The sequence below is a fragment of the Nicotiana tabacum genome, chromosome 8 (genome assembly GCF_000715075.1).
Source record: "Nicotiana tabacum cultivar K326 chromosome 8, ASM71507v2, whole genome shotgun sequence".
Lineage (NCBI taxonomy): Eukaryota > Viridiplantae > Streptophyta > Magnoliopsida > Solanales > Solanaceae > Nicotiana > Nicotiana tabacum.
This window is the reverse complement of record NC_134087.1, coordinates 122,731,899-122,803,987: the sequence shown is the minus strand read 5'-3', so window position 1 is coordinate 122,803,987 and position 72,089 is coordinate 122,731,899. Positions and strand designations below refer to the sequence as shown.

Below are 72,089 nucleotides of genomic sequence, written 5' to 3'. Positions count from 1 at the left end.
AAACCGCTCCTTTTCATTTGGACTCGATGCACACTGAATGAAGCTGATCACAACGCTCTTGGCCGTGACCTTCACATTGAGATCCAGGATGTTATCATCCAGTGTATTTAGGAATAGAGAGCGCAAATTTTTTAAGCAAGGGACTATTGTTTCTCTTATGACGTTAGCTAATTGCCGAAATAATAAGAAGGTTGACTTTTTTAACTTGTTTGAACTAGAAGTGACACACTGATATAAGAATAACAATAATTCAGGCCAGTTGTTATCTGGAAGAAGGCCTAGGAGAATACAACTAATAAGAGATATAAATCTTTGATGCTCTTGTGGAGGAGTGCTCTAAAGTATGTGTATATATTTGTCGATTTTTCCTTAATGGCTTCCTGTATTTGGTAGTTACTCTATGAAAATTAGGACTATGATGTTTGTCTTCCTTTAATTTTGGTCGCAAGCAATGACGAAGACCCAGGTGTTAGACATGTTCGTACATCTTGGTGTTTGCAACAGTTTTTGGTAAGTTGCATTTGCTATTTGATTTATTGGAGAACTGTTGATGTCATGTTCAGAATGCTCTTTATGGACTTGGGCTTTACGCGGAATATGGTGGTTCTGATTTCAACCGTTTGTTGGAAGTATGATAGTGTTGAATGAGATATTGAGACCCTTTCGTCATGGAGAGGGGACAAAAAGTGATGTTTTTTTGTGTTTAGTTAATCTTATGACCTGAATCAGAGCCTCTGTCAAGGATCAATGTAGTGGCAATGCATTTAAAAGCTCTTGAACCTGAGAATGTGGATGCATATGATAATGCTGTTTTTGGACTTGGTAAGATATCTTAGCTTCACGGTGAAAGTATCAACGCAGCCCAATTATGTTCTTTTATTTGCTCGTGCATTCTTATACCTTCAGCTCATATATGCTTGAGTAGGCACTCCAAAATTTCTGTTCTAGATGGGTACTTAAGTGCATGCATCAAATAGTTTGAGACATGTCATAGTGTTGGATCACATAATTTCTTCCAATATTAATCTAATAGATTTTAAAATCTAAAGGTAGGGGCATATCTATACCCTCAATAATGGGGCACGTGAACCCATGATCCTTCCGTCAAACTAGGTATTTTATGTATGTATTTCATAGAACTGATCCAATATTATATAATGGCACCTATGCTCCATAAAGGTTGAATGGTTCACTTGGTTCAATACTTAATTATTTACTCAAAGAAACAATAATCAATTCCCACTTTACACTTTTTCCTCCTATTTTCTTTAGTGGTGCACCCATGTTCTAGAAATCCTAGATCCGTCTCTGTCTAAAGGTCAATAAGTCAATGAATCATTACGGAACCAATTGACAAAGTCTACGAATATAGTCATGTGATGCTTGGTTTGACCATGCATGTATACCGGAGGTTCTTATAATTCCTTTCTTGTTTATTTAGTTGCTTTACCCGTTTAACTGAAAGGAGTTTTAGTTAAGCCAATGAGGACTTTCCTATAGGTGACGTAATTTGAGTAATAATATAGTAGTTTCCTATGCTTGTAATGGCTACACTTTCTTAAAACTAGTTCTTAGTTGCATATATGTTTCAAATTTCCTAACTTTCTTTTTCTTTTTATAAAACCACCTTGAATTGGAGGGGTTTGACTGAGTTGTTCCATTTTACCTAGGTATTTAGCCCTTTCATTTTTCTCTTGCTTCAATGTTGTTCTGCTAACTATTAGATACCCTTCTTTTCTTATTTTCCCAATCACATGTGAAAAAGAAAACATTCATGTATTTATGCAAAAAAGAAGTAGGTCTCTAGATGCACTTATGTAAAGCCTCCATCATCTTCTTCTCTTATTCTTAGGCGTTATGCAATGGTAAGGTCATCTCTTCGATCAAGATGCCCTAGGAAGAAACATTTGGGACAACATTTTTATATTGTCATAGCATGGATCGTTAGGGAGGATAGATTTATTCAGACAAATGGGCCAATGTTTATCAAAAACAAAAGGCACAAGACGGCTTGACACAGGAATTTGCAGTACTTCACTAAGATGAAGAAGTTCTAGAATGAGCTTGGACAGCTTAATATAACTCCTTGTTTTGTACCTGTGAATGCATTTGTGGAATAAAGTACTCTACAAAGCTGAACAGGATCAGAAACTCAATTATTCATCTCCTAATGGATTTAGAATAAGACCTAAATCTCCGTGAGAGGAGATATATTAATTATGATCCCCGTTCCTTACAGATTACACGGTTTCCCTTGTAATTTTAAGTACCACAATGGAAAAAATACTGCAGCAAAGATACAAGGAGGAACAATAAATCAAACTAGTGAAGCCTCAACTGCAGCCTGCACAGCTCTCTGCACAGCCAAATTATGGAGGAAAACTCTAGTGTTCTTGAAACAAAAAAATTAACAATTTGATCAACTCATGGTACTAAAAACACGTTCTAGTAAGTTGGTAGGTTTTCCAGCTTGGTTGAATTCCCTGCCTATAAAAGCTGACTTGGACAAAGCCAAACGTGTTAATGAACAGTTGGGTTAACTGGTGGAAAGATACTGGATTGGTCTGCTTTAGGCTTTATCCTCACTTACTTTACTGTTTCAAGTATTAGTTTTGTTACCTTATCTAGGTTTTAATTAGCCAAATTAAACATTAACATGAAGTTTCTCTAATAGATGATCTCATATAAAATTACATTTTTGGTCTTTTTAATGTTCACCAAATTTTCTCACTTGCAGGTCAGGCAGAGAACTTTTAGGTTCCAGCTTTCATTACCTTCCAAAAGCTGTTTCAGTTTTTGCAGAGGTGAGTTTGAAATCAAAACTATTAGATGCTATGTTGAGTTGTTCTTTTGTGATATAAGGATTTTGCAACTGTGAATTTTTTATTCATTCTTGCAATAAAAGCATTAAACCTTATAAAATTACATTTGTCTGTATTTCTTGTTTGTGTTCTGCTTTTCAAGTATCAATTTGATTATCAGGTTCCTAGATGACAAATATCTGATTAAAAGGTAAGGTAAAAGTTCACTAAAGTAGTGTAAGAAAGTCTAGCTATATAGCAATACTATTCAAGAATCTAACATTAAATAACATTTCCATGTTTCTTTCCCTTTTGCTTTAAACTTCATGGAGATAGTTGATTGATCTGCCAAACGTGACTGTCTCATTGTATTATGGAATGTGACCTTCGATCAAACTAAACTTTATATATATATTTAAACATTCTCTTTTGCTTATTACTTCTGTAGGTTCTATGTTGTTAAACAGATCTTGATACAAAAGAAACTACAAATCGCATGATTAATGTATTTGAGACATCTTCAGCAAGCGCTACTACCAGCCACCTTGAATCAACATGGTTATATTTTGCCTCAGTATATCTTTTGCATCAGAAGGAGTTGGAATGGGTATAATAGAAAAGCTCAAGTTAATCGTTGCTCCAGAAATAGGGTTCAGGGGTCTATATGCATGTGTGCAAAACTAGTAATTTTTGAGTGGTAAACATGCTTGAATATACCTTTGAATTCAAAGAACATGTTTTAGACTTTTCGAAAATAGTTTAGTTGAGTTTGACTTCTGAATTGGTAATTTGGAACAAGAAGAGTTGGAAAACAAGGTATATGGCTACAGATTCTTTCTACTACATGACTCTTAACCTCACAAAAATATAACTCAAAATCAAGTGGCCGTTTGATTGTGATGGAGAATTGTAGCCCTTGAAGTACAGTTCCAATGGTTTAGATGGTTTGCAAATTTGACGTTCCGATACAAACTTTTGGGAATTTAACTGAATACGCACAACACTAGAATGGTGTGATCATTCCAAAGCTCCAGAATTCAACCTAAACACTGTCAAATTGCTATGAGCAGGTTATGTTGAAGGGAGAGAGGAGGAGAGTGTTCTTTGCTGATTTTGAGTTATATTTTTGTATTAGCTATGAATCTAATAAATCAGGAGTTCACTTGGATTATATTTTTGCCCTATATGGTTCTCGTATATTATAGTTTTTGCAGTTCATCAATGGGCTGCCATTTGAAAAGGGGGAAGAATAAAGATGAGACGTCATATATGACTAATAGAATCTGTATCTTTTTGAGCTTGTCGAATGAAATTTTCTGTCTTTTTTTCTTTTTTTGAAAAGTGATTTTAGAATGAAAGGCGATCATGACATATCATGAAAAAGTGTAAAAGTTTCAGAAAGGAAATCTCGAGTAAGTAGCCCCTTTTTCGCCAATAAACCTTTTACTACAGTATAACTTTTGGCTTGTAGATTCCAGGGGTGCTCATTACCACATCAAAAAAGCAACAATTTGTAACAATATATGTTATCACAATTGTGCAAATAAAAGTTGTGCACCTCAAAATTTAGCACAATTAAATGATCTCTTTGAGCTTAAAAAAAGGTGAGGTGTCATTTGGTTTGTTCGAAGAGACAAGATAGATTGTTGTAATGTCATTAGTTAATAAGCTGATCGATTCTTAAATAAATTTACAGCAAACACGGATCGATTATTAAATGCACTGGCATGTTTGTTCATCGATTATTTTTGAGATTCTAAAGTATTTTCCTTTTGGACACTGATGATCTTAACCTTTGGTATAGTGAAAAGATTACTTCATAAAAATTAAAGAAATGTCCCACATTTGGAGAGACACTAGTACAATCATTTATAACTTTCACATTTTGATGGTCTTGGAATTAACACTTTGGGTTATTTATTACCCTTATCACATATAATAAGATGAAAAAAACATTTTTATTTTATTTACTTTTCTGACTTCTGAGTAATTTAATCTGAAATCCGCGAAAGATCCTCAACCATCTTCCATTTACCTTTCCATAAGCACACACTTACGTCTTGTAAAAGGAGAGAAGATGAAAATACAAAATATAAAATGACTGAAACATATATTTGCTCAAAATTAGAGCGGAATATAATAAGAAAAATGTCTTGCAAACTTTTATCTCTGCTATATTTTAAGAAATGTCTTGCTGTAAGAATACCTAAGTGCGCTCGTGGGTTTCAGAACAATGGCGTTTCAACTTGTAAACGACATTTGTTTTTTACAATTGATAACAATATCTTTAATTTGAGCTTGGATTAAAATTATGTTGAAATACTAGTTTGAATTGTATTCCAACTAAAGTTTTTCGGACGCGCGCGTTTTTTTGGACATATATGCAAGTAGGCCGTAACAATGTAGTTATAACTAAGAAAATTATTTAAAGTTAAAGTTCAAAAAAAATTTGTAAGAAACTATTTTTCACTTGGGAACGTTTGGTTCGAAAACAAGTTATATATGGATTATAGTGCATAAATTAGTAATGCAGAGATTATTTCTTGCAAGACAACGTTAAAATTTAAACTAAAAAGTAATGAGCTTACAATTATACCTTGGATACCTGACAATCATAGGTTTCTTTAAAAGAAAAAGGAAGAATTTAGTTCTTTTGATGTTTTATCCATGTATAACTTATGCATGGATTAATTATTCCATGTTGATAGTGGTATAAAGTTATACCAAAATTGATGTATAATTTTATTAAATGATTAACTATACATGAATAAAAAAGTAAACCAAATATTGTATAATTATTACAACTCCTTTATACCATGGTTATTTCTTGTTATACATCAAACCAAATAACCCCTAACTCCATAAGAAAGAGAAAGGAAAAGAAAAAAAAGTGGCAGTAAAAAAAAAGAGGGGGGGGGGGGGGCGGGGTGAGCCTTCATAACTATTTACAATATTAAAATTAATAAAATATTTTTTTAGATCTTATCTCTTATGTGTAAAAACAAATTCCCATATATAAAAAGGGTAAAAATTATGTACGCCCCAACTTTACCTTCAAAATCAAAGTCCTTCCTCAACTTTGAACAATAGTCATCCCTCCCCCCTTCCCCGTTTATCCAATGTAATGTCTATTTTTCCTTTGTCATATTCAATCCTCCATCTATGCACTACCTTTTTATATTGTATAATATGATATTTATTTTTTAACCTAGGTATTTTACATATAGTATAAATAATATTTTTATCTTATTATAGATATTATTTAAACTCATTAACACTATAAGTAGAATAATCATTCTATGAATTTTTTTCTCTAATATTGTTTTATACTATTATTATTTTATTATAAAGGACTTTGATGGTCATTAATGAAATATTTTCTAAATTTTAATTTGTTACTCCATCCATTTCAATTTATGTGAACCTATTTTCTTTTAAGTCAGTTTTCAAAAGAATGATCCCCTTTTTATATTTGAAAAATATTTAGCATTATGAGATGATTTACAACTACACAAAAATCTTTGACTCATTTTAAACCACAAGTTTCAAAAATCTTCACTTATTTTCTTAAGTTCACTACCTAATCAAATAAGGTGCCCGAATATGACTAACAATGAGGTCGAGTACGAGGCCGTAATTACAAGTTTAAGGTTAGCACTCAAATACAAAGCGAGACGGTTGCGCTGTGATTCCCAGCTCGTAGTTAACCAAGTCACAGGGACTTTTCAAATCAAAGAACTAAGATTGCAAAAATACCAGACCAAAATCTGCAATCTATTACCTGAGTACGATGAATTTCAGCTCGACCAAATCCCACGAGCACAGAATACCGAGGTAGATGGCCTCGCCAAACTAGCCACAACATCACAACCGGAGAAAAAAACGTGGTCCATCTCCTCAACTCATCATTAGACCAAGTCAAGGTAAGAACCATAAACTTAACTTGGAACTAGTACAATCGTATTATCACATACTTGCAGGACGACACACTCCCTGGTGATAAAAAAAGGCCAAGAAACTAAGAATGCAAGCGGCCAGATATAGTATCATTCACAGCGACCTGTACAAGAGGACTTACAACAGCCCTCTAGCGAAGTGCTTAGGCTAGAATCAAACTCATCGCGTCCTTGAAGAAGTCCACGAAGGCCATTGCGGGGCTCACTCTGGCAACCGGGCACTGGTCAGATGCCTTATACATGTAGGATATTACTGGCCCACCATGAAAAAGGAGTCAGCAGACTTCGTAAGGACATGCGAACTGTGTCAAAAGTATGCCCCAATGATTCACCAAGCAGGCGGTCATCTCTACTCGGTCACATCCCCTTGGCCATTCATCAAATGAGGAATGGACATCGTGGCCCCCCATCCCAGCAGGGCGAGGTAATATACGATTCCTTTTGATTTTAACTGACTATTTTCTAAGTGGGTGGAAGTAGGATCATTCGCCCAAATACAGGAACAGGAGGTAATCACCTTTATATGGAGAAACATTATATGTCAGTTCGGCCTTCCCAAAGAAATCAGTTGTGACAACGGACCCAGTTCACCGGAAAGAAAATCGCTGAATTCTTTGAGAAATGGCATATCAAGAGGATACTCTTGACCCTATATCACCCCGCGGGTAACATAAAAGCAGTATCCTCCAACAAATTAATACTAAACATCACGAAGAAGAAGCTCAAAAATGCCAAGGGACTATGGTTGGAGATACTACCAGAAGTACTACGGGCCTATCGAACAACTCCGAAAACTAGCATAGGAGAGACGCCACACTCTTTGGTCTATGGGACCGAGAAAGTAATGGCAGTCGAGGTTAGAGAGCCTATCCTAAGGTACTCTCATAAGAGCGGCACGAGTAATGACGAGATTAGGAGGCAGGATCTCGACGAAGTCGACGAACGAATATATGGCCTATATAAGAATGGTCGTCCAAAAACAACGAGCAAAACAATATTAGAAAGCAAGGTTCAGGCCGCTTAAAGTCAGAGACTACGTACAAAAAGCCAAAACTCTAGCGAGCAAAGATCCCCGGGAGACGATCCGTACAAAATCACAGCAAAAGCAAATAAGGGTTCATTCCAACTAGAGACAATGGAAGAAAAGCTACTACCAAACAACTGGAATATCAGCCACCTCAAATACTTCAACTTTTGAGAGAAAAAGCGCTCCTCAAGTCGTACTCTTTTTTTTCCCTCACTTGAGTTTTATCCCAGTTGGGTTTTCTCAAGGAGGTTTTTAACTAGGCGACAAAAGGAACGCTTTGAGTCGAAGTATGCGAATGCAGGGTAGTGATTACTATTTCATTGCTCGACCTCTCAATACTCTCCAAGTCAACCAATGAAGGGACTAGATATATTGGGACTAAGACTGGAATGCCAGCCAACACCCAAAAATCTGTAAATTTCTCCAAGTATGTAACCAAAGAAACAATGTCAAAGCAATAAGAAATTTACGCTTATCAACACACCTCTTCCATATTAAGGTTACATTCGACCCCGCTCAAACAAACACATATCGGCCCTTGGCTGCAATACTAATGAAAGGTTATGTTCGACCCCGATCTAACAAACACATATCGGCCCTCGGCCGCAGTACTAACAAAAGGTTATGTTCAACCTCGCTCGAACAAATATCTATTGTCCCTCGGCCAAAATACTAATGAAAGGTTACGTTCGACCCCCCTCGAACAAATACCAATCGGCCCTCGACCGCAATACTAACGAAAGGTTATATTCGAAGCCGCTCGACAAACACCTATCAACCCTCTGCCGTAATAATAACGAAAGGTTACATTCAACCTCTCTCAAACAAATATCTACTGGCCCTCGGCCGCAATTTGACGAAAGGTCACGATTAATTACGATTAAAAAAATTCCTATCGACTCTAGGTCGTATCTCAACAAAAAATAGCAAAAGGAAAAACAACACGTAATCGGCTCCAACGTCACTGCTAGCTTAAAGGCAACACCAATGAAGGAAAGAACGAAACAGGAAAATAATAGAAGCAAAAACATACAAGTATAGAAAGTAAATCACAAGAGAGGAGGAGATACATAAAACAACTTTGACATTTCACACTTAAACATTTTACAAAGGCTCATGAAAATGCTGACAAAAACACACAAAAGGTTACAAGGCAAAAATAAAACTATTGATCGCCACCATCATGATCTTCAGTGCCTTCACCACCTTGGCCACCAATTCCCTTGCCATCTCGATCGCCTCACCATCTCCGCCTTCGCCCTAAGGATAAATGGTATCGTACCAGGCGTCCTCTTCAAGTCGGTCTACATCTTCAAAGTCCCCCTCATCGGCCTTTGGTGTAGTGGGATCATACCCACAAGCGACTCGAGCTTCACGGGCCTTAACATGAACATCTTCAAGGGCGATATCCTAAATGGATTCCGCCTTATGAAAGAAGTTGGGCCTTCTCAACTTCCAAAGCGACCATCCGATCATGAAGGATGGCTTTATTGTAACGACCTGACCGGTCGTTTTGCTTTCTAAAATCCTGTTCCCCTGAATAAAACTTCCAATACTTGCTTTAACTGATTTATGACTTGCGGGGATGGTTTGTTAGGGACTTAGAAGAGTTTGGGTTGAATGCGGAATACTTGGTTCCTTAAGGCCAAGTTTGACTTCAGTCAACATTTTGAGTAAATGACCTCGGAATCCGGATTTGAAGGTTCCAGTAGGTTCGTATAATGATTTCGGATTTTGGATGATCCGGGAGCGTTTAGACGCCTAATAGTGAAAGTTGATTCCTTAAGAATTTTGAAGTTCTTTAAAGTTGGTTTGGAGCGGGTTTTGTTATTATCGAGGCCCAAACAGAATTTCGAGATCAGGAATAGATCCGTAATGTCATTTAATACTTGCACACAAAATTTAGTGTCAATCCGAATAGTATAAGTGTTTTTGGTCATATTGGAAGTAGATTGAAGAACTTGAAGTTCATAAGTTTGATTCAATTAGTTTTAGGGGATGATTCTTTGATTTAGCGTTGTTTTGGGAGTTCTGAGGTTTTGAGCAAGTCCATTTTATCATTTCAAACTTATAGGTATGTTCGGGGGGGGGGGGTGAGCGTCAATCGGACGAGGTTCGAGCTTAGTTGGAAAATGTGAGAAATGGCTGAAGCTTCAAGCTTCTGTCATAACCGCACCTGCGGTTGGCCAGCCGCATGTGCGAGCCCGCAGAAGCAGCTAGGACATCGCAGATGCGGCCATGGGTGGCCAGGAGCCGTAGAAGCGGCCTATCTTCCGCAAAAGCGGAGCCGCAGAAGCAAATTGCTCCTCGTAGAAACGGCCCAACCAGCCAGGGTAATTTCTGCAGACTCACTTCCGCAGATGTGGTGGGTGCAGGTGCGGCCTTGTGTGATGACCCAAAAGGTCATCTCGTGTTTTAGAACCCAATTAGAGGTTCCGGGGCCTTCAAGACCTTATTTTCGTCCTCCTTGATTTGCGTGCATAGTTCGAGCGTATATCTGGAAAGTCTTTATGTGAAAATCTGAGGAATAATGCTAATTTTGCCTTTAAAATTAAACTTAAGTTGACTTCGGTCAATATTTTGGGTAACCGGTCCCGGACCCATGATATGACGGTCTCGGAGGGTCCGTAGAAAAATATGGGACTTGAGCATATGCCCGAAATTGAATTCCGAGGTCCCTAGCCCGAGAAATGAATTTTTGAAAAAATTGTTAACTGAAAATATAAGAGTTTTTGGAAATTTAACGATGTTTGAATTTGATGGTATCGGTCCTGTATTTTGGTTCTAGAGCCTGGTACAGGTTTCATATGGTATTTAAGTTGTGCCTGTAAAATTTGGTATGAAAGGAATTCATATGACGTGATTCGGACCCTCGGTTGTGAAAATGGAAACTTTAAGAGTTCTTGAGATTTTTCTTTGATTTTGATGATAAACTCATAGTTCTAGGTGTTATTTTAGCGATTTGATCGCACGAGTAAGTTCGTATGATGTTTTTAGGTTGGTGTGCATGTTTGGTTTGGAGCCTCGAGGGCTCGGGTGAGTTTCGGATAGGTTTCAGGATGTTTTCGACTTAAGAACTTTTGATGTTTTGCTACTTCTGGTATTCTGAGATTTTGTTCTTCGCGTTCGCGATGCAGCTCACGCAAAAGCAAATTACAAGCTGGGATGGGGAGGGATTTCTTCTATGTGAACGCGAGTTGGTCGCGAACGCGGAGCACCGGGGGGTTTGCTCTTCGCGAATGCGACTGGCCACACGCGAACACGTAGTGTAATGGAGGTGGGCTGGGAATCGATCCTTTCTTCTACACGAACGCATACATAGGTCCACGAACGCGAAGGACAGGGGGGCATACCCTTCGCGAGTGCGTGAAAGATCTCGCAATCGCATAAGCCTAAGGAAGGCTGCACTTCGCGAACGCGACAGTGCTCACGCGAACACGATGTACACTGTCGCCGAGCACTTAAAATAGAATCAAAACGGGAAATAGGCCACAATTTAATATTTTCAAAAACTAGAAGGCATAGAGGCAATTTTCAAGAGACAAGTTCTTCCCCAAAGTATTGGTATATGATTCTAAACCATTTTCTTTCAATTACCCATTGCATTTTATCAATTTTTATCCAAAAATCTAGGGTTTTCATGGTAGAAATTGGGGACTTGGGTAGAGTTAGGGCTTTTTGTATAATTAAAATTTAGACCTCAATTTGGGGTCATATTTTGAAACTAATTACATATTCGGGCTCGTGGGTGAGTGAGTATTTGGATTTTGGTCCGAACCTCGAGTTTTGACCAAGCGGGTCCGGGGTCGATTTTTGACTTTTTGGAGAAAATGATAGAAAACTTATAATTAAGTGTTGGAGTTGAATTCTTTAGCATATATTGATGTTGTTAAGTTAATTATGACTAGATACAAGTGAATTGGAGGTGAAATCTAGAGGGAAAGCGGTATTTGAGGCTTGAGTTTGGCATAGAATCCGAGGTAAGTGTTTGATCTAGCCTTAGCTTGAGGGAATATGTATTGTGTCTTATGTGTTAGTGTCGAGTACGACGTATAAGTGAGGTGACGAGCATGCCCGTGAGTCTTATATTAAGGTTGTTGTGATTTTATTATGTATTGTTCATGCTTAAATTGATGATTAGCATTGTGGAACAAGACTTATGATAGATTCTTGGTAATTGACCATTGTCGAGTATTGACTCAAATTGAGGTTTATTTTGTGAAGTAATTGTTGAAACTAGATTGGTTATAGCTGATTCCCTTGCCGGGATGATATTGTTTCTATTGTTGACTCCCTTTCCGGGACAGTATTGTTTACATTAATGATTTTATTGTTGATTCCCTTGCCGGGATGTTATCATTTTAAATGTTTGGGTGAGGAAGAGTGTAAAGCACGAAGGGTGATGCCGTGTATGATATTGCGAGTGAGAGTTAATGCACGAAGGGTGATGCCGTGCCAATATTGTGAGTGTTAATGCATGAAGAGTGATGCCGTGCCATATTAATGAAATTAAAAGCACGAAGAGTGATGTCGTGCCATGATTATGAGAGAGTAAAAACACGAAGGGTGATACCGTACTGTTTCTGTTGATTTTCATGATAAGGACGAGGGTAAAAGCACCAAGGGTGAAGTCGTGCACTTGTTTCTGTGTTATTATTTCCGTTGCTTCAAGTTTGATATTTACTTGGTCGCTTTACTTTATAATTGTCATAACCTGATGTCCCCCTCAGCATGTTTCTCCTTTTTCCCGTCTTATTCTGTTTAATTCTTGCTATTATTGCTTCTCGTATATGATTTAATTGCATAGGTTTATATGGTCATCGTGTCCTAGCATCGTCATTACTTCGCCTAAGTTAGGCTTGACACTTACCAGTACATGGGGTCGGTTGTACTGATACTACACTCTGTACACTTTTGTGCAGATCCCAGTACTGGACCCTACGAACCGTAGTTCAAGGTTGATACCTTCAGTTATGTGGAGACCCGAGGTAGTCCTGCGTCCGCAGGCCTTGGCATCCCCTCCTATCATATTTCCTTCTGTTTTATCTATTTCTGAGACAAATTTGTATTTTCTTGTTCCGGCCATTGTTTGTAGTATTCGTAGACAGTTCGTGACATTGTTAAATTCCATTCTTCTGCATTTTATTCCGCTGTTTATGTTATGTTAACTTGTAAATTGCTAAAAGATAAAGTAAAAGGGTAAAATAATTGTTGATACCCAATTTTATATACTCAAATAATTTCAAAATGGCATGTGTATGCATATATGAGCATGCCCAAGAGTTTTGGTATTTTCTCCTAATTTTTAAGATTTTAAAATTAGTTTATTGTCTATTTCAGCAGTACAAAATCCAGTAATTGCTCTCAAAATTATCATTTTCTTTTTGTGAATAATTTATTTCCATTCTCATATTTACACCAAAATATAGTTAAGGTGATTTTTGCATATTTTTACAAATTTATTGGGTATTTTTAAGGCTAAATTGCATATAATTGCAATTATAACCTATTTTACGATTAACAATATTTTATAATTATAAAATCATTTTCAGTATTTTTATATTAATATTTATATATTATTAATTAGTTCAATGCTTTTAATTTGTTTTTAAAATTATTTTAACTATTTTATATAAAATAAAAGGGGGAAATTAGCTATTTAACACATAGCCCATTATTATTTCAATTTTAGCCCCAATTTAACCCCACCCCCATCAGATTTAATTTAACCCAAGACCCAACCAAATTCGTCCCAACCCAACTTTAAACTAACCCAGCCCAACTCTGAACTAATCTGAGCCGTTGATCAAATAACATCAACGACCCAGATCCCTTTTCCTTAATTAAACTCTCACCTACCCCCTGACCCCTCACTTTTCGAAACCGGTCTCTCTATCTATCCGTCTCTTCCTCTCCTCTTTTTCTCTAGAACCTTCTGGTTCTTATTCTCCGATGGCCTTCACCATCTCTCCGGCCACCTCCAGCCTCGCCTCTTTCAACCACCAGCCTCCATAAAGCCTTACCTCATCGGTTCCTTTCATTCACGAGACTCCGTGGGTCTTCACCATGCAAGACGATCACTGAAGCCTTGCCTGGGTTTGTTTCCAGCCTTTCTCCGATGGGGTTTTGTTCGATGGTGTTGTAAACACCATTGTTCCTAAGTTTCACAGCCAGGTTTCTCTCACTTCTCCCTCTGGTTTCTTATGAAACCCTAATCTCGACCCAAACCTCTTAAATCTCTGTATTTTTTAATGATTTTCAACTCATACCTTTATGTTTTGCACTATTCTCTACTCGATCTTTACGATTATTCAGGTTTTAAACGTTTTGTTCCCTTTGGAAACTAGGGTTTCTTAACCCCTTTTCGAAAATACTTTATCTTCCGATTTTGAGTACTAAGTCATGATTCTAAGCACTATTTCTAAACATTTTGCTTAAGTCTGATGAAACCCTAGCTTTAGGGTTTATATTTGTATTATTGTCGTGTTTGCTTGTTTGTGTGTTCTTCTGGATTCTTCTCTGAGTTCCGTGCTCTTTGCTTTAATTTTGCCGCCAGTGTTTCATTCCCCTACCCTTCTGTGTTCTTTGCTTAAGATTTCTCTGATTGTTTACGTGGTGATTTTATACTGATTCTTACAAGCTCCCTTTAAGACTATGATACTTGCCTTAAAAACTGTGATTTTGCGTATTTTCCTTATAGTTTGGTACTGATTTCGAATTGCTTCCTTAATTTATGGGATACCTTCCTCAATTAATACTGATCTCCTAGGTTTTCAATTTCGTTCATTATTTTTGAGACTATTTTCCAGAATTAAGGTAGTATTCGGCCCTATATGTGTGCATAAATATGTTGATTGATTTGTCTGACATATTTCCCTAATTAAGTATCATGTACCTAGTCTTTATTGTATACCTTATGCTATTCTGTTTGCTTATGTGATCATACTATGCTTTATGATTTCTTTCCTTTTAAACAATTGCTTATTACCGTTTGATTTTGATTCCTTAATTAAAGGGGAGTCCTTATACTGATTTGATTATGATTGATACCCAGTTCCGTAAATATGGATTTCTACCTTGTTTGTTTACTCGTCTTCAGTACTATAAGTACCCCCATTCTCTTTTGCATGAGACTCACTAACACATTGCATATCACAAACTAACACAATAATACACATTGCTCTCTCTCTCTCTCTTGTGCTACTTCTCTCTCTTGCTCTGTTGTTGTTCCCTACTCCTGACTATTATTAGCCGGCTGGAAAGCCAAGGCTAACATTGTGCTCATATTTGGCTCTTGCATTTTGCTGTGCTCTCTTATTACTGGTATGTCCTGATTAGTTTCAAAGTTCCAAACCAATGTGGTTATTACTACTTTAGTGTGTTATATTCCTAATTGTTTTCTATCTATGCTTCTGCTGTGCAACATGTAATTGACCCCTTGATTACCTGTTGATACTTGCATGCTCATGACCATTGTTTGCTCCTAATCTTGCCTGTTATGACTATATTCTGTTACTACTTACTATTATGCCTAAATTCGACCATTTCTAGGTCCTTTAAAACTCTTTGATTTTGTGTACTCACGCTACTGAATTTGCACAAGTCTCTGCATCTCTTGGTGATATTATGTGATCTATTTGTCCCCTTTGCCCATTATCCTTGTGTGCAACTCTCCAATTTTTGGAAAAACTCTTTAAACTACGAATTTTCCTCTCCTTCCTGCACTTCACACTACTCCTAGAAATTAGCTCCTACCCCTTTCGTGTGAGTATTGCTTACAGTACCCCTGAGTACTCACTGAACTTTGACATACAAGGATGGTAATTCCACACTACACATGTCCATCATTCTGGTAAGTGTTTGGGGTGCTGGTATTGGCCAGGGACCCAATGGGGGCCTTAGGGAGCTTTGTCGCACCTTGACCATGTCAAGGCTGTGAAACTTGAAAGGAGTGAGGTTGGAAGAATGGGCCTGATTGAAGGCTCCCTATAGAATAACTTCTTATTTTATTCTTTATTACTGTAATTCGACTATCATTGGTTTGTAATAATTTGTAAACGAATGATTGGGGTTGAATAGTGAATATGGGGGGGGGGGGGGGTTATGCATGTTTAGTTTATGTAATGGGTAGAAAACATGCTTATAGGACTCTATTTATTTATATGCGCAATGGATAACCTGTATTGGACATGCATCTCACACATTAGAAATCTTGTTCTAGGTTCTTTACTTTCAGCCTGTTGTTATATTCATTTCGTAACTATGATCAGTTAATAATAGGCAAACAACTGTTATAATGGCTATTGCTGCATTCTCATAATCATTAGCATTTAGAAATCATGTTTTAGGAACTCCTATGTGCATTAGACATCCTGTTGTTTAGGGTTTTATACTTGTCTGAGTTGCAATTGTTAAACGCCTCATTAGCATGCTTAATCTAATAATACAAGTATGGTTAACTGTTTGTTTATCCCTCTTACAACTAAAATCGATATGCATGTTCACCCTTTAAGATAATTAGGCAACACATACGACGCCTAGACAAACTTTAGGCCTAATAAGAATCGATTAATCATGTTTCACCGATTTAAGACCAATCAGCCTCTTATAATTTTGAACTCTGCTGCTCCCATTCTTGCTAAAGTTCACTCTGTTTTAAAAAAAAACTCCCGCTCTATCTGGAAACAAAATCTTGAAATTGTGCATCTATTTACTCTCACTGATTTTCTGATTCTTGTTCTATTATGTTTTCAAACTACTGGGTTACCATTCTCTGCCCAGAATCGTGCTATTTTGAATACTTGTCCAGCACCTCGTTAAGCTACTGTCACTACTTGATTTTCAAAAACCATGCTTTAACGATTTTTTTTATCTGTCGCTAAACTCAACTGTTGTTATCTATTCCTGTTTTCTGAAAACTCCCCTATTTGAGACCTTAAATACGTTTGAGACGTGCTGATTACATGTTCACTTGTGGAGGGATCTGTGAGCCTTTATTTGTCTTTGTATTCTCCCTTATGTGCGGTCCTATTTGTTACGTATGTCGCTTAGCATTTTATCCTTTAAACCTGAGGGTTCAGCCTACTCCTTACCCTGTAGGATTAGTAGTCTCAATGCCTCCGAGACTGATAGGATTGGGGCGGGTAATAGCATGCAATAAGTAACGATACCATTCCGCGCTTTAATACCTTAACGGGGTGGGAAGGGTAGAATATGGATATGATGACCGGTGCGCTAATATCACGTGCGACCCCTCTTTTGAGGAGTGATTGCTGGATATTGCATTGAAGTGATCCATATTAATCATAAACCTAGGACCCCCTTCCCTTTATTTGCTTTCATCTCTTCTTGTAAAACTATTCAAATCTTTTTTCATAAATTTCCGCCTTCTCTACTTGCCTCCAAAAGTTTTCAACCTAATTGCAATGTTATATGCGAGTCCTTATTTGAGCCTTGATTGTTTTCTTGTAAAGTCACAATTGTAACATGGCCGGGACCACACTAGTGGATCTTGAGGGATGTCTAACATCTTCCCCTCGAGATAATTTCTAGCCCTTACCGGAACTCTGGTTTTCCAACTCAAACCTTTCTTAAAAGTGTCCTAATGCACTATAATCATTAGGTGACGACTCTTCAACTTCTAAGACCCAATTCTCGAAAGGGAATAGAATTGTTCTGCCAATGTCGTATACCCGATTTCGACCCACATATAGAAAAAGGGGGCGTCGACAACATGGCGACTCTGCTGGGGAACTTCTTTAGGCTTTTACCATTGCATGTTGCTTGTGACTTTACTATCTCATTAATTGCTTTATTTACTGTCTTTTATTCTTTCACTACGAAACTGACTTGGCTCTTCATGTCTTTTCTTTCCTTTAACTGCTTTCCTTTACTGCTTTATTTCAATACTGTTGTAATTACTGCAATTATTGTAATCATTTATCTTATGAACGTGGAAATACATGTCAATTTGTTTCATTCTTGTAAACTGCATCTTCAACATCATATTCCACTCGTGCCAAACAAATACCATAGCAACGCTTATAATGAGTGGTTGCGCTCTTCCAATATTATCACCCTTTAAATTCGGCAAAGGCGTATTTGCGGTAAAACCAGTCGATCAGCGGTGCAGTCGACGGTTCCGTGCCTTTCCCTCTTGAGTTGTCCGCTCAAGGGTACCTGTCTAATACCCCAATAGAAACCTTACTCTGTTCAATTGTACATGCATCATGGTCAAACCTAGCCGAGTCAGTTATGTTGTCCGCATAATGACTCATTAAGATAGCCTTGTCCAAAGTCCATCGGGTTTCCCTGAAACCCAAACGGACACCTACATATTCTGTGCATTTATTTGGAGAACTAAATGCTTGCTATCCTAATTATTGGTTTAAATAGTCGAGTCCGGTGGGGGTGAGGTCTTAACCCTTTTATTTTGCAGAAAATGAATGACAAAGTTCCTGACTTCGGTATGGTAAACATACCTTCACTCTTGCAGACTTGGTGGAGAAACCTCCCATCGAGCAACCAAATCAACGAATAGAAAGAGAGAGTCACCAAGGCTAGTGAGAAGCTAGAATACCTGGAGCACAACTTGCTGGAATTGGAAGGAAAAGTGAGGAAAAGAGTCATCGACTGTCAAAATGCTGAGGAAGGAAAAGGAGAACGTCTGGCGATAGCATTTTTACTGGAAAATCTGCGCGAGCTGGAGGACTTGATCAACGAGAACATTCAACCTGAAGAAGGTGCTTCTGGGACCAAGTAGTTAGGAGTCTTTCTTTTCGCTTTTAATGTAATAAGGCCAATGGCCATTAGTGATATTTTTACTTTCCGCTATTTTAGTGTCGTTTTGGGATTCGTCTTATTTTTGTCAATAAAATGAGGCATTTAGCATTATAAGTTCTCCAAATTAACTTGTCGCTAGGCCTACCTCGGGCACAATGAGGCACCCAAATTAGGACACGATTTATATTCTTGCACAATATGTTTAAATATTGTAACATTTTTTCCTCATAATCCGCACTAACTTGTTACTTTTTTTTGTTTTTCTTTTCTTTTATTATTCCCCTCCCCAAAGGTTAGTTCGTGCATTCTGGCACCATCATCATACAGTATGAGATCCAAGGGCCCTCCACCTCCTCCTCCTCCGAGTCCCATCCGGAACAAGAACAAAAGTAGAATGGAAGATTCAAGCACCAGAAAGGAAAGAACTGAGATTCCTCAGGGTACCCCGATTGCTAAGGAAACAGCTTCGGGGTAGCAAGGCTAAACAAAAGCACCATGCATCACATTATTACTTTTTACTAGCTGATTTTATTTTCGCATTGTCTTTAATTTTGAAAAGAGCTCTGATATTCAAAACAATTATGAATTCAATCAAAGCATTTCAGTTTATTATATATCTCGCTCTTATTATTTTTTCTACATAGCATTACTATTACTTGCCTTGACGATGAACCAACGATTGTGACTTGCAACGAGACAATGCAACAAATGGATATGGATTCAGAAGAGGATGATATACCAGAAGAGGTCGTCAGAGAGGTTGAGAATTTTGAGAATAGGCCTAAGTCTAACTTGGACGAAACTGAGGTCGTTAATCTGGGAGATACAGAGAATGTCAAAGAAACGCGCATTAGTCACCATCAGAAAAGAAAGAGTACACGGAATTCCTAAAGGAATATGAAGACATATTTGCCTGGTCATATGATGATATGACTGGTCTCAGCACATCCATTGTAGCTCACAAACTGCCAACAGATCCAACATGTCCGCCGGTAAAGCAGAAGCTCAGGAAATTCAAACCCGACATGAGTTTGAAAATCAAAGAAGAGGTTACCAAGAAAGTCAAAGCCAAGGTTCTCAGGATAGTAGAGTATCCGACATGGTTATCCAACATCGTGCCAGTGCCAAAAAAGGATGGGAAAGTTAGAGTTTGTGTTGACCACCGGGATCTTAACCGGGCCAATCCTAAAGACGACTTCCCCTTGTCGAACATACACATTCTAATTGACAACTGCGCCAAGCATGAGTTACAGTCTTTCGTTGATTGTTTTGTTGGGTATCATCAGATATGGATGGGCGAGGAAGATGCAGATAAAATGGCTTTCATCACGCCATGGGGAATGTACTATTACAAAATGATGCCATTCGGTTTGAAGAATGCTGGTGCCACCTACATAAGAGCCATGACTACCATCTTTCATAACATGATACATAAGGAGATCGAGGTATATGTGGGTGATGTCATCATCAAATCCAAGAAAGCCAGGGATCACGTGGAAGACCTAAGGAAGTTCTTCAACAGACTGAGGAGGTACTATCTGAAACTGAATCCCGCCAAGTGTGCATTTGAAAATTATTGGGTTTCATCGTGAGTCGTAGAGGAATAGAATTGGATCCATCAAAGGTCAAAGCTATCCAAGAATTGCCGCCGCCAAAGAACAAGAAGGACGTGATGAGTTTCCTGGGGAGACTCAACTATATCAGCCGGTTCATAGCTCAGTCAACTGTCATTTGTGAACCTATCTTCAAAATGTTAAAAAAGGATGCTGCTACCAAGTGGACTGATGATTGTCAGAAAACATTCGACAAAATCAAGGAATACCTGTCAACGCCACCAGTCTTGGTTCCGCCTGAGCCAGGAAGACCCCTATTGCTTTACCTTGCAGTATTGGATGAAGCATTCGGTTGTATTCTGGGACAACATGATGAAACAGGGAGAATGGAGCAGGCCATCTACTATCTCAGTAAGAAGTTCACACCATACGAGGCCAGGTATTCTCTTTTAGAACGCACCTGTTGTGCTCTAACTTGGGTCACGCAGAAGTTGAGGCATTACTTCTGTGCTTACACTACTTATCTCATATCCAGAATGGACCCTTTGAAGTATATCTTCCAGAAACCCATGCCCACTGGCAAGCTCGCCAAGTGGCAAATCCTGCTAAGTGAATTCGACATTGTTTATGTGATCCAGAAAGCAATCAAAGGGCAAGCCTTGGCGGATCATCTCGCCGATAATCCCGTGGACGGAGAATACGAGCCCCTAAAAACGTATTTTCCAGATGAAGAGGTATCTTTCATAGGAGAAGATATTGCAGAATCCTATGATGGTTGGAGGTTGTTTTTCGACGGAGCTGCGAATTTCAAAGGAGTTGGCATAGGAGCAGTCCTAGTATCAGAAACCGGCCAGCACTATCCGGTATCCGCCAAGCTCAGGTTCCCTTGCACCAATAATATGGCCGAATATGAAGCCTACGTCTTGGGGCTCAAAATGTCCATTGATATGAACGTTCAAGAGTTGCTAGTGATCGGGGATTCAGACTTGCTCATACATCAGGTTCGAGAAGAGTGGCCAACCAAGAACTCTAAGATACTTCCCTACTTGCATCACATACAGGAGTTGAGGAAAAGGTTCACAAAGACAGAATTTCAGCACGTCCCCAGAGTCCAGAATGAGTTTGCTGATGCATTAGCTACTTTATCATCCATGATCCGCCATCCAGATACAAATTTCATTGATCCTATCCCAGTAAAGATTCATGATCAGTCAGCTTATTGTGCCCACATTGAGGAAGAAGCGGATGGAAAACCATGGTTCCATGATATCAAGGAGTACTTGACAACAGGGGAATATCCAGAACTTGCCAACGCTACTCAGAAGCGCACACTTCGTAGGTTATCCAGCAACTTCTTTCACAGTGGAGGAATCCTGTACAGGAGGACTCCCGATTTGGGTTTACTAAGGTGTGTCAAAGCAAAAGAAGCATCCAAGCTATTAGACAAAGTGTATGCAGGGACCTGCGGGCTGCACATTAATGGTTTTGTCTTAGCAAAGAAGATACTCCGAGCAGGGTATTTTTGGATGACTATGGAAACAGATTGTATCCAGTATGTTTGCAAATGCCATCGCTGTCAGATACATGCAGATATGATAAAGGTGCTTCCAAACTAGCTTACTGCAACAAGCTCACCATGACCATTCACCGCTTGGGGAATGGATGTTATCGGACCTATCGAGCCTGCCATATCAAATGGGCACAGGTTCATCTTAGTGGCAATCAATTATTTTACCAAATGGGTCGAAGCAGCATCATACAAGGCGGTCACTAAGAAGGTTGTGGCGGATTTCGTCCGCGACCGCATTGTTTGTCGGTTCGGAATTCCGGAATCAATCATCACCGATAATGGTTCCAATCTCAACATCGACTTGACAAAAGCAATGTGTTAAACATTCAAGATCAAACACAAGAACTCTACAATCTACAGGCCTTAGATGAATGGAGCTGTGGAGGCAGCCAAGAAGAATATCAAGAAGATACTAAGGAAGATGGTCGAAAGGCACAAACAATGGCATGAGAAGTTATTATTCGCCTTATTGGGATACCACACCACAGTTCACACATCGACCGGAGCAACTCCCTACATGCTGGTTTATGGTACAGAGGCGGTCATCCCCGCCGAGGTAGAAATTCCCTCCTTAAGGATCATACAAGAAGTAGAGTTGGATGATGCAGAATGGGTAAAAGGTCGCTACGAGCAGTTAGCCCTTATAGATGGGAAAAGGATGAATGCAGTTTGCCACGGTCAGTTGTATCAGAACAGAATGTCCAGAGCCTTCAACAAAAGAGTTAAGCCAAGGAAGTTTACACCGGGGCAGCTGGTGTTGAAGAAAATATTCCCACATCAAGATGAAGCCAAGGGGAAGTTCTCTCCCAATTGGCAGGGTCCGTACATGGTTCACCAGGTTCTAACTGGAGGAGCCCTTATTCTTGCAGAAATGGACGGAGAAGTCTGGTCGAAGCCAATCAATTCAGATGCAGTGAAACGATACTATGTGTAACCACTTATGATTCCCTTTATGATGTAATTTGGACTACGCCTGACCTGATTCCCATTTAAGAGGGGATACGTAGGCAGCCCTATGGGTTCGGTCACAATTTAATAAAAATTCCATTCCCCCCCGCTATTGGAACTGGGGCAGAATTTGAGGAGGATCCTCAAAATTCCGAAGTTGATTTTAGTCCATGCATCACCAGAAGCGCCAGCCTAGTAAACTGGGGCAGAATTTTGAGGAGGACCCTCAAAATTCCGAAGACGATTTTTTTAGTCATTCAGCACAGCCGTCAAAAATGTCCGCTCAGCAAACTGGGGAAGAATTTTGAGGAGGACCCTCAAATTTCCGAAGCGAAAGAGGTTGCAATGTCTTGAACCACGTCGCAGTCGTTGGTTCATCTAAAGAAAACTATTTTCGATTATATACTTACGTTATATTTACTAAATCATGCATAACTATTATCCGGATTGTTGTTGTTTAGCGACGCTACCCCAATGACACACAACGTCAAGAGCCCGGGGAAGACAAACTAACCTTTTCCCCTTACAGAACTCACAATTTTTCTTTGGATGCAGGCACTCAATTCGCAATATCATTAGATATATTTATGCACTCACACTTTCCCAAGAATGCAACTTCTCAGAACCATCATGTGCCCGCGATTGCTATCCGTACACAATCTCCCCAGCAGTCATATTGTCATAATCGGCTATCAGCTAAGAGATCTTACTACTAATCGTCCTTTTACAATCTTGCACTGCATAAGGCTACTTTTCTGCCTTCCGAGGTTAAGCTCTACCTCCATCTGCATGTCTTTGCATTGCATAAGGCTACCTTTCTGCCTTCCGAGACTAAGCATTGTCTCCATCCTGCATATCTTTGCATTGCATAAGGCTACCTTTCTGCCTTCCGAGACTAAGCATTGTCTCCATCCTGCATTTCTCATCATTTGCATAAGGCTACCTTTCTACCTTCCAAGACTAAGCATTGTCTCCATCTTGCATTTCCTTGCATTGCATAAGGCTACCTTATCTTCCTTTCGAAACTAACCCCTGTCTCCATCTGCATTTTGCATAAGGCTACTTTTCTGACCTCCGAGGTTAAGCTCTACCTCCATCATCATCTGCATAAGGCTACTTTTCTGCCTTTCGAGACTAAGCTCTGTCTCCATCTGCATTTTGCATAAGGATACCTTTCTGCCTTCCGAAGTTAAGCTCTACCTCCATCTGCATTTCCTGCATTGCATAAGGCTACCTTTATGCCTTCCGAGACTAAGATCTGTCTCCATCCTGCATGGCTGAAATATCGCCACTTTATTTTCTTGCATCGGCTAAAAGATCGCCACCTTATCTCCCTCGCTTGGCTGAAATATCGCCACCTTTTATTTACGTCTTGCATCGGCTCAAATATCGCCAAATCCTACATTTCATGGGCTGAAAGATCGCCACCTTCTGCATTTCATGGGCTAAAAGATCGCCAAATTGTCCAAAGGCGTCATTGTTCGGAGGCACCATTTGCATAGCCCGAGAACGCCATGCCATGGCCTGAGGACCCCATTTTATCTTTTGCATATCATTATTCAAAGGCATCATAGTTCGGAGGCATCATCTACATGGCCCGAGAACATCATTTCATGGCCTGTGAATTTTATTTACGCTCTTCATAGCCCGGGACGTCATGGTCCAAGGATGTCATCCTAATCGTCCAAAGACAACATTCATGGTCCAATGGGAATTTGCATCACGTTTAAATTTATGCACAATATATGTTCGTATTGCTCATTTGCAGGTAAACCGACTAGCAACGGCCATCTCAGCGGGAGCGATCCCGCTCCAGTTCCCGCAGCCTATCAGACTTCAACCACTTTTCTCAATCAAACACCGTGTCCGTTCTTTTCAAAATCTCCATCGGCATATCCCGTCAATGGATCTTGAACTACACATGGCGTGATTCCTGTAAGACCAGGGATATGTAGGCATCTCAGGAACCAGAGCTCAGTCAAAACTTTTCAAATCGTTTCTTTCGGTCAAAATTGGCCATCATATCTTTACCCGACAACTCTTTCATCCTTCTCGGGTAAAGAGGGGCAGTTGTTGATACCCAATTTTTCCCTAGGTATTTTTTATATACTCAAATACTTTCAAAATGGCATGTGTATGCAAAAATGAGCATGCCCAAGAGTTTTGGTATTTTTTCCTAATTTTTAAGATTTTAAAATTAGTTTATTGTCTATTTCAGCAGTACAAAATCCAGTAATTGCTCTCAAAATTATCATTTTCTTCTTGTGAATAATTTATTTCCATTCTCATATTTACACCAAAATATAATTAAGGTGATTTTTGCATATTTTTACAAATTTATTGGGTATTTTTAAGGCTAAATTGCATATAATTGCAATTATAACCTATTTTACGATTAACAATATTTTATAATTATAAAATCATTTTCAGTATTTTTATATTAATATTTATATATTATTAATTAGTTCAGTGCTTTTAATTTGTTTTTAAAATTATTTTAACTATTTTATATAAAATAAAAGGGGGAAATTGGCTATTTAACACATAGCCAATTACTATTTCAATTTTAGCCCCAATTTAACCCCACCCCCATCAGATTTAATTTAACCCAAGACCCAACCAAATTCGCCCCAACCCAACTCTAAACTAACCCAGCCCAACTCCAAACTAATCTGAGCCGTTGATCAAATAAGATCAACGGCCCAGATCCCTTTTCCTTAATTAAACTCTCACCTACCCCCCCTGACCTCTCATTTTTCGAAACTGGTCTCTCTATCTATCCATCTCTTCCTCTCCTCTTTTTCTCTAGAACCTTCTGGTTCTTATTCTTCGATGGCCTTCACCATCTCTCCGGCCACCTCTAGCCTCGCCTCTTTCAACCACTAGCCGCCTTGAAGCCATACCTCATCGGTTCCTTTCATTCATGAGACTCCGTGGGTCTTCACCATGCAAGACGGTCACTGAAGCCTTGCCTGGGTTTGTTTCCAGCCTTTCTCCGATGTGTTTTTGTTCGATGGTGTTGTAAACACCATTGTTCCTAAGTTTCAAAGCCAGGTTTCTCTCACTTCTCCCTCTGGTTTCTTATGAAACCTTAATCTCGACCCAAACCTCTTAAATCTCTGTATTCTTTTAACGATTTTCAACTCATACCTTTATGTTTTGAACTATTCTCTACTTGATCTTTACGATTATTCAAGTTTTAAACGTTTTGTTCCCTTTGGAAATTAGGGTTTCTTAACCCCTTTTCGAAAATACTTTATCTTCCGATTTTGAGTACTAAGTCATGATTCTAAGCACTATTTCTAAACATTTTGCTTAAGTCTGATGAAACCCTAGCTTTAGGGTTTATATTTGTATTATTGTCGTGTTTGCTTGTTTGTGTGTTCTTCTGGATTCTTCTCTGAGTTCCGTGCTCTTTGCTTTAATTTTGCCGCTAGTGTTTCATTCCCCTACCCTTATGTGTTCTTTGCTTAAGATTTCTCTGATTGTCTACGTGGTGATTTTATACTGATTCTTACAAGCTCCCTTTAAGACTGTGATACTTGCCTTAAAAACTGTGATTTTGCGTATTTTCCTTATAGTTTGGTACTGATTTCAAATTGCTTCCTTAATTTATGGGATACCTTCCTCAATTAATACTGATCTCCTAGGTTTTCAATCTCGTTCATTATTTTTGAGACTATTTTCCAGAATTAAGGTAGTATTCGGCCCTATATGTGTGCACAAATATGTTGATTGATTTGTCCGACATATTTTCCTAATTAAGTATCATGTACCTAGTCTTTATTGTATACCTTATGCTATTCTGTTTGCTTATGTGATCATACTATGCTTTATGATTTCTTTCCTTTTAAACAATTGCTTATTACCGTTTGACTTTGATTCCTTAATTAAAGGGGAGTCCTTATACTGATTTGATTATGATTGATACCCAGTTCCTTAAATATGGATTTCTACCTTGTTTGTTTACTCGTCTTCAGTACTATAAGTACCCCCATTCTCTTTGGCATGAGACTCACTAACACATTGCATATCACAAACTCACACAACAATACACATTGCTCTCTCTCTCTCTCTTGTGCTACTTCTCTCTCTTGCTCTGTTGTTGTTCCCTACTCCTGACTATTATTAGCCGGCTGGAAAGCCAAGGCTAACATTGTGCTCATATTTGGATCTTGCATTCTGCTGTGCTCTCTTATTACTGGTATGTCCTGATTAGTTTCAAAGTTCCAAACCAATGTGGTTATTACTACTTTAGTGTGTTATATTCCTAATTGTTTTCTATCTATGCTTCTGCTGTGCAACATGTAATTGACCCCTTGATTACCTGTTGATACTTGCATGCTCATGACCATTGTTTGCTCCTAATCTTGCCTGTTATGACTATATTCTGTTACTACTTACTATTATGCCTAAATTCGACCATTTCTAGGTCCTTTAAAACTCTTTGATTTTGTGTACTCACGCTACTGAATTTGCACAAGTCTCTGCATCTCTTGGTGATATTATGTGATCTATTTGTCCCCTTTGCCCATTATCCTTGTGTGCAACTCTCCAATTTTTTGAAAAACTCTTTAAACTACGAATTTTCCTCTCCTTCCTGCACTTCACACTACTCCTAGAAATTAGGTCCTACCCCCTTTGTGTGAGTATTGCTTTGAGTACCCCTGAGTACTCACTGAACTTTGACACACAAGGATGGTATTTCCACACTGCACATGTCCAACATTCTGGTAAGTGTTTGGGTGCTGGTATTGTCCAGGGACCCAATGGGGGCCCTAGGGAGCTTTGTCGCACCCTGACCATGTCAAGGCTGTGAAACTTGAAAGGAGTGAGGTTGGAAGAATGGGCCTAATTGAAGGCTCCCTATAGAATAACTTCTTATTTTATTCTTTATTACTGTAATTCGGCTGTCATTGGTTTGTAATAATTTATAAACGAATGATTGGGGTTGAATAGTGAATATGGGGGGAGGGGGGGTTATGCATGCTTAGTTTAAGTAATGGGTAGAAAACATGCTTATAGGACTCTATTTATTTATCTGCGCAATAAATAACCTGTATTGGACATGCATCTCACATATTAGAAATCCTGTTCAAGGTTCTTTACTTTCGGCCTGTTGTTATATTCATTTCGTAACTATGATCAATTAATAATAGGCAAACAACTGTTATAATGGCTATTGTTGCATTCTCATAATCATTAGCATTTAGAAATCATGTTTTAGGAACTCCTATGTGCATTAGACATCCTGTTGTTTAGGGTTTTATACTTGTCTTAGTTGCAATTGTTAAACGCCTCATTAGCATGCTTAATCTAATAATACAAGTATGGTTAACTGTTTGTTTATCCCTCTTACAACTAAAAATTGATATGCATGTTCACCCTTTAAGATAATTAGGCAACGCATATGACGCCTAGACAAACTTTAGGCCTAATAAGAATCGATTAATCATGTTTTACCAGTTTAAGACCAATCAGGCTCTTATAATTTTGAACTCTGCTGCTCCCATTCTTGCTGAAGTTCACTCTGTTTTTTTTTTTAAAAAAAACTCCCGCTCTATCTGGAAACAAAATCTTGAAATTGTGCATCTATTTACTCTCACTGATTTTCTGATTCTTGTTCTATTATGTTTTCAAACTACTGGGTTACCATTCTCTGCCTAGAATTGTGCTATTTTGAATACTTGTCCAACACCTCGTTAAGCTACTGTCACTACTTGATTTTCAAAAACCATGCTTTAACGATTTTTTTTATTTGTCGCTAAACTAAACTGTTGTTATCTATTCCTGTTTTCTGAAAACTCCCCTATTTGAGACCTTAAATGCGTTTGAGACGTGCTGATTACATGTTCACTTGTGGAGGGATCTGTGAGCCTTTATTTGTCTTTGTATGCTCCCTTATGTGCGGTCCTATTTATTACGTATGTCGCTTAGCATTTTATCCTTTTAACCTGAGGGTTCAACCTACTCCTTACCCTGTAGGATTAGTAGTCTCAATGCCTCCGAGACTGATAGGATTGGGGCGGGTAATAGCATGCAATAAGTAACGATACCATTCCGCACTTTAATACCTTAACGGGGTAGTAAGGGTAGAATATGGATATGATGACCCGTGCGCTAATATCTCGTGCGACCCTTCTTTTGAGGAGTGATTGCTGGATATTGCATTGAAGTGATCCATATTAATCATAAACCTAGGACCCCCTTCCCTTTATTTACTTTCATCTCTTCTTGTAAGACTATTCAAATCTTTTTTCATAAATTTCCGCCCTCTCTACTTGCCTCCAAAAGTTTTCAACGTAATTGCAATGTTATATGCGAGTCCTTATTTGAGCCTTGATTGTTTTCTTGTAAAATCACAATTGTAACATGGCCGGGACCACACTAGTGGATCTTGATGGATGCCTAACACCTTCCCCTCGAGATAATTTCTAGCCCTTACCGGAACTCTGGTTTTCCAACTCAAACCTTTCTTAAAAGTGTCCTAATGCACTATAATCATTAGGTGGCGACTCTTCAACTTCTGAAACCCAATTCTCGAAAGGGAATAGAATTGTCCTCCCAATGTCGTATACCTGATTTCGACCCACATATAGAAAAAGGGGGCGTCTACAATAATCAGTAACATTGGCTTGCCTAGCGGGTTCAATGTTGGGTGCCATCACGGTCCCGATGGTGAGAAATTCGGGTCATGACAAGTTGGTATCAGAGCTCTAGGTTGCTTAGGTCTCACAATTCACGGACAAGCTTAGTATAGTTTGAGAGATCGGTACAGAGACATGTGTGTTTATCTCCCAGAGGCTACAGAGTTAGGAACAATTTTCCTTCTATTCATCTCTGTCGTGCGATTTGATTTCTCAATGCTAATTGAACTTCTACTTTGTTCTTTCGTAGATGGCGAGAACACGTGCTTCTTCATCCGCTAATCAGTAGCCCGAGCCCCCAGTGACAGCTCCTACAAGGGGCAGAGGCCGAGGTAGGGGCAGAGCTCAGCCTAGAGCAGCAGCACCAGCGGTGAAGCCTCAGGTAGAGTTTGAGGACGAGGCTCCAGCCCAGACCATTCTAGCAGGGCCTGCTCAAGTCCCAAATGGGTTCATTGGTACCCCAGTACTCCAGGATGCTCTGGTCCGTCTAGTGGACCTTATGGAGAGTGTCGCCCAAGCAAGATTACTTCCTGTAGCACCAGCCATCTCTCAGTCTAGGGGAGGAGCATAGACTCTCGCTACTCGCACCCCGGAGTAGATGGCTCCTCTGTTTCAGACTCCAGCAGCTCAGCCAGTTAGGGTAGTTCAGCCGGGTGTTGTAGCTCAAACCGGTGATGGAGCAACTATGTATGCTGATGCTTTGTGGAGGTTGGACTAGTTCACCAAGCTTTTCACTACTACCTATGGTGGTACATCTTCAGAGGATCCCCAGGACTATTTGGACAGCTGTCAGGAGGTTCTACAGAACATGGGGATAGTGGAGACCAATGGGGTCGATTTTACTGCTTTTCATCTGTCAGATTCCGCCAAGACTTGGTGGAGGTATTATTGTTTGGATAGACCAGTTAGGTCACCTGCTTTGACTTGGGACCAGTTCTCTCAGTTAGTTTTGGAGAAGTTTCTTCCTATCACTCAGAGGGAGGACTATCAGAGGCAGTTGAGCGTCTCCGATAGGGTTCTATGATCGTCACTCAGTATGAGACCAGATTTATTGCCTTGGCCCATCATGCTCTTATTATACTTCCCACCGAGAAAGAGAGGGTGAGGAGATTTATTGAGGGACTAGCTCAGCCTATCAGATTGTAGATGGCTAAGGAGATAGGGAGCGAGATTTCTTTCTAGGATACAGCCAATGTGGCCAGGCGAGTTGAGATGGTTCTATTATAGGGGAGTGGTCAGGGTTCTGACAAGAGGCCCCGTCATTCTGTCAGGTTTAGTGGTGCCTTATCTGGAGGCAAGGATTATTTTGGTAGGGTCCATCCTCCCAGGCCATTTCATTCAGCACTCCAGGCTTCTTACGGTGCTCCAGGTGGACGTGGTTCTCATATGCAGTATTCTGATTAGTTGCTCTACAGTGCACCACCAACTCCTATCAATGCACCACCACTCTAGAGTTTTTGTAGGGTCCATCCTCCCAGGATGTTTCATTAAGCACTCTAGGCTTCTCACGATGCTCCAAGTGGTCATGGTTCTCATATGCAGTATTCTGATTAGTTGCTCTATAGTGCACCACCAGCTCCTATCAGTGCACCGCCGCTCCAGAGTTTTTAGGGTGGTTACTTAGGCCGTCAGGGTCAGTTTCAAGGTCAGCAGTCTCAACAGCCGAGGTCTTGTTATACATGTGGTTATCCGTGGCACATTGCTAGATTTTTCCCTCGAGCATCGAGTAGTTCTTAGCATCAGGGTTCTTGTACCATGGTTCCGGCACCGGGTGTTCCACCGCCTACTCAGCTAGCTAGAGGTAGGGGTCGAGGTGTCAGAGGTGGAGGTCAGACCGTTAGCGATTGAGGTCAGGCAACTATAGGTGGAGGTTAAACAGTAGGAGGCCATCCTAGGGATGTAGTTCAAGGTGGTGGGGCCTAGCCCCAATGTTATGCTTTCCCAGCCAGGCCTGAGGCTGAGGCATCCAATGCCGTTATCATAGGTACGGTTTCAATTTGCAGCAGAGATGCTTCAGTAATATTTGATCCAGGGTCTACATACTCCTATGTGTCTTCTTATTTTGCTTCATATTTGGTTGTGCCTCATGATTCTTTGAGTGCTCCTATTTATATATCTACATAGGTGGGTGATTCTATTGTGGTAGATCGTGTTTATCGTGCTTGCGTGGTTGTTATTGGGGGTCTTGAGACCCGTGTAGATCTCCTACTTCTCGATATGGTTGACTTTGATGTCATTTTTGGGGATGGATTGGTTATCCCCTTATCATGCTATATTGGACTATCATGCCAAGATCGTGACCTTAGCATTGCTGGGGTTGCCTCACTTGGAGTGGAGATGGACTCCTCGTCATTCTACCAGCAGGGTTATCTCATATATGAAGGCTCGACGTATGGTTGATAAGGGATGTTTGGCCTATTTGGCGTATGTTTGTGATTTTAGTGCTGAGGTTCCTTCTATAGATTATGTGCCCGTTGTTGGTGAGTTTCCAAAGGTATTTCCTGCAGACCTGAAGGGTATGCCACCCGATAGGGATATTGACTTTTGTATTGATTTGGCTCCGGGCACTCAGCCCATTTCTATTCCGCACTAAAATGGAACCCGACATGGTTCTCATATGCAGTATTCTGATTAGTTGCTCTATAGTGCACCACCAGCTCCTATCAGTGCACCACCGCTCCAGAGTTTTTAGGGTGGTTACTTAGGCCGTCAGGGTCAGTTTCAAGGTCAGCAGTCTCAACAGCCGATGTCTTGTTATACATGTGGTTATCCGTGGCACATTGCTAGATTTTTCCCTCGAGCATCGAGCAGTTCTTAGCATCAGGGTTCTTGTACCATGGTTCCGGCACCGGGTGTTCCACCGCCTGCTCAGCTAGCTAGAGGTAGGGGTTGAGGTGTCAGAGGTGGAGGTCAGACCGTTAGCGATTGAGGTCAGGCAACTATAGGTGGAGGTTAAACAGTAGGAGGCCATCCTAGGGATGTAGTTCAAGGTGGTGGGGCCTAGCCCCGATGTTATGCTTTCCCATCCAGGCCTGAGGCTGAGGCATCCAATGCCGTTATCATAGGTACGGTTTCAATTTGCAGCAGAGATGTTTCAGTACTATTTGATCCAGGGTCTACATACTCCTATATGTCTTCTTATTTTGCTTCATATTTGGTTGTGCCTCATGATTCTTTAAGTGCTCCTATTTATATATCTACATCGGTGGGTGATTCTATTGTGGTAGATCGTGTTTATCGTGCTTGCATGGTTGTTATTGGGGGTCTTGAGACCCGTGTAGATCTCCTACTTCTCGATATGGTTGACTTTGATGTCATTTTTGGGGATGGATTGGTTATCCCCTTATCATGCTATATTGGACTATCATGCCAAGATCGTGACCTTAGCATTGCTGGGGTTGCCTCACTTGGAGTGGAGATGGACTCCTCGTCATTCTACCAGCAGGGTTATCTCATATATGAAGGCTCGACGTATGGTTGATAAGGGATGTTTGGCCTATTTGGCGTATGTTTGTGATTTTAGTGCTGAGGTTCCTTCTATAGATTATGTGCCCGTTGTTGGTGAGTTTCCAAAGGTATTTCCTGCAGACCTGCAGGGTACGCCACCCGACAGGGATATTGACTTTTGTATTGATTTGGCTCCGGGCACTCAGCCCATTTCTATTCCGCACTAAAATGGAACCCGACATGGTTCTCATATGCAGTATTCTGATTAGTTGCTCTATAGTGCACCACCAGCTCCTATCAGTGCACCGCCGCTCCAGAGTTTTTAGGGTGGTTACTTAGGCCGTCAAGGTTAGTTTCAAGGTCAGCAGTCTCAACAACCGATGTCTTGTTATACATGTGGTTATCCGTGGCACATTGCTAGATTTTTCCCTCGAGCATCGAGCAGTTCTTAGCATCAGGGTTCTTGTACCATGGTTCCGGCACTGGGTGTTCCACCGCCTGCTCAGCTAGCTAGAGGTAGGGGTCGAGGTGTCAGAGGTGGAGGTCAGACCGTTAGCGATTGAGGTCAGGCAACTATAGGTGGAGGTTAAACAGTAGGAGGCCATCCTAGGGATGTAGTTCAAGGTGGTGGGGCCTAGCCCCGATGTTATGCTTTCCCAGCCAGGCCTGAGGCTGAGGCATCCAATGCCGTTATCATAGGTACGGTTTCAATTTGCAGCAGAGATGCTTCAGTACTATTTGATCCAGGGTCTACATACTCCTATGTGTCTTCTTATTTTGCTTCATATTTGGTTGTGCCTCATGATTCTTTGAGTGCTCCTATTTATATATCTACATCGGTGGGTAATTCTATTGTGGTAGATCGTGTTTATCGTGCTTGCGTGGTTGTTATTGGGGGTCTTGAGACCCGTGTAGATCTCCTACTTCTCGATATGGTTGACTTTGATGTCATTTTTGGGGATGGATTGGTTATCCCCTTATCATGCTATATTGGACTATCATGCCAAGATCGTGACCTTAGCATTGCTGGGGTTGCCTCACTTAGAGTGGAGATGGACTCCTCGTCATTCTACCAGCAGGGTTATCTCATATATGAAGGCTCGACGTATGGTTGATAAGGGATGTTTGGCCTATTTGGCGTATGTTCGTAATTTTAGTGCTGAGGTTCCTTCTATAGATTATGTGCCCGTTGTTGGTGAGTTTCCAAAGGTATTTCCTGCAGACCTGCAGGGTATGCCACCCGACAGGGATATTGACTTTTGTATTGATTTGGCTCCGGGCACTCAGCCCATTTCTATTCCGCCATATCGTATGGCCCTGCCAGAGTTGAAAGAATTGAAAGAACAGTTGCAGGACTTGCTGGATAAAGGCTTTAATAGACCTAGTGTCTCGCCTTGGAGTGCGCCAGTGTTGTTTGTTAAGAAGAAGGATGGGTCGATAAGGATGTGCATAGATTATTGGCAGTTGAACGAAGTCACCATCAAGAACAAGTATCCATTGCCGAGGATTGATGATTTGTTCGATCAACTTCAGGGTGCCCAGGTATTTTCAAAGATTGATTTGAGGTCTGGCTACCATCAGTTGAGGATTAGGGCATCCGATGTCCCTAAGATAGCTTTCCGCACTCGGTATGGGCATTATGAGTTCTTAGTGATCCCATTCAGGTTGACAAATGCCCTAGCAGCTTTCATGGATTTGATGAACCGAGTGTTCAATCCTTATTTGGATTCCTTCGTGATTGTCTTCAATAATGATATTTTGATCTATTCCCGCAGCCGGAGGAGCACGAGCAGCATCTTCGAGTCATTTTTCAGACTATGAGAGATAGTCAGTTGTATGCTAGGTTTTCAAAATGTGAGTTTTGGTTGAGTTCAATAACATTCTTGGGTCACATCGTATCAGCACAAGGTATTTAGGTGAATCCTAAGAAGATTGTAGCAGTCAAGGACTAGCCTAGACCCACATCAGCTACAGAGATCCGGAGTTTCTTGGGTTTGGCGGGCTATTACCGTCGGTTTGTGGAGGGGTTTTCATCTATTGCAGCCTCGATGACCAAATTGACCCAGAAGGGTACCCATTGCTTCAAGTTTGATATTTACTTTGTCGTTTTACTTTATTATTGTCATAACCTGATATCCCCCTCATCATGTTTCTCCTTTACCCCCGTCTTATTCTGTTTAATTCTTGCTATTATTGCTTCTCGTATATGATTTAATTGCACAAGTTTATATGGTCGTCATGTCCTAGCCTCGTCACTACTTTGCCCAGGTTAGGCTCGACACTTACCAGTACATGGGGTCAGTTGTACTAATATTACACTCTGCACTCTTTTGTGCAGATCTCGGTACTGGACCCTACGGACCGTAGTTTGAGGTTGTTGCCTTCAGTCCAGTGGAGACCCGAGGTAGTCCTGCAGGCCTTGACGTCCCCTCCTATCATATTTCCTTTTGTTTTATCTATTTCTGAGACAAATTTGTATTTTCTTATTCTGACCACTGTTTGTAGTATTCGTAGATAGTCCTTGATATTATGACACCAGTTCTGGGTGGAGTTGTATTATGAATTTCGTATTAGTATTCAGTTAAATTATTAAATTCCGTTCTTCCGCATTTTATGCCGGTGTTTATGTTATGTTAACTTGTAAATTGCTAAAAGATAAAGTAAAAGGGTAAAATAATCAGTAACGTTAGCTTGCCTAGCGGGTTCAATGTTAGGCGCCATCACAGTCCTGACGGTGGGAAATTCGAGTCGTGACACCCAGGACCGCAGATGCGGAAATCACTGAAGGCAGTGACCTTCATTTATTGCAGGTGTTAGCCATTTTTGGCTCATTTCCACTCAAAAGTTGGGTGATTTTGGAGCTCTTGAGAGAAGATTTTCACCAAGCTCTTAAAGGTAAGTTATCCCTACCTTATTTGAGTTAAATACTTGGATTTTGGGTAAATTAACATGTAAAGATTAGTGAAAATCATGGGATTAGAGTAAAACCTAGGGGTTTTGATAAAAACAAGATTTTACCACGTAATTCATTATGGAATGAAGTAAAAATCATATATTCTTGATCCTTAGGTTATGGGTAACAACTTTCTTCGAAAATTTCTGAAATCCGAGCACGTGGGTTGGGGTTGAATTTTAAGAACCTTGCCCTTGGGGATGGATAATCGCTTTAATAGCTAGAATATGAATTTGTAAACCTATAATGATGGACTTTTACACTATTTGAATAGTTTCGGTTTTTGTGGCTCCGGTTTGAGAGTTTGGACGCATTCTTGAGTTGGAAGTAGGCTCGAAACGAGATAACTCTCTTTTCTAACCTTGTAGGAGGAAATATCCCCATAGGTGAACTTAATTAATATATGATTAATTGTGTTGGCTACGTACGCATGAGGTGACGAGGGTCTATATGTAGCCATTATTCCTGTTATGTCCGGGTAGTTCTAGGATCACATCATGCTTCGTGGCCGCTATTAATTGCTTATATATGCTAATGTATGAAAGAAAGTAAGTTGAAGAAATCTAAGGATTTACAGGCTTCAAGTGAATTGTGTTCATTTTTATAAAAAGGAATTAAAGAAGTGTTGTATTTTAAATGATGAAAATTATGTTTTCCGTGTTGCATGTATGACTCGCGAGCGGGGTTATGCTTTTACCGCGTCGCATGTATGATTCGCCAGCGGGGAGAATAGATGCATTTATGGTTCGGGCCATTCGACCCTCGGCAGTGCACATTTAACTTTTATGTTGGATCGGGCCGATCATCCTTGGTGGTATTTGTGTGTGACAATAGAACCAGAACCCTTATAATTCATATGACTTATTGCTGGAAAGTTCACGAATTTAAATGAGGAAAGTGCTTAGTTTTATTAATTGGATGAAAGATTTCCATAATTATTCTTATTTAAGCTTGTTGTTATCTACATACACTGTGAATTAGATCTAATGAACTTCACATTATTATATCGATTTAATACCCTCAAACCCTCCTAAACTAAACAATTTTTGTCAGTTTCCTACCTAAACTAACAAGTGTCCCCGGAAACCCCTGAACTATATCCCCCTTCGTAATAACTCTCCCAGTCGCTTATGTGGCATATTGTGTGAAATCAGTTGTGTAAGAGCGTGTGAACGATGAAAAGGTGCCCACGTAACAACTTGAATAACGGTTAATTAGCCCATTTATTTAATTTTTTTTATATTTTATCCCTTTTTTCTTTATATTACACCATCTTCTCCACTTCTTCACCTTTCTTCACTATTTCTTCACCATTTCTTCACCCTTTTTATCTCTTTCTTCATCTTAATCCATTTGAAATTCTCTCTCTGTTTATTGAGTTAATTTTTTATCTTTCTCATTTTATCCATCCTTCATTGTTACCCAAATTTATTTGAAAGAAGAACACCTATTGTAGATGAGTTATGAGGTTTAATGTGTTTTGTGGTTGTGGGCAGCCTGCTTCTTTGAGAACATCAACGACAAATGCTAACCCAGGAAGATGCTTTTTGGATGCAAGTACTATGGGGTAATCATCTTTCAAATCATCATATTTTATGTGATATAATATGGCTAAATTTTGCTTTTATTTATAATGGTTTGGTTAAAATTTTCAAGCTAAGGATCGTGTGGCTTGTGGATTTTTCCAATGGTATGATCCGAAATTTTTTGGCCAATCAAAGGTGATAATTCTTGGCTTACAAAAGGATAAAATGGAACTTGAGGCTGAATTGAAGAAGAAGAAAATCTTGAAGATGCTGCTATTATTAGTATATGTTTCAATGTGTATTTTTGGTTGTTCAAATGCTAGAAAGTTTTGTGTAATTTGAAACTTGGTTGTTGCTTTTGTTTCAAATGCTAGGAAGTGTACTGTAATTGCTATGTGTTTGATCTCCATTTAAAACAGTACAAGAAATCAGTGTTGCATGTTCCATTATGTTTACAAGCTTCTTGCCAGCATGTATCATAGCATTCCACAGAAAGCAAATACCAAAAGGAACCAACTATCTGGAAAGAACCAAACAGAAGGGAAGTAAGAAAGCTTCCTTTTTACGGAGAAAGAAGAACATTCTTATACATATTAACCTAAGACCTACAAAAGAAGCTTGACGATGTATTGAGAAATAACACATTGTATTAGAGGTCAAAAAGCCTACAATTAACTAGTTTTACATTACATCACATAAGGTGCATTGAAGTAAAATAAGTTTTAAGAGTTTACATCATAACTTGTACCACAAAAATATTATCCAAAACACAATCATAGTATCGACATACAACAGTTCCCAATAGAGTAGTATTGAAGCTCAAACACCTCCAATTTTTTCATTAGCTTTTGGTGATTTTGTCCTTAAACGCTGTAGTAAAGCACTTCTATGTTGAAGTTGTCTAGTTGTTATTGCTTGCTTTCCCTTCCATTTCAGGACTTTACTTGGTTTATAACCAAGATCACCGTTCACTACGACTGAACTTTCAACTGCTCCATTGTTCCTTCCACAGTCGATTACCCTACTAACATGCCTCCCTTGCTGAAAATTAAGTTAAAAAAATAGATATCAGACAATATAGTTTAACTTTCAACCTCAAAACTAGCAACCAAACTGCTAATTAGCTCAACACATGTATAGCCACTTTTGCTAACAAATACTCTATGTCCCACTACTCTTGGCCTCTTAAATGCAGTAAGAGCATCTCTGTTGCTTGCTTGAGATTGTTGCACATCTGAGTTTTATGAGTTCTGCACTATGTTGCTACTGCTTCTTCCTTTACCACCCTTAGATTTATCATTCTTCTTACTAGCAGATGCTTGGGAGTCAGCCTTTGATCTCTTTTTAGAGGTTGATTTTTGTGAGTGAGCCACTCCCTTTGCATAAATAGAAATAGTTCCAATCAGCTAATACCAATCTAACAAGTAATATTGTTGATACTAGCTGAATTAACTGATACAAAACAACCCTAATCAGAACTAACAGTCCCAAACTAACAGCTAACTTAAGCTAACAACTAACTGATACATAACAGTCCCAAACTAATAGCTAACAATAGTCATAAACAACATTGTAACATTCAACAGAAACTAACAACTAACAGGAGGCAGAAATAGTCAAACTATCAGGTAACAGTTAATACAAATAATAGCTAATAGCAGTCCCAAACATTATTGTAACATTCAGTAGAAACTAACATTTAGCAGTCCCAAACACTCAGCAATCCCAAATATTCAGCAGTCCCAACTACAGCCCATTATAACATTCAGTAGAAACAGAAAACTAGTTGTACAAACTGAAGTAGAAACAGAAAACCAGTAGTACAAACCAGCAGTCCCCATGACTCAGTTTCTAATAGGAGGCAGTCCCAAACAGAAGCAAGATAACAGAAAGTAAAAGAATGTAACAAAAACAGAAAATAACAAAAAGTACCTCTAAAGTGCTTTGAGGTTTATTTGGACATCTTCTTCTATTATGAGCTGTGGACTTTCAAATTGAGCAACTCATTGATATTCCTTTCTTTGTAAGCTTGCCACTGCTTTTATCTCCCAGCTTCCTTTCTTCTTCTTTTTTGTGGGCCTTCCAGGCATTGTTCTAACTAGAGGAGGTTCAACCTTTGCATTTATTGACTCAGGCCACATCTCCATGCATGGTACTGGTTGTATAAAATGAGAATAAGCTTTTAGGTAGGTCTCCTTCTTGTACAACTCAGAAATGAAGTCAAGTGGATTAAGTCTCTTGTGATGAATTGCAGCCATACCATGTGCACAAGGTATCCCTTTTAGTTGCTAAGCTCTGCAACTACATACTCCCTCAGTCAACTTGACAATGTGTTTAATACATGTAGCACCCTTAACTTCATACCCAAAATCACCATTCCAGTGTATTGTGCACTTCATACACTTCTCCACATTTGTAACCAACACATTTCCATTGGTGATATACCTTCATTCCAAGTATCTGCAAATGCCCTCACTTTGGTGAACCTATTCATTACCTTTATCTTAATTTCTTCAAGCATGCTAATAATTGTCTTGTGCCTAGGACCCAAAACCCAAGCATTGAAGCTTTTAGCCATGTTATTATCCACATTGTCACACTTGGAAGAAGTTCTAAACATTGCTTTGTTCCATTTCTCAGGATTGTAGTTTACCAAGTCTTTATATATCTTGTGACCTAACTTACTTAGCTTGTCCAAGTTTGCTTTAAGTTTAGCTTCATAAGTTGATCTTGCACAGCTCCAAAACCCATTTTTTCTCTCAATACCCTTCCATTTCTGTTGCCAATTAGCTAGAATATGTCTTGCACACATTCTATGCTCACATTCAGGAAGATATTTTTGAACTGCTGAATATAAACCCTGCAAAAAAGACACTGTTAGTCTGAAAAAAGATAATGTTAGCTTAAAAACAAATATCTTTTTAGTTTAAATAAGATAGTACATTTTCCATATCACTAATGATTGTGAATTCTGCTCCTTCATCATTGATCTCCAAATTAGACTTCAATATCCTTAAAAACCAACACCATGTGTCTTTACTTTCTGTCCCAACTATAGCCCATGCTATTGGAAATATTTGGTTGTTCCCATCCTTTGCAATAGCAACAAGTAGCTATCCCTTAGATATTCCCTTCAAGAAATAACCATCTAACCCAATACATTTTCTACACCCTTCAATAAATCCCCTTTTCATTGCTGCAAAGAAAATGTAGAAGGAGTGAAATAATTTATTTCCATCTTCAGAATCTGTCACTTTTACCACACATGTATTCCCTGGATTTGATTGAAGGAGCACATCTCTATAATCATAAATCCTGCCAAACTCCTTCACATGATCACTCATCACTTCTTTCAATACTTGTTTCCTAGCTTTCAAACAAAATTTTTTTCCAGCATATAAACCCAAATCCTCCCTTGCCAAATCTTGCATCTCCCAACCCTTTATGCACGACTGTGAAATTATCCTACTTTTATAGTACTTTGCAAGATACTTGGTATTGCACATTGAATTTGTGTTGGTCTTGTTGCAGTTATGCCTAGGATTATAAGTTTTGATAATGAAATCAACAGATTTGAGCTCTCTGCTTGCAAACAACAACCAATGGCATCCACTAGTTTTGCATTTTACCTAACTCTGTTTTTATCATTTGTAATCTTCTCGAGCTCACATCCTCTTTCTATTGTATACCTGGTGACAACTTCCCTAAACTTATATACATTTTCAAGGACCATGTTAAGTTTCCAAACCACCTTTTCTCATTTTGGATCATATATTACCCTCTTGTTCTCCTTTCTTGCTTTCATGTTACCACTTATGTTCCCTGATTCACTGCCACTCTCATTGTCACTATCACTCACAAAACTATCAGCATCTGGACTGTCATAAAAAGGTTCATCACCAACTAACTTACCAGAAATATTTTTCTTCCCTTTATCTATGCCTTCAAAACCTGGATCTATCCCAACTGGTCCAAGAAAACACTCAGCAACAACTTTCTTTCTTGGTGCTCCTTTTTTCTTTTTATAAGCCTTCAAATCTGTTTTAACTATGTTCAAATCTTCATGCACATCACTACCATAATCAGCCTCATGCTCTTCATCATCAGAACTGCTAGATTTATCACTATCTGCAACATTACCTATGTCATCTTCCTCTAAGTCTTCATCTTCTATGTCAGAATCATCTTCATTTACTAAGGAGTTTCTAGGAAGTTTTTCTACAACATGTGACTGTTTAGGGGGTTCTATTTGACCACTACAATCAATATTTTCAATTTGGGAACCTAACGGTTCATTAAAACTTTCAACAACCCTACTGGAAGATTCTTCAACAACCTCACTAGTCACATGGCTATTCTGGACCACGTTATCTCCCTTATGGCATACATAAATGTCTATTGTATCCTTGTTACTTAACAGCTCAGCAAGTACCAACAAATCCCTATCATTTTTCAATTCTACCAAACTGTCATCCTTAGAAGATACAATATACATTTTTCCTACATTGGTAAACCCAAAATCCTTGGCATAATCAACAATTTCTGGAATAGAAAATTTGTCCGTATCCATATTAAAGGTATATTCAATGTTCCCCCCAACATAAACCGGCCCTACCTCATTCACAAGCATACCACCAATATGAAATCTCAAATTCAGATATTTATCTGCCATTACCCTAAAATAATAGTAAAAATAGCAAAGAATAAGGCCAAAAACACAGAACACTTTATTAATCTAACATAAAAAGACCTGAAATCCAAAACTAACAACAAGCATCATGCATACAACTATATATTCGACAAACAAACATCGACAAGCAAGAATATGTAAGACCTCAAAAAAAAGACCCAAAATTTTCTACTACGAACTAAATCGCAGCACCTACCTATCATAATTTTGCAACAAAATTAATAGGGAATAAAGAATGAAACCTGTATTGACGCAATCCTTTTTAATAATCTCCAGATTCATCAAAGAATCAGAGGAAGATATTTCACCAGCAAAACCCTAAGCCCTAATTTTGTTCTAATTCACCAGCAAAACTTCACCTTTATTCCAAATTTGAAATAGCAGCTACCCACTCAACTCTAACTCGGCTAAAACTTACATAGCTAAAGAGTTAGAGGCACAAACAATGGACAAATTAAATAGCAACAGTGAAATTTATATTTTTATACTTAGCATAAGGTAATGTCAAGGCAATTAAAGTATCAATTTTCTTTTGAATTTATTTTAATACTACTGCTAGAAATTAAATGCTATATATATGAGGCACTTTTATCATGAAGTAATTGCAATCTCTGTGAACATATTCGTCTCATGTCTTTTGATAGTGATATTAATGAGGTTGGATAAGTCTCTAGTGGTATAAGTGATGACGAAGGGATGCGTCAAATGGAAATTAGATGTGCCATTCTTCTTGTTGAGAATACGTGATTTGACGTTATGTTTTTAAGGAGTAGAAAATTTAGTTAATTTAAAAGGACATTTAAGTAATTTGACCTTTTAGTTATAGGGTTCCCACTTTTATAGTAGTATAGATAGATAAATTCAAGTCATATTTATTGCATATAAAATCTTTATGATTTAGGGTGTGTTTGGTATGAGGGAAAAATTTTTCCATGAAAAATATTTTTCTCAAAAATATTTTCATGGAAAATGAGTGGTTTTATCACTTATTTTTCTTGTTTGGTTGGTGAGTAGAAAGCTTTTTCCGGAAAATATTTTCTAATGTTTGGTTAGTGATGTGTGGCTATAATTCATGGTTTAGAACATTATGTGCCTTGTATTTTACATGCTTTAATGATAAATTACACTTTCTTTGCGTGTAATAGAGTCTATTTTATGTGTATGTGAATTGGATATAAAAGTAGAGCAAAAGAGATACTTAAATGTTGAAAGTGTGCTCGAGAACAATGAAAAGGAGAGACCTGTAGAGGCCAGGCAAAGGCCAACTTAACCAGGCTTTAGCCTGGCGAGGCCAACCAAAGGCCAGGCTGAAGCTGGCGTTAGGCTGGCGCTGCAAGGCAAAGGCCAGGCTGAGGCTGGCGACGCCAGGCCTGGGGCCAGGTCCAGTCCTAGTTTTGAAGACTTAATTTGTTTTCCGGCTTGACTAGGATTTGACCTACACGTTTAGGTCTTGCCTAAATATATAGATAGACCTAAAAATGCCACTTTGAAGGACTTTTGCAACCATATGCAAGGATAGCTCACGGAACACTACTAAGGAGTTAGAATCATCGCCTTCTACATCCCTCAATCCTTACTTTGTAATTCACTTATGCAAAATACTTTGGATATTGTTACTATGAGTATGAGTAGCTAAACTCCTAATCTAGGATTTTGACAGAACCTATTGGAGGATGATTTTCTTGTTACGTTAATATAGATTTGCTATTGTATTCTCTCTATTTGTTCAACTATATGCTTATTGTTGTTGATTGAAGGTCCCTCAATTAACTGTTCCTATTTAATATGTATTACTCGGGAGAGAGTGCATATTTAGGTAGCTGTTGAACAATATCACTCCTAACGTATATGAGGGATCAATACGAAGGGTTTAAAGGTGGGATTAGGGATAACGAAACCTTGGTGCCACCTAAGTGAGCTGTACTTAAGGCTAGCTAGCGTAATTCAGGAGAATATGTCTAGTATATTGTTGTAATTACTCGGGAGAGAGTTACAACACTAGAGTGCTCATGATTGATAGAGAAGACTTAGGCAAATTTATAAGAAACATAGCGGAAAAGATTCCGACAATAGGGGAAATCAGAACCTTAGATCATTCCAATTCTTGTCTACAACCCGTTTGTAGTTACTTCTTATTTATTGCATTTTTATTACGTAATATTTAGTTAATAAACATCTAATTTATTACTTAAATATTTCTGAAGATTGAATACATGAATTTGTGGGAGTCCAATAGTTGTGTTTAATAGGTTAATTCCCTATGGGATTCGACTCCGGACTTGTTAACCAGAATATATTTGCAATGACCGCTTTGTCTTTTTTATAAGGCATAGTTGGGCGTGACCAAATTTTGGCAACGTTCCCGGGGAGTTAACGATGTTATTAATTATAGCTAAAAGAAGTGCTAAAATGCTTAGCGTAGTCAATTTTCTTCAATTTAAACCAAGTACACTGAAATTCTAATGTTTGTAGTCTTGGGTGTTATAGGTGCATGCCTAGAAAGTCCTCAAGAATTGGTAAATTGTTTGTAGCATTATCAGATCCTGAGAATGTCTTCAAGGCACCGAATCGTGCAAACAAGAATTACAAAAAACAACAGAACAAATCGAACCAGACATGGATGACAAAGTAGAAAATCCAAATAACAGAAACAATACGAATGACCCAAACAATCAGGGTGTGGTGCCTCTTGTGCCAGAAGCAGCATTGTATGACTGGGCACAACCCACTGCCGATAATCTGGCAACCTCAATTACAGTCCCTCAGATACAAGCATAATTATTTCAAATCACAAACAACATACTACATTTGTTGCAGAATAAAGGACTGTTCTTAGGGTCATACATTGAAGATCCTCAACAGCATCTGAAGAATTTTCTATCGATATGTGCCACACAAAGTGTAACGACTCGACCAGTCATTTCATGAGTTACAGTCCGGTTTTTCCCATTTCTACTTCTTTATGTATTGTTCAGTTGTATATCATCGTATTGTGTTGGTTGGTTCGGGTTTAGAGTATTCATGGAGTGGAAAGAGACACTTAGTCTCTTATGTAGAAGCTTAAGTTGGAAAATATAACTGGATATTGACTTATGAGTAGAAGGTATCAGATGGGAATTCTGATGGTTCGGATAGCTTCGTTAGGAGATTTTGGACTTAGGAGCGTGTTTGGAATATAATTTGGAGGTCTGTGGTAGGTTTAGGCTTGAATTGGCAAAATTTGGAAATTTGGCGTTTTCCGGTCGGTAGTGGAAATCTTGATATCGGGGTCAGAATGGAATTCCGGAAATTGAAGTAGGTCCGTTGTATCATTTGTGATGTGTGTGCAAAATTTCAGGTCATTCGGGTGATGTTTAATAGGTTTTTTGCATCATTTGCGAAATTCAAAAGTTTGGAGATCCTTAGGCTTGAATCCGAGGGTGATTTGGTGTTTTGATGTTGTTCCGAGTGTTCCGAAGGTTGGAATAAGTTTGAATGGTGATAGGTGACTTGTTGGTAGGTTTGGTTGAGGCCCCGATGGCCTCGGGATGATTTCGAAGGGTTATTGGAGAGTTGGAGAAATTGAAGTTGCAACTGAAGCTGTTGTTTTCTGTCATAACCGCACCTGCGGATTGGGGATCGCAAGTGCGAGCCGCAGAAGAGGAAAAGAGACTGCGGAAGCGGCAATGGTCGCAGGAGTAGAGGGTTGGACCATATCTGCGAGCCCGCAGGTGCGGCATATGAGGACTTAAGTGATTTTCACAGGTGCAAATTTTTGGGCGCAGAAGCGGCCCGTAGGTACGAGATATTGTCCGTAGATGCGGAAATAGCTGGGCAGAAAGTATAAAAGACCCTCTTCGTGTTTTTTTGCCATTTCTTCACCATTTTTGGATGAGTTGGAGCTTGGGGGCTGTGGTTTCAAGAGGGAATCAAGTGTTTTCAGAGAGACAAGATACTTGGACCTTGTATCTTGTTTTTAGGGCGATTATTCCATTGTTTAACCATGATATTAGTGAGAAAATTAGAGAAGAAATTGGGAGATTAGGGCATGAAATTTGAGAGTTTAAATTGGGGATTTGAGGGACCATTTGGGGTCCGATTTTGATGATTTTGGTATGTATAGACTCGGGAGTGAAAGGAGTTTCTAGTTTTGCAATTTTTGTCAAATTTTGAGACGTCAACCCGGGGGCCGGGTTTGAGCAAATTCGGGATTTTGGGTCTTTTGATAATTTTCGTGTGGGTTCCATTTCTTTAGCGTGTATTGATGATAATATACTGATTTTAGTTAGATTCGGAGCATTTGGAGGCCGGATCGAGATGCAAGGGCATCGCGGAGTAGATTTTCGCCCAGTTTGAGGTAAGTGACGATTGTAAATCTAGAGCTGAGGGTATGAAACCTTGGAATTTTGTACTATTTTGATAAATGAGATGACGCACATGCTAGGTGACGGGCGTGTGGGCATGCATCAGTAGGGATTGTGACTTGGTCCGTCCCATAGCAACTATGGAGTTGCATATTGTTGATAAGCTCTATATGATATCTATGTGTTTTAGAAATGATTCTATTAACTTGGGCTAAATGCCATGTTTGGGGCTTTGTGCCGTACTGTTTGGACCCTCCGGGGCATTTTTCTATTATCCCCACACTGTTTTGATTCGAAAGCATATCTTCAGTCATGATTTTTACCTGTTTATTGTTTGATTCAGTTTCATTACTCTACCTTTAAATATATGAAAGTTGTTTGGGCTGAGTTCCCTGATATTTCAGTGAAATGCCCGAGTGGCTGTGAGGTTGATGACTGAGAGAGGCCAAGGGTATGATGGTAAGGATTATATATTTATGGATCGGGCTGCACGTCGCACCGATATATATATATATATATATATATATAAATGGATCAAGCTGCACGCTGCAACGATGTGTTGGATCTGGTTGCACGTCACAGCGATATAGCTCTTGGGCTGTAGGAGCCCTTCCGGTGTCTGCACACCCTCAGTGAGCGCAGTTGACTATATATTTATAGATCGGGTTGTACGTCACAGTGGTTATTCTGAGGTATCTATTGAGCGGAAGTGCTGAGTGTGAGTGCTGATTGATGACAATTGAGTCACGAGTGACTGATAGACTTGCCCGAGGGGCTATATATATGAGTGATACTTTGCTCGAGGGGCTTGTTTTATGAAATTACTATTTCACTCTTCTTTTATACTGAGCCTCTATTGAAAATATTGAACTAATTTTTTTAAACAACTTTCATTTAAACTGGAGTTTTTACGAGATGTTCGGAATTGAGTTACTGATTTGACTTTGTTATTTCCACTGAGATTTTATGTTATGAGATATATATGTTTTTAAATGATCGTCACTACAGTCAGCATTTATTTATAATTATTACTTACTAAGTTGGCGTACTCGCGTTACTCCCTGCACCTTGTGTGCATATCCAGGTGCTAGGGCATCCGAGTGAGAGTTGTTCCTTGCCTTCAGAGCATTTCGAAGTTAGCAAGGTAGCTGCATGGCGTCCGCAGCCTTGCCTTTATCCTTTCTATCTATTAGTATTTGTTTTTATCAGACTCATTTTGTATTTACTAGACAATATTAGATTGTATTTTAGTTGCTCGTGACTAGTGACATCGGGATCGGGCAGTGGTTGATGTTTTGCATATTGGTTTCCCCTTGTTTTGAAGTGTTTAAATGAAAGATTTGTGAAATATTTGATTAGTAAATGAATTAAGAAAAAGACATGTTTATGTTATAAATGTCGAATCAGCTAGCCTAGTACTTCGATAGGCGCCATCATAACCGGGGTGGTTTAGGGTCGTGACACAAAGGCAACCTAATGTGACACTGGAAGCAATAAAGCTGTTGTTGTTTCCATTCTCAGTGACAGGAGCAACTCAGACTTGGCTTCACTCCCTATAAACTCCATCACTACTTGGGAGGAATTAGTCAAGCAATTTGTGAACAAATTCTACCCACCCAATAAGACTACTCAACAAATTGATGAGATATTGAGCTTCAGACAGAAACCAATAGAAACATTACAAGAAACATAGGAGAGATTCAAGGGTATGTTGGTTAAGTGTCCACATCATGGCACTCCAGAGCAGATGTTGGGGCAGAGGTTTTACATAGGATTGGAAGATAGCTTAAAGGCCAATGTTGATGCTTCAGCAGGTGGAGCATTTTTTAGCAAAACGTTCAGAGAAAGCAAGACCCCACTTGACAAGATAGCCCAAAATTCAGAATGGATGACAAGAGGCTCTCCAATCACTCTTGTAGTTCACTCAGTGGCTTTAGACCCAATTAACTCCATAGTTGAAAATATGGCCACTCTAGTGACACAAATGAGTATCCTTACCAAAAAGATAGATGAATCAGGCCAGAAGCAGCAGGTACACATAGTTGATGCAACTAATGGGGTTTATGTACACAATGCATTAACCAACCATATGTTTGCTCGTGGAGTGAAGAAGGTGACGACCAACAATATTAAGAAAATATGAACTATGTGACCAACTATGAGGGATAGAGGCAAGGTGGTCAGAATTGGGGTCAGCAGAATCAACAATATAGAGCAGCTCAACAATAGTACAACAATAACAACAATCTTGGAGCCATGTGACCACAGGGTCAAGTGGTGCCTTACCAAAGGCAACAAGGTTATAACCAGCAAAATCAGCAGATAGATTATTAACAACCTCAACAACCACAGATTATGAGAGAGTAGACTCACATGAATTAGCGATAACAGGTACTGAGGTTCAATTAGGACAAATTTCGATGGCTTTAAATAATTGTCCCCAAGGGACATTACCTGCAGACACACAAATCAATCCAAAAGATCAGGGCACGAAATAGCTTATGGCAGTGAGCCTACGAAATGGTAGGGACCTAGATCTAGAGCAAGAAATTGCTCGTGAAAGCCATCCTACTGAAACACTGGTGCCAGTACCCATTGAGATAGATAATTCAACATGGTTAACTGAGGTGATGGTACAAAATGCACAAGAGAACACCAGCAAAGAAAAAGAGGTTGCAAGGGAGACTGAGGTAGCACATGAAACGAGTGTTGAAGCAGTGCCTGAGCAAGAAAAAAAATCAAATCACAGGGAAGAAGTGACCTCCAGCACCATTCCCACAGAGATTGGCCAAGTATTAGAAAGATGAGCAGTACAAGCAATTCTTGGAGATGTTGAAGCAAATTCATTGTAACGACCTAGTCGGTCGTTTCGTGAATTATAGCCCCGTTTCCCCCATTTCTAATTCTGTATCTGTTCCTCAGCTGTATTTCATCGTATCATGTTAGTTGGTTTGGGTCTGAAGTGGTATCGGTGTGGAATGAGACACTTACTCTCCTATTTAGAAGTGTAAGTTGAAAAAGTCAACCGGATGTTAACTTAAGTGTAAACAATCTCGGATATGATTTTTGATGATTCGTTTAGCTCTGTTAGGTAATTTTGGACCTGGGAGCGTGTCTGGAATGTGATTTGGAGGTCCGTGGTAGATTTAAGCTTGAATTGGCGAAATTAGAAATTTGGTGTTTCTCGGCCGGCAGTGGAAGTTTTGATATCGAGGTCGGAATGGAATTTTGGAAGTATGAATAGGTTTGTAGTGTCATTTTTGATGTGCGTGCAAAATTTCATGTCATTCGAACGGGGTTCGGTAGGTTTTGGCATCGTTTTGCGAAATTCGAAAGTTTAGGAGTTCTTAGGCTTAAATCCGAGGGTGATTCGGTGTTTTGATGTTGTTTTGAGTATTCCAAAGGTTAGACTAAGTTTGAATGTTGATATGTGACTTGTTGGTATTTTTGGTTGAGGTCCCGAGGGACTCGGGATGAATTCGGATGGTTAACGAAGGATTTGGAAATGGATTGTGCAGCTGAAGTTGTTGCTTCTGATGTTTCTGCACCTGCGCGTCTGGGACTGCAGGTGCGATGTCGCAGATGCAGCGGGGAAGCCACAGATGTAGAATTTGAGGGCCAAGAGAAGAACCGCAGATGCAGTGAGTTTGAAGCATCTGCGGGCCCGCATGCGCGATTGTTTGGATAGCAGAAGCGGTTGCGCAGGTGCGAGAAAAGGGTCGCAGGTGCAGAAATGCCTGGGCAGAAGGTATAAATTGGTCCCTTCGCAAAATTTGAGTTATTTCCACCATTTTTATTCGGACTTGGAGCTTTTTGGAGGGTTTTGAAGAGTGAATCAATGGGGTTTACATTGAGGTAAGTTACTTAAGCTTTATACTCTTGATTATGGTAATTTTCAGTTGTTTAAGCATGAAATTAGTAGAAACTAGGGATAAAATTGAGGGGATTGGAGCTTGAAATTGGAGAGTTTGATTTGGGGATTTGAGGGACCATTTGATGTCGGATTTCGATGATTTTGGTATGTATAAACCCTTGAGTGAAAGGAGTTTCTAGTTTTGTAATTTTTGTCGGATTTCGAGATATGGGCCTGGGGGCTAGGTTTGGGTGAATTTTGGGTTTTTTGTCTAAATTGATAATTTTTCATAGGGAGTTGGTCCCTTAGCCTATATTGATTACATTGTATTGCTTTTGGTTAGATTCAGGACATTTGTAGGCCAATTCCAGAGGCAAGGGCATCGTAGAGTAGGGATTTGACAGGTTTGAGGTAAGTAATGATTGTAAATCTTGTCTTGAGGGTATGAAACCCCGGATTGCACATCGTTTTACTACTTTGAGGTGACGCACATTCCAAGTGACGGGCATGTGGGCGTGCACCGTTGGGGAATGTGACTTGGTCTGTCCCATAGCAACTATTAAGTTGCGTATTTGATTGAAAACTATATGATACTTATGCGTTTTAAAAAGAATTGCTATAAATTGAGCTGAAATGTCATATTTGGGCCGCGTGCCAAAGATGTTTGGACCCTTAGGGGCCTTGTCTTATTAACCTCTTACTATTTTGATTTAAGATCCATACTCAGTCATGTTGTGTTTACTGATTTCATAACTCAGTCTTTATTACCCCATTTTGATGCATAAAAAATGATATTTTGGGCTGAGCACCCTATTTTTACTGATAGCCCGAGTGGCTAGAGAGATTGTGACTGAGTGAGGCCGATGGCCTATTTTGTGAGGATATTATGGGATTGGGTTGTGCGCTGCAGCATGTTGTCACTGATTTATGAGTATGACAGACTGGGGGACTGACTGATTTATGCCACGAGGTGGCTTGTTATAACGCTTGGGCTGTAGGAGCCCCTATGGAGTCTGCACACCCCTAGTGAGTGTGGGTACCCTGAGTGAGTGATATAATGTTTTTCCCGAGGGGCTGTTATTGATTCATGTTGTGCTCGATGGGCTGTTTATGAGTGATTGTGAGATTTGCCCGAGGGGCTGATTCTGAGTGATGTTATGTCCGAGGGGCGGTTTATGATTCATGTTACCCGATGGGTTGTATACAAGTGATGTTTGCCCGAGGGGATGTTTATGATTTTCATCACTGTTATTCTAAATTGCATTGAGCCTCTGTCGAAGCTGTTGAAAAACATCTTCAAATGATTTTTACCGAAAACTGGATTTTAAACGAGATGATTTGACTCATATACTAATTTGAAAGCATGTTGTACTTACTAATATTTCACGATGTGGATTTTATGTGCTTCCTACTGCTCAGTCTTTATTTACCTTTATTACTTACTGAGTTGGCGTACTCTCATTACTCCCTACACCTTTTGTGCAGATCCAGGGGTTGCTGGATGTGCTAGCGAGCATTGATCTTTCATCCGTCGTGGATATTTTGGAGTTGGAAAGGTAGTTGCATGGCAATCGCAACCTTGCTCTTCTCCCTCCTATATTCCTATAGATATTATTAGTTGATTTCCAGATTGTATTAGTCTTAGCATTTTTAGACAGTTTTTAGTAGATGCTCATGACTTGTGACACCCCGATGTCGGGCTTTTCTTTCTGCACTTTGTCATTCAGACTTATATTATGAAGTTTTATTAATTAATAGCTTAAAGATATCTTCATTTTGGATTATCAAGTTGCTTTGGTAAAAGAGTCGGCATGCCTAGTTCCACGTTAAGGGCCATCACGACAGGGTAGATTTGGGTCATGACAAGTTGGTATCGGAGCTGTTTGGACCCTTAGGGGCTATTGATCCGTAAGCCTGCCCCTAAGCTTTAATAATGTACCTTACGGACATTAGGCCGTTCATGGGGACTGAGTCCTTTTATTCAGACGCTCAGTTTGATGACCTTTCTTCCGGTAAATGAAAATGTCAGTTTTTCTATAGTCGTCTCTTGCTTTATCGAAGGATTGATATAGAGAAGAAATTCCTATATTTCTTATATAAGCCCACCTACCGCCTTCCTTCCGGAGCAATAGAATTTCTTTCTAACTTCATTCAAAAAACTGGTTTTGGATCAGAAATCAGACTTTTCTTTTATTGCTTCTTGCACCGGCATGAGCCACCTCTTTTTTTTTCTGGAGAGTGGCACCCTAGTATCAGGATTTGGTTCTATTTATTTTCTACCTTTTGTGAAGTACAACATTTGACATGAACTATTGGAGGAGCATAATCAGACTCTGCCCTAAACTCTTCGGGCAAAATCATCGGGATAACTATGTTAGCTATTCATTTCAGCGGTACCTAGTGCATGCCTTTCGCCTTGCCTCCCTTCCTAACCTTGCTCAATCCAATAGCCCGATCCTAGACCACTTACCTTTCTCCAAGATTGAAGTTAAAACTAGGAGTCCTAAAATCTTAAAGAAAAGGAGCTTGGCATCCATGTGTTCGAGAGGTAGAAAATGATTGTTATGGCGGGGTTTACCAGGTAGGTATAATTCAATGGGACCATATCCTGTCCTTTGGTCCTGAACCAAGGTTCCATACTGAAAATAAAAGAGAGCCTTTATGGAAAACTGTTGGAACGAGATCTCTCAAACAAAAAGACCTGAACTAACAACTCATTCAATGCTCATTGAAATTCTAATAAATGCGCTTATTTAGCATCTTTGAGTTGAGCTTAGCCCTCTTCATATCCTAAACCCCTAGAATCATAAGGAATGATTGATGGCTGATCAACAATTCTATTTAGTAATTAGTTAGTCTATCAAGCATAAAACTATGACTGGGGAAGTCTCGGGGAGGGCACCCCCTTTTAAGGTAATTATATGCCATCGCCCCCCGCGTTAGAACTCTCTTTAACTGGAATATTTATGGCTAAACCTTTTTTAACCAATTAAATCGTAAGTTGCATCCTCAACTTTTGGACGAGTTCGAGAGTTTGGTTCGACTGAGACAGATGTCTCATCGGGTTCATAACGGGATGGGTATGCAGATTTGGATGCCTCGTACCGTATGATAAAGAAGAGAGTTTTTACAAAGTCCTAGAGCTAGAGCTTGTTGAGAAAGTAGCTTTGAAGATGGGCTTCCTATGGGAAATAGGGAATTTTAAAGCGATAACAAAAGCCTTAGGGAATAGGATCTCTTTCTGCGTCTACTAATGCTTTTGAAAAAAGCCTTTGGTTTGGCTTATTTAGTTGATTTGTACGTAATCCGAGAGCTTCATTCATGGCATTTATTTGGCAAAGGAAAGTCAAGAGAAAAGGTGGTAGCTATTCTAGCAAGTCTTTTGTGAAGGAGTAACACTAGGCTAGTAACTTATTACACTAGTCTCGATTCCTCAAGGTTGTACAAGCTATAATAGTAGTTGAAAAACCTCCCATACCGAGTTGGCTTAAGCCATGCCTTTACTAAAGAATTCTTGCCATCTTAGATAAATCTAGTGTGGAGCCCATGCTAGCCAACAATGAGAAATGCCTTCCTCTTTTTTGTTGATTTAGGTGACATTGTCTTATCCGATAAATGGCAATGAGAAGGCGGAAAAATGTTGTAAAGGGCTAAGCTAAGGGAGATTGGCATTTCGAAGTCAAGTGGGCTTTTCTCACACCACATGGGGTGGTTTCCTACACATATGCAACAAGATCTTATTTGGATCTCCCTAATCTAGAGGGTTCTCATGCCAGGGTTACTTTGTTTCAGGAAGTCCAATTACAAACTAAAAAAAAGGTCAGTCCCATCCCACGGGTTAGTAAAGGTGGAATTCCAAAGCTTAATAAGGTGGAAGGCGAATCCAAGGCAAGAGCAAGGGTTGAAAGACAAGAGAAGAATTCAATCTCCCCTATTTGTTCCATTCTCAATGGTTAGTCGGTTGGCCAGGATGCGTTGGTTTATCGGATTGATCGTAGTGGTCAAGTGCGCTGGTTGACATGGCATTCTCATTTAAATAGTACCATCGACTAGAGACTGTATTGCTACTAGAGAGAGGAATGACTATAGGCACGGAACTTACTTTATACCCTTTCTTTGCCCCTTGGTTTGTTGGCTGACTTGCCAGCACTTAGATTCTCGAACTCTAAGAGTGGATTTTAGGAATTTGTTCACATCCAATTCGATGTCATCTGTCCGCTTTCCACCCTTTGCAAGCATGCTACAAACTCGATGGACAAACTCAAGGAACTGTTTGCCTCTAGGTTGACTTGGATCACATCATCCCGAACTTTTGATGGTATGACGTCCAGCTTTGTTGGTGCTGTGGATATCAGTCTTCTAATGTCAGCACTCTAGTAGGCCAATCGATCTCTGCTTAATTGGCTGTAATTGCATGATCGATCTGACGAAGATTCCCATAAAGATCTATAAAACTACATTGGAACCAAATAGGAATCCTAGGTATAGGCAAAGGTGGGAGGGATGAGAGAGCAAGCTGGAGTGGGGGCAAGGGCTATAACATCAGAGCAACGCAAGCCCCAGAAATTGGAAGGGTATGAATTTCTCTCCCTCAGTATAGGCTATCCTGGCTCGTTAGTTCCCAAGAATCCAAAGGATACAAGATTCTCAAGGCCGAGTTAGAAAGCTTTGTTTGTAGAGTCTCATTCAGTTCAGGTCTTGAATCATTTGATTTGGAAAAAAATTGGACGAAGAAAAACTATAGGGCTAAAAGAAGCTTTCCTGTCAAGCCTTTGATTCAACTTTTGGCAATGCTATTTCGAAAGAAAGGAAAATTGTTGGGTTGGGAGCACAAATGGTTAAAGGAGGGGTGCTCTAACGAGTTATTCTAGATGTCGGAAGTTTAAAGATTGGATTGAGGAATGCAAACTCATTTAACAAAGAGCCCATGCAGGACTTGTTCGGAACTATTGGAATGATTCAGTTACCATTCGGTTCTACCGAGAGATCTTAACAATGAATACTAATATGGAACGGATGCGGAAACAGAGCCCCTAAATTCTCTTCTCAAGGAAGAAGCAAGAAGGAAAGGTTGGTTGCACATTTTCTGGGAGTAATGCCTTCTTTCTCTCTCCCCAATGACTCAGTCTCTTGGGTATCTATAAACATATAAAGATCTTGCCTATGTCACTGCATAGAAAGATCTTCTTCAATCTCCGAGTTCGAAGTGTAGAACAAGGGAAGGTCAAGGCTTTCCTTTCATTACTCTTTCCATGGCAAAGTCAACATCTTAGCTTGAAGAGCAAGGATTTCTTCCTCTGTGTCTGTTGCTATTGATGTGTCAACTCCTATTGACTCTTTTAGAGTAATATCAATAGGCGATAAGCTCATATCCGGCTCCATAAAAGGAAAGATGAGAGTCATCTTATCTTGACTACTCCCTAGAAGACAGAACTTTTACCGATGCTTTGAATAACAATCTTTCGTACCCCATTCAATAGACTTGCTGGGAAAGCTTAATAGAGTGACCAAGCTAAGACCTTAGATGAAGAGAGTGTCCAACCAATCACGACAAGCAACCCTGCACTAAGCAAGTCGTAGTCCCTAACTTTTTTTCACCTTCAATAGAGTTGGATTGGAAGAGTTATCCTGCGGGGTAAGCCTTTTCACATGTGTGCATTATTTAAGATTAGTCTATTTTTTTTGGAGTAAGAAATCCAATACGGAAAATCTACCATAACATAAGAAGAGGAGGTAGAGCAATAGCTTGGGTTGACCCTCTTAATGAAGATCGATCTGGTAGAGGAGAAGTAGATCCATTCAAGTCCAAAGCAAGGTGGAAAGTCTCAATTCAATGTTGTGGTTGATGACCGTAGCAATAGTCAAAGGCACTAGAGGGAAGCCGCTTAAGAGGTGGCTTATGCTGTTGAAAGCCTAGCTCATCCTAGCATGGCATATCTGTATCCCTTGATAATGATCATTCCTATTTGATATCATGAATAGGTATGCATGTCAACCATTTCTATATGTGAGATGGAGGGCTGTTTTGGTTTGGAGCTATTCCCATTAGGCTGCTTTCTCCTCGCCTTGTCAATATATCGCATCTTACAGGCACCTTTCATCAAGTAAAGGCTCGTGATAAGACTCTTGTGGAACCAGGCTCTCTTAAGTTCGTGCGAAAGAGTTCTTCTTTACCGAGAAGATTGGCATGACTATTTCTATAAGTAATAGAATGTATGAAGTCAACCCGAGAAAAAGAAAAAAATTAACTTTTTGAAGTCAATAAAAGATCATATAATAAAGTGGCGGGTTAGATAGCAAGAGCAACTAGATCAGTAATGGAAAGGGTGGCTAAAATGGATAGATCTCTTTTACTCGGGGTCTAACTGGATACCTTGAAAGGCTCTCATCATTTTATCTAGAACAACAGAATCAAGAGGAGCAGAGCGAACAAAATTTGCTTTGGAGTGAATTCCCTCCCTTGAAGTTGGCGCTAATTGAACCCTAGATTATGAGCTTACTGATTCAAAACTCTCATGAGATCTCGTTGGCATGCCCTACCAAATGAAAAGGAAGTCGTAGGAGCAAGTTAAGAGTTAGAATTTCCCAACTCCGTTCCTATTTATTAGCCTTCTTTCTACTTCAACATCAACTTCGTTAGCTAACTAATTGATCCTCGCCCATCTTTGGCTGCCTGTTAGGAGGATTATATTGGACCAATGCAATCTCATTACAACGTTCTTTTTTTTTACAGAGATTTCTGGTGAAAATTTCAATCTTGAAGCATGGGCAGGCAAACAGAATGTTTGAGGAAGGAGAACTAGCTAAGCTTCTTCATAAGCAAAGGAATTGCAGCCTAACCATCTGTGAGATCAGAGACTTAGAGAGGCTCCCCAGTCCTCTTTCAACCTTTTCTTACTTATTTTTTTATGATGAGCCTTCTCGCGCCTTCCTGCACAAGCATCTGTTCTCCTGAGATCCAGGTTTCTGCACGATGATATGTTCTGTCCTCACTTCCTTTTTTATATTTTATCCTAAGGACATCATCATTGAATTTCATCTTCACTTGGGGATTACTTCCTTTCTCTAGGTTCATTCTCTCCATTCTTCATTATATGCAGCCCCATAAAGTGGCTACCACTCTCTCTTCTTGGAGATCATTTACCCTTTCACAAAAGTGTAAGACCATGAATCTCTCATGGAAAGGCCCATTCACAGCAACACACTCTGGTAGTTCATTCGCTATCATAACAACTGGAACATTCTTTTTCTTCGTAAAAAGTCTTCCATACTTTGAATCCAGTCGGACTTCCTGCCCATCAAGTACTTTTAATAATGTATTGACATGGGCGGTCCTGTCTCAGTGTAGGAAGCATACCCACTACTCTCCTGTTGTGGCTAGTGAAACTCATCGAAGAGCCATATGTTGTGGTAATTGTGTATCCCCGTGAAGTCATTCTTTATAGATTTCGCATAATAGATCTTTACTACTTTTGAGAGTAAATGAAAAGGCAAGGATTTTTGGGTACTGGGCTCGCCTATTATGAAAAGCTCCTTCATTTTTATGGGTCGCTACCCTAGGAATTGAGCCGCTATCCAATCAATTGCCACATACTTTTCTTTTATTTCCTCGAATTTGTACTCCTCCGACCATCCCTTTTCTTCCATATACTTTCATACCCTTTCTTTCTATTAGGGTTCCTGCTTCCATTAGTTTGAGAACTTGTATGTCCTCATAGGAGCCCTTAATGCTCGGGTATCTTTGTAGAACAATATGCTTCAGTTGTTTGTTCCTGAACACTTCTGGCCACAAATTTAGTCCCGCAAGCTACTATATAATGTCGATTGCACTCATAGGAGCACCCCCTATTTTTTTTCTTTCCCTCATAAGCCTATGCTACTTCCATAATATGGGCTTTTGACGTGTTCCCCCATATATGTGGATTCTTGTCTTTTTAGTGATGTCTACACAGATCTTGCTTGGATGTCGCATTGCATTTGCTCAAACTGAACAAAGACTATTTCTCGTACCTCTGTACCTATTGCACTGATATATTTGCTTTCACTCTCTTTCTTCATATAGGAAAGGTGAAGATTGAATCGGGAACCAAAAATTAAGCAGGAATAGACTTGTCCTTTGGTCGAAAAATCTTGTACGGTTCCTCAGTCTGGGGGCACTACAAGAACCCCTATGATACTTGCAGATTGCTTGCCTATGTCACTTGTACAGTCCTCTAACATGGTAAGTATGCCATATCCATCTTGGCTTCAAAGTCTGATTCTGAATAGAGAGACACCGACCCTACTCAGTCTAAAGAGAAAAGTATTGCCTGGCTTAGATGAGCCTTTCGATTATGATTTATTAGAACAACTAGCTAATGTACCATCTAGAAATACCTTGTTGAGGTTGTCACTTGACATACGACAAGTGTGAAGGCTCTATCAGAAGCTGATAAGTATGCACCTTATGTATACTAGATAGAGGTGAATGATGTACCTCAAGAAGAGAACCGAGGCATACAAGAGAAAGATGAAGGTGGGGGAGCCATACCTCACATTTTCTCAAGAAGACTTATTTGTTTCTAGGGGACCTTTACCATAATCGTCCACTGTACCTTTCAGGATATATTGGTGAAGTAAAACTCCGACAAGTGCAAGTAGATCTGGGGTCAGTAATAAATCTTATACCCCAAAAATGGTAAGGAAGCTCAAGATTCCCACCAGGAATCTGAACAATATTAAGACCCAGGGTACAACGCTGAGTCTCAGAAAGCTATAGGCAAGATTCACCTCAAGTGCCAGATTGCAAATCTTAAGACAGAAGTAATTTGCTCTGTGATCGAGAACGAGACTTCCAACAGCCTTTTGCAGGGAAGGCCTTGGATCATGCAAATGGAATTTTTACCTTAAAGCTACTGAAGATTGTTAAACATAATTAACTATTCCACTTGATGAACTTAGAGTGATGAAAAAGCATTTTCGGGAAAAGGGTAATGGAGACCAAGAAAGAGGGAAGCGTCAGTCAGCCTTAAGGCATGGAATCGACATTCTCGTTAGCTTTTTTTAGTTTAGGTAAGGTATAAGATAAGGCCTACAAGTTCGTTCCTTGAAGTATTGGCCTCTTCGTTTAAGCTCTTGGATGATATAATCCCTCTAATCAAAAGCAAGGAAGGATAGATAGTCCAACAGGTGTATAAGCATGAAGTCAAGATGAAGTAAGCATGGCTTTGTTTGCGCGCCTCTGGAATTCTAAAATCCTCTTCTAGGCATGTTCCCGATACTATACTAGTCAAAGAAGTTACATGCCTTTTGTTTTTCTATGGGATGGTGCAGAATGAGTCTATAGTTATGGTCTTGGGAATCTCTTCGTCCCTGCAATCATGGCTTCCAGAAGTATCGTGAGGCTTGTCAAGGTACAACTTTTCTAACGGATTTCCAACTGGAAAATCCAATTCAAGCTCGGCCTTTAGCTTGACCCCGTCTGCTATCAACTATTCACCTATTTTTCAGTATGAAGCAAAATCGAGCCTAACTCTGCTCATCCAAACTACAATTTTAAGTGAAAGTTGGGTCTTCCGGTACATTTTCCCGAAGGTGTAAAAGACTTTTTCAAGTTTGAGTAGTGAAAACGTCATCAACTCATAATCGGGGAATATAAGTCCGCCTTCCTAGACTATTCAATCCCTACTCTATGTCCTACTGCTGACCTTAGCGAGACAATGGGAGTGCGTCTCATTTGAACAGAAAGGCTTTACCTCTCTTGTTGGATGGGACTAAAAAACCCAATTGGATAATAATTTATTTAATGCTGACATGACATGGGAAATAGGCTTGCAGAGTATGTCTTTGATGACCAAATAAAGGAGAAAAATCAAACTTTAAGGGCCACCAAAAAGAAAAAAAACGGAAATCATGCTCGGCGGCTAAAGTGAAATAAATTGGAAAGGTGCTCAAGATTGATGATACTAGCTCTAATGTTGAGGGCGATCGTTCTATTTTATTGTGTGCAGAAGTTGATCTTACTATGCTTCTTTTATTTTATCTAAGTTTAAATCACACTATGTGGAAAATTGAGTATGAGAGCCTTCATATGATCTCTTTTAATTGTGGCAAAGGCAAATATGGCCTTAGGGATGATAACTGTCCATTAAAGCAAGTTGAAGGCCAAACTGATACAGCAAAAGATCCAGTTGATGTTCACAGGAATAGTAGTGATCGGCCAGGGCTGAAGCAGACCTTTCCTATTTTTTCATTATAATAAATAAATGAAAAGAGGAAATGACTTTTTTATAGAGAGGGGCTGAAAGTATCTTAGAGGGAATATAAGCTTTGCAATGGTAGTAGATCAGTGAAGTTTATGATAATAAAGAAAAGTCTAACCACCCCTTACGGATCATTTCACTTGCTTGACTGGTTCACTTTCCATGTTAATCACTTCCGTTCTATCGAGATGAACTAGCGATATGAGAGTTAGCTCATCTTCAACGACTGGTGATTTGGCAAGCGATTGATTCAGCTCATCTAAGTATTCTCTGCTCTCCGACTTGCAAGCACTCTTTATTCTTTCCCATCCTTTCTTGTTATCCTGTCCCTGAGAATGAGTTGGCGTTGAAAGCTAGGCTCAGATAGAACGTATAAGTAGGCTTGTTAGAATAGAATCCCTTAGTGAGAGAGTTTGGAAGAGCCGAGGATTCCTCTGTTTTCGGGGATTTATCTTTATATGACGTAGTTGCAATCCCATCTGGGTAATCAAAGGTAGGGATTCTATTCAAATGCCCTATATTCTACACTAGGAAAATAGGCTAGAGAATCTTATCCTTCGGAGTCAAGGCTGTTTGAACCCCAGCTAGTATTGAGATTGAGAGCCGTAAAGAGTCCGGAGATCAGTCATTTGACTTAGGAATCCCGTCCAACTTCAGATAAGGTAAGATAAGGTAGGAAAGCTAAAAACCAGTCTTAATTCCTGCAGATTAAGATTCAGTTCCAAGTCCCAAGGGATTCAATTCAATCACTCATAGATTCTATGCCCTCATCCGCTCTGATATTCCAACCATGAAGTCACTTCCTTTTCTTTAGAGTTGAGTTCAAAGTTACAGCCTTTAGTAGATAAGCCAGAGTTAACTCATGATAACTCTAAGCCCTGACTTCTGATGAATGAGAAGTCTAGTTAGGCAGTGGAAATCCTAGGAAGTCAAGAAGTTCAAGTTAGAGGGCATATAAATATGAAATAGCATCTAAAGAAATTGGTAAATCTTTCTCATTGCTTGACTAAAGAATACATTTTATGGGCCTAGCACTCCCGTCATGAGATGTAGAAGCAAAAAAAAAAAAACTAGGCTGATCATCCAACACTAATTGATTCTACTCCAATTCCAGTATCTGGCTGTTCTTTATCTTACCCGGGAGGAAGTCGAGGACAGAGTTGCCGCTTTAGATGAAAGATTGATGTTTCTATTCAAATACACGGCCCTATGCCTTATGGCTTGAGGAGATTAATATCGTTGAGTTGCAAGCATCCTGAGATTTTACTGCTGGGAAGTTTTAAGCAACATCTTATTTTTTGTTCCTGTACTAGCTGAAGGAGGGTAAATTTAAGAATCAATTTTTTCTGACTTAGTTGTTGTCGTATTTCTTTTCTTCCCGGTGCTGTGAAGAGAGATTAGGCTTATGCCTAAGGGTGAAGAAAAAGGGGTTGATAACGTCGTGATAGCTTCCCTTTGGTATAGTACCTTAAAACTTGTACTTTATCTTTCATTGGGAAAACGGAATGGTTTTTCTGCCCCAGACTCTAGCGAGCAAGTTGAAATAGACATACAAACCTCTTGCCTCTCTCGCTACTAGGCTCTTTTGTTCGCGAAAAGTATGGAGCTCTAACAATCTCAATATTCTATACTTCTAGGAATCGAACTACTGCTGTTCGGGTTCGGAAGAAAATAGAGTAATGAGTATAGAGTCAAGAGTGCCCTTATTGGGCAGGTAAGGTGGCAATGAGGAAAGAAAGGACAACACCTGGAACTAGATCAATACAATGCTGGTCAGCCTAAGACCGTAAAGGTCTAGTTCCAGTATTGAAGGAAGCATTTGATAGAAAGAATTTTTGTATAAGGTTCCCACATCCAGTAGATAAGGGATCTTGCCCTATAACCTAGTAAAGAGGGAAAATAAGATCAAAAAATATTACTTTTTAACTTCTAAATCTATTTCCAAATACCCCGAAAGCAGCAAAGAAAGCAACAAGTGAAGACATAAGGCCTCTCATTTCTATTAGGGCAGATGCATTCCCATTGTAATGGCGGCGGAGAGTGCCTCTGGGTCGCAGCAGTTCTTCCATGTCAACTTAGTTGAAAAGCTTCCTAGAGATTGATTGGCTTTTCCAGTACTAGGCTTTTGCTTTCTTGTAGTTCTTCTCTTTACATCAACCTCCAAAACAAACAAAAAGGATGACGAAATTGCTATATCTATATATAGAAAGATGTGGAATAGAGAGTTTGGATTGAGGTCACTATGCTTAACACATTGTAGTTGGACAGCTTATTGAAGAGAGGAGAAAAAAAAGCTTTTTCATAATTTTGAACTCTAATGACAAAGCGTCCGTTCACGTCAAGAATAGAGGCCATTAAGGATGTACTTGCTTTTCCTTTTTTTCGTCGAGATTGAGTTGGTGTTCAATGTACTAAGGTACAAGATCGAGAAAAATGAAAAATGCATTTGTTAACGACCGATAGCGCTATAGGACCGGGTTCTTGGATCAATAAAACTGGAAGAAGAGGATTAATCGAATATATAAGATAAACAATGCAATAATTCTTGGAAGCTGTAATGCCTTTCTTGGGTCCTTTACAAGAAAGTTTGAGCGGGAGACAAGGGGATCCCGCAGGGTCCCGATACCCTACCTTTGCCCTCTCAGGTTCGACCATCGCAGGGTCCCAATTCTCCTGCACTCGAACTAGTTGCTCAAGAAGCAGGGGAACCTTCCGTATGAAAGCGAAAAGAAGCGAGCGATCAAGAAATGAAAGGAAAAGTTCCACTTCTTCTAAGATAGAATAAGAATAAGCAGAATTGCTTAAGGTAGTGGCTTCTTTTTTTCGGTATACCGCTCTACGAGCAGAGCGAATGAAGAAAAATCTTACCTAATATCATGAATATCCTTTTTGCTCTTTTTCGGCTCCGTGTTTGTGGCGATAGTGTTGGTTATAGTTGTTGATTTACAAGTCTTTTTTTGATTTTTCTTCTTTTTTGGAAGCAAAGAATGTTGCGACAATTTCCCCTCTTAAAGAAAATCTCATCCAAGGTGTACATATATACATGCTTTTTCATTTATCTAATTCTACTAAAAGTAGGAGTATCGCTTGGATACTTCTTTATGGATGAACTTCAAAGGGCTGTCGCTCATTTTCTTCATGCATCAGGGCAGGGGGTGTCTGGATCTGAAGGAAACCTGGGGGGTAGTAGTGGAGGCCCCGGTTGGCCATCTTTCGGTGTAGGCCTATTTACAGATAATAGTAGTTATTCAAATGACGAAGAGTTCACCCAACCAAACCCCCAAAATGTGCCCCTAATGCAGTGGAGGTAGTCCTTCTAAAATCGGATATGGACTCTGTGAGAGGTGTCATCTAGTAGAGGTTACTTGTGCACCGCTTGGGGAAGAAGAATTTATCGATTTCCAATCATGAAATAGACCTAATTGTAAATCTAAAGAATAACATTCTAAATAGAATGGACGAACTGGACCCCGATGCCTTTTAGACTAGCCATCGAATGAGACTCATTCGGGACTACATACTACCGCCTGTGGGCAGGGAGTATAGAATAAACGTTTTACAGCAAAAATTAGACTTCTTATTGGGGGAAAGTCCAAGCAGCTCCTTCATCTATAAGCAACTTATGAGAGAGAAAAAGTCGTTCTTTATGGATGTTCCATTTCGAGGCCTTAGATAGAGCTTAATCATAGCTGGTGATGGTACTTAGTGGATGGATATCTACACCACTTTCTTTCTATTATATAGCGGAGGGTCCACGTTAAAATGGGCTCACAGACTACTTCAGGATTGGAGTGAAGAGACACAAAAGCACATGTCAGGAACTGTTAAAAAAAGAACCGAGAACTACATAGGGTCTGAGACTCACTTCCTTGAAAAGAGGGAGAGGGGTTATGTAGGTAGTAGCCATTCAAGAAATGTAGCGGTTGCTCGACCAAAGCCAGTCAAAGAATCGACTATATGCCTGAGATTTCCAGAAGACCGATGAGACTTAACAAAAGTGAAGTACAGAAGAGCAAGAAATTGAATATTAAGAAAAAAAACTTAAGATGTTAATCTCTAAGCCTACTCTACATTATCATATGCTTTCGCGGGCATGTCCAACCGTACCTTGCCACTTAATAGTACAAAGTCTAAAAGCGATCAATAAGACAGATCCGGATTCTAGTGCTTTTGAGATGGTTCATCGCTAACAAAGGCAAGCATGGGAAAGAGAAGACTCCCAACAAGCAACTCCAAGAGCTCAAGCCAAAAGCTTACATTACAGAATTTATCCATATTCCCACTCTTAACATCAATGAAAGCAAGGCCTACGGTTACCGAAGAAAAGCAAAATAATCTACTAACATAACTTCAAGCTTTAAGGAGCAAGTTACCACTATTCAATCCTGAGATAAACAAGAGAAATTCTGAAAGAGGGCCAAAAGAAGCCTGTTAAGTTAGGCAAGAGAAGCTAGAAAGTCCGGTCTTCCCAAGAGGAAGTTAGTGAGTTCATTGACCCTTAAAGTCAGTCTACTAGTCAGCTATCGAGATTGAGATGCCTGCCTCAAAACCAGTCATCTGAGTGGGGCCTTGGGACATGTGCCATATTTAGGTTGCTTGCTTCCTTACACTAATACCACTATCAGGCTTAGAGCCAAGGGGCCACTGCTTGCACGGACATAGGGGCATATGAACATAGGGGTAGAGTAGAGGTTTTTCCAACGCAAGACGGAATTGCTCGCGCACGGAGCTCGCCCCCTCACTTCCCACTTCCAAGAGAGGACCAAATCGAGGACTCGAAGACTTAGACGGAAACCCCTTTATATCGCTTCTACAACAGAAAGACTCAATCAACAGCTGTATAATCAAGCAAAAAACAAAGATAAATATTAGAGGGAGTAAGATGCTCCCCCTTACGGTCTATTTGCTTTGTTCCTTCCTCTCGCTTCGCTCGAGCATCTTCAAACCTCACTCCGGTGAGTGGGTACCTAGGCTTCTCTTGCCAATGTATACAAATAAACAGACCTGGCGAACTATCTTTCCAAAGCCCCTTTCTTGCTACAAGTATAATGATTAGACAAAAAAGAGGCCGTCAGACTAGAAAGAAAGCTACCCTATGAAACTAGATTAAGATTTTGGTAATGGGCCGTCAGACATAGACTGAGCGCAGACGCACCCGGGGAATTTGATTTCTATGCTTCTTCTTCCTTTATGAAGGGCACTTTCTTTCTCTTGAAAGATTTGATGTGCCACATGACTTACCCAATATATTTTCGATTGTTGGCGCCGACTTCCCCTTTCAAAGTAAGATAGTTTCGAACAACATATATGATATTGTAACTTTACTCTTTTCATCCAACTCGAAATATCGTAAGATAAACACTTTTACACCCAAAAAGTCCCATGTATTTCCGAACCAATCACCGACGATTTCCGACAAGTCTTTTCCTGAGGGAGCAGAAAAAGAAAAGAAAATGAATCAAAGCAATGGACTTGCTAATTTCAGAATACATCACATCTCTAGGGTTAACCCTGTCTAGCGCTCTTCTTGTGGTTTTTAGGGCTGGAAAAGTCAGAAATATGAATTCCATTAATATGGGGAATAAGCTCAATCAATTAACTATAGATACGCTAAAAGAAATAATCATATCCAAAGTAGAAATGCTTGTACGGGTTTATAAAGAAACTACTACAAGTTTGGACTTTGAGCTGCCTCCCATAGAACCTATTGCTCAGCATATCCTTTTTACATAGGAAAGTATTCCCTATCTTAATTCCCTATAAACAAGTCTCATTGAGAACGAGACCCAAGGGGAATACTTTATCCAAGTTATACAATTTATTCTAGGATAGTCTTTCTTTTTCTGATGGTTCCTGACGTACTAGAGTTATAACATTTGAATTTCTCTTACACAAAACTTACTCAACAAGACCAAGGAATAGCCCCTAAGGGTCCGTACCACCAGTTGGGGCCACGGCCGAGGCCATGGTAGGGTCAAGGGTGTAGCCTGCACAGCAGCTGGGGCAGTACCTGCAGATCCACCAGCCGCCCCAATTCATGATCAGGTCCCAGTTGTGGACACTCTAGCAGGACCAGCTCAGGCACCGGTTGTGCCTATTGTTATTCCAGGTCTTCAGGAGACCTTAGCTCAGATCTTAACCGTGTGCACCAGTCTTGCTCAGGCAGTTGCTATTTTTACTACATCAGCTACTTCCCAGGCCGAGGGAGGCACTCAAACTCTCGCCGCCCGTACACCCGAGCAGGTTTTTCAGGGACTGTAGACACCGAAGGCACCACCATCCCAGTCAGTTGCACCTACTCAGGATTATGTGGTACCAGTCATACCTGATGACGAGCAACATAGATTGGAGAGATTTGGTAGACTTGAGCCTCAGGCTTTCAATGGTACAGAGGGCGAGGATGCATAGGGTTTCTTGGACAACTGTCAGAGGATTCTTCACATGGCGGGTATTATGGAGACCAGTGGGGTATCGTTCACTACTTTTTAGTTTTGTAGAGCTACCTTTCCTTGGTGGGAGGCTCATTATAGGCATAGACCTGCTGGTGCAATGCCCCCTTACCTGCAGCAGTTCTCCGTTCTCTTTCTGGAGAAGTATGTGCCGTAGTCTCACAGAGAGGAGCTGCACAGACAGTTCGAGCAGTTGCGTTAGGATGATATAACCATGACGCATTATGAGATGGGGTTCTCTGAGTTAGACCATTATGCTATCTGGTTGGTTCCCATAGATAGGGAGAGGATCAGGAGGTTCGTGAATGACCTTTTGTATCAATTATGGATTCTTATAACCAGAGAGAGGGTATCTGGTGCTTCTTTTGAGGAGGTTGTTGACATTGCTCGGTACATAGATGCAATTTGCCATCAGGAGCGAGTAGAGAGGGAGGCCAATAGGCCTCGTGGATCTGGTAGTTTTGGGGGTGCTCCTCATGGGGGTCAGTTTCAGCATGGCAGAGTCTGTCCATGTAGACATGCTCAGTCAGCTCGCCCCGTTCACCATGGTGCATCATCGAGCCATGGTTCTCACAGTTCTTATCAGGGCCATTAATCACTTAGTGCCCTCCTAGACCAGGGTTCGTCTCGTGCTCCATCAGTTCAGGGCTCTTCCATGCCAGGTTCTTCTACCAGTCATCCCGGTGCTAGGGGTTCCCTTCAGTCCCCGTCACCAGCACCAGGGGGTTGTTATGAGTGTGGAGAGTTAGGGTATATGTGGAGGCAGTGTCCTTGTCATCATGGGGTCCGCCTCAGCAGAGGAGTCATCCATCAACTTCAACACCCACCCAATCAGCTAAGGGTGGAAGACAATCAACTAGGGGTCGCCCTAGAGGGGGAGGTCGATCAGGTGGTGGTCAGGCCCGTTTCTAGGTGCTCCCACCCAGACCAAATGCTATCGCTTCAGATGTTGTGATCACAGGTGTTGTCTCAGTTTGTCACAGGGATGCCTCTGTATTATTTGATTCTGGTTCCACTTTTTCATATGTGTCATCATATTCTGCTCATTATTTGGATATGCTCCACGAGTCTCTTGTTTCATCTATTCGTGTATATACTTCGGTGGGCGATACTATTGTTGTGGACCGCATATATCGGCCATGCATGGTGACTATTGGGGGTTTGGAGACCCGACTAGACCTTTTATTAAGGTATGGTTGATTTTGATGTGATATTGGGCATGGATTGGTTGTCTCTGTGTCATGCTATTTTTGATTGACATGCTAAGATAGTGACATTGGCTATGCCAGGGGTGCCACAGATTGAGTGATGAGGTTCGATGGATTATGTTCCTAATAGGGTGATTTCATTCTTGAAATCCCAGTGGATGGTTGGGAAAATTTTTCTTTTTTATTTGGCCTTGGTGAGGGATGTCAGTGCAGAGACTCCTTCCATTGATTCAGTTTCAGTAGTGAGGGATTTTTCGGATATGTTTCCTGCAGACCTGTCGGGCATGCCGCCGGACAAGGATATTGACTTCGGTATTGATTTAGTGCTGGTCACTCAGCCCATTTCTATTCCAGCATATCGTATGGCACTAGCAAAACTAAAGAAGTTGAAGGAGCAGCTTCAGGAACTCCTTGATAAGGGCGCCTGTGTGTGTCGCCTTGGGGTGTACCTATTCCATTTGTGAAGAAGAAGGATGACACGATTAGGATGTGCATTGATTATAGGCAGTTGAACAAAGTCACAATCAAGAACAAGTATCCTTTGCCTCGTATTGATGATTTATTTGACCAACTTCAGGGAGCGAGAGTGTTCTCCAAGATTGATCTCATGTCAGGGTATCACCAGTTGAAAATCAGGGACTCAGACATTCTTAAGGCAGCTTTCAGGACCCGATATGGTCATTATAAGTTCCTTGTGATGTGTTTTGGGTTGATCAATGACCCATCAACATTCATGCATTTGATGAACAACGTGTTTCGGCCTTATCTCGACTCATTTGTTATTGTTTTCATTGATGATATCGGCTGTACTCGCGTAGTAAGGAGGAGCACGCTGAGCATTTGAGAGTAGTATTGCAGCGGTTGAGAGAGGAGAAGCTTTATGCTAAGTTCTCCAAGTATGAGTTTTGGCTCGGTATAGTTGCGCACTTGGGCACATAATGTCTAGTTAGGGTATTCAGGTTGATCCGAAGATGATAGAGGAGGTCCAGAGTTGGCCCAGGCCATCCTCAGCCACAGAGATTCATAGCTTCCTTAGATTGGGGGGTTATTACCATCGGTTCGTTCAAGGATTTTCATCCATTGCATCACCCTTGACCAAATTGACTCAAAAGGGTGCTACTTTCAGGTGGTCGGATGAGTGTGAGGCGAGCTTTTAGAAGCTCAAGACTGCCTTGACTATAGCTCCAATGTTAGTTTTGTCATCAGCTTCAAGTTCTTATACAGTATATTATGATTCTTCTCGGGTCGGCATCGGGTGTGTGTTGATGCAGGTAGGTAGAGTGATTGCTTATGCTTCTCGTTAGTTGAAGCCCCATGAGAAGAACAACCCTATTCATGATTTGGAGTTGGCTGCCATTGTTCACGCGTTGAAGATTTGGAGTCATTATCTCTATGGTGTGTCTTGTGAGGTGTTTACCGATCATCGTAGCCTCCAGCACTTATTCAAGCAGAAGGATCTCAATTTGAGGCAGTGGATATGGATGGAGATGCTAAAGGACTATGATATTACTATCTTGTACCATCTGGGAAAGGCCAATGTGGTGGTCAATGCCTTGAGTAGGAAGGCGGTGAGTATGGGCAGTCTTGAATTTATTCCTATTGGGGAGAGACCTCTTGTAGTTGATGTTCAGGCCTTGGCCAATCAGTTTGTGAGGTTGTATATTTCGGAGCCCAGTCAGATCTTAGCTTGTGTGGTTTCTCGATCTTCCTTGTTGGATCGCATCAAAGAGCGCCAGTATGATGATCCTCATTTACTTGTCTTCAAAGACAGAGTTCAACACGACGATACTAGAGATGTTACTATTGGTGATGACGGGGTATTGAGGATGCAAGGCCGGGTATGTGTGCCCAATGTAGATGGACTTCGGGAGTTCATTCTAGAGGAGGCCATAGCTCACAGTATTCCGTCCATCGGGTGCCGCGAAGATGTAGCATGATTTGAGACAACACTATTGGTGGAAGAGAATGAATAAGGATATAGTGGGTTTATAGCTCAGTGTCTCAATTGTCAGCAGGTGAAATATGAGCATCAAAGACCATGTGGCTTGCTTCAGCAGATGGATATTCTAGAGTGGAAGTGGGAGCGGATCGCCATGGATTTTGTAGTTGGGCTCCCACGGACTTTGAGAAAGTTCGATACTATTTGGGTAATTGTGGATCGGCTGACCAAGTCCGCGCACTACATTCCTATGTGTACTACCTATTCTTTAGAGCGATTAGATGAGATTTATATCCGAGAGATTGTTCGCCTGCATTGTGTCCTGGTTTCCATCATTTTAGATAGAGGTACTCAATTTACATCGCAGTTTTGGAGGACAGTGCAGCGAGAGTTGAGTACTCAGGATGAGTTGAGCACAACTTTTCACCCTCAGATGGACGGACAATTTGAGTTCACTATTCAGATATTGGAGGACATGTTACGCGCTCGTGTCATTGATTTTGGGAGTTCATGGGACTAGTTTCTATCGCTCACAGAGTTTGCATATAACAACAATTATCAGTCGAGTATTTAGATGGATCCATATGAGGCTTTATATGGGAGATGGTATAGATCTCCAGTAGGTTGGTTTGAGCCAGGCAAGGCTAGGATTTTGGGTACAGACTTGGTACAAGATGCTTTGGACAAAGTGAAAGTGATTCAGGAGTGACTTCGTACAACGCAGTTGAGACAAAAAAGTTATGCTGACAGAAAGGTTCGGGATATGTCTTACATGGTTAGAGAGAAGGTTCTACTGAAGGTTTCACCCATGAAGGGTGTTATGAAATTTGGGAAGAAGGGTAAGTTGAGCCCTCGGTTCACTAGACCTTTCGAGGTGCTTCGGAGGATTGGGGAGGTGGCTTATGAGCTTGCTTTGCCACCTAGATTGTCGGGTGTGCATTTGGTATTTCATATTTCTATGCTTCGAAAGTATATCGATGATCCGTCTCATGTTTTGGATTTCAACACGGTTTAGTTAGACGGTGATTTGACTTATGATATGGAACCAGTGGCTATTTTGGAGCGGCAGGTCCGAAAGTTTAGATCAAAGGATATATCTTCAATGAAAGTGTAGTGGAGAGGTCGTCCCATGGAGGAGGCTACTTGGGAGACCGAGCGGGAGATGCGGAGCAGACATCCACACTTGTTTGAGGCTTCAGGTATGTTTCTAGACTCGTTCGAGGATGCACGTTTGTTTAAGAGGGGGAGGATGTAACGACCCGGTCGATCTTTTCGCAAATTATAGCCCCATTTTCCCCATTTCTACTTCTTTAAGTGTTCCTCAGCTATATTTCATCGTATCGTCTTGGTTGGTTTGGGTCCGGAGTGGTTTCGGTGTGGAATGAGACACTTAGTCTCTTATTCAGAAGTTTAAGTTGAAAAAGTTAATCGGATGTTGACTTATGTGTAAACGATCTCGGATGAGATTTCTGATGATTCGGTTAACTCCGTTAGGTGATTTGGGACTTGGGAGTGCGTCCGGAATGTGATTTGGAGGTTCGTGGTAGATTTAGACTTGAGTTGGCAAAATTGGAAATTTGGCATTTCTCGATCGGCAGTGGAAATTTTGATATCAGGGCCGGAATGAAATTTCGGAAGTTGGAATAGGTTTGTATTGTCATTTGTGATGTGTGTGCAAAATTTCAGGTCATTCGGACGAGGTTTGGTAGGTTTCGGCATTTGCGGAATTCGAAAATTTAGGAGTTTTTAGGCTTGAATCCGAGGATGATTTGGTGTTTTGATGTTGTTTTGAGTATTTCAAAGGTTTGACTAAGTTTGAATGTTGATATGTGACTTGTTGGTATTTTTGGTTGAGGTCCCGAGGGCCTCGGGATGAATTCGGATGGGTAACGGAGGATTTGAAAATGGGATTGTGCAGCTGAAGTTGCTGCTTCTGATGTTTCCACACCTGCAGATATAGGACCGTAGGTGCGAGGTCGCAGATGTGGCGGGGAAGCCACAGATGCAGAATTTGAGGGCCAAGAGAGGAACCACAGATGTGGTGAGTTTGACGCATCTACGGGCCCGTAGGTGCGGTGCTTGGGGCACAGATGCGATCTTAGGACTTTAAGTGATTTCCACAGGTGCGGTTGTTTGGACCGCAAAAGCGGTTGCGC

The 72,089-nt window shown here is 40.1% G+C and overlaps 1 protein-coding gene, 1 long non-coding RNA gene and 1 other non-coding gene across 5 annotated transcripts in view; 1 reads left to right on the top strand and 2 right to left on the bottom strand.

Annotated features, from left to right (window-relative positions):
* Window positions 1-3,972, top strand: part of LOC107775300 (uncharacterized) — a 7,522-nt gene extending 3,550 nt beyond the window's left edge. The window contains exons 2-4 of one of the 3 annotated variants that reach the window (XR_001645712.2): window positions 255-822; window positions 2,738-2,804; window positions 3,250-3,972. This is a non-coding gene — a long non-coding RNA (uncharacterized LOC107775300). The remainder of the gene's footprint in view (window positions 1-254; window positions 823-2,737; window positions 2,805-3,249) is intronic. The other 2 variants (XR_001645713.2, XR_001645711.2) reach the window with 2 other exon arrangements.
* Window positions 3,973-39,605: 35,633 nt separating this feature from the next.
* On the bottom strand, window positions 39,606-40,943 carry LOC142163284 (uncharacterized). The gene is made up of 4 exons (XM_075220555.1): window positions 40,840-40,943; window positions 40,364-40,747; window positions 40,153-40,222; window positions 39,606-40,070 (listed from the first exon to the last, which is right to left on the bottom strand). The coding sequence occupies exons 1-4, from the start codon at window positions 40,941-40,943 to the stop codon at window positions 39,606-39,608; spliced, it is 1,023 nt and encodes a 340-aa protein (XP_075076656.1).
* A 6,930-nt stretch (window positions 40,944-47,873) lies between these two features.
* Window positions 47,874-47,980, bottom strand: LOC142163737 (small nucleolar RNA R71). Its single transcript, XR_012694667.1, has one exon. It is a non-coding gene; the product is annotated as a small nucleolar RNA R71 (small nucleolar RNA).
* Window positions 47,981-72,089: the final 24,109 nt, after the last annotated feature.

Coding starts and splice junctions, on each gene's coding strand:
- LOC142163284 (XM_075220555.1), bottom strand. CDS start 40,943: ATGGTCCTTGAAAATGTATATAAGTTTAGGGAAGTTGTCACCAGGTAT. Junction 40,748..40,839: donor AATGATAAAAACAGAGTTAG/GTAAAATGCAAA, acceptor TTATAATCCTAG/GCATAACTGCAACAAGACCA. Junction 40,223..40,363: donor GGGTGTAGAAAATGTATTGG/GTTAGATGGTTA, acceptor TTGGTTTTTAAG/GATATTGAAGTCTAATTTGG.